The following is a 72,089-nucleotide window of genomic DNA, read 5'->3' on the forward strand; positions in this document are numbered from 1 at the left end:
CCTCATGGTGCAAGTCGAGGAAGATCATTACTTCAATAAGAAAGCTCTGTCCGTTGAATATTCAGAACTATTTCAGTTATTCAATCAAGATGCAGTCGACAAATCTAGCGTCAGTTGCTATTGTTTGTAAGTGATTTCTTTCTGTAATTTAAGTCTCAAGCTAGCTCTAGTGCTCATTGATTGATCATTAATTACCTGTAATTATATATCCTCACTATATATTCTTTTCTGTGATATTATGCAGGATGAAGATGTATGAAATGAAAAAAGCTGGACGCTATGGCATTGGATTCATTGACCCAAATACCGTTCATGAATACACATGGAAATTGGAATGGTGTAGACAAGATGTAGAGAAAAACATGCTAGAGTTCTTGAAGCGCCTCAATAGCAATGAAGATATACTACTTCCTTAAAACTTCGAGTGAGTCACACTGTCTTGTACTACAAATTCTGTTTTATCTTACTAGCTAGATGTTAATAAGTGTATAGGGTTTAGGGTTATAGTTGATTAGTGTTATGCACATGCCCGCTTAATTTATACATGCAAACGTATGCGCATGCAGGTTTCATTGGATCTTGTTAGACATTAAAGTTGACGAAGGAAAAGTTGAAGTACTGGACTCACTACTTAAAAAAGATAGTGACTACAGCATCGTGAAGGGAATAGTCGACAGGTAATTTCAATCATTATTAACTATATCTCGGCCTATTTAGTTCGTCATTTCCTGATATGAACTATTTTTAGTAACCCCTTTATTAATTTTCTTTGCCGGCGGGCAGGGCTTGGGCAAAGTACATCAAGGTGACTCCAGTAAAATGGTGACAAAAGCTATGTTGGTTTCGACCCAAGGTAAGTAATTAAGTAGTACTAGCTAGCTAGCTACCATCTCTTTAATTCTTGTTTCAATACCATTAATTAATTAACATGCTTAATTAATTATTATCTGATTAAATTCTATTCTCGTAAAGGCCCTGAAGCAGGCGCCGGGGACTGAAGTGTGTGCATACTACATTTGCGAGAACATTCGCATGATGGCGTCCGAAAGAAGCAGATCTGATAGACAGGACTGGGTACGTTTGCCAGCACACTATTCACAAATATTACATGATTGTCGATATCTAGTCACACAACTAATACACATGCATATTGATCTCTTTCTTAACAGTTCAAAAAGGTGCGGGACCAGCTCCTACCAACTGAGCGCATACGAGCACTTCAAGAGGAAATAGCGGGATTTTTGCTCGACCAGGTCATAGATCCCAAAGGAGAATACTATTACCCGCTACCGCCCCATGAACCGCTTGTCATCGTGCTCCGAAGGCACCAAGGCAACATGTAGGAGAAATTGTATATATATACATGTGTATGTGTGAATAATTAATGATGGTTGTGAGACATTCGATTATATATATGATCGGTTCTACGAGAAAATCTATTTATATATATGCATAACGTGTACAATATGTAGTATCGTAAAATACTAGCAAACTAAAAAGAATTAAATGGAAAACACAAAATTAATGGAAAAATAAAAATTAAAAACCAAACCCCCCAAACATTTAGTACCGGTTGGTGCTACCAACCGGTATTAATGGTCTACCAGCACCCGGGCCTGGCTCGTGCCACGTGGTGGCACTTTAGCGCCGGTTCGTGCCGAACCGGTAGTAAAGGGGGGGGTGGCTTTAGTCTCGACTCTTTAGTGCCGGTTGCGGAACCGACACTAAAGGCCCTTACGAACCGGCGCTAAAGCCCGGTTCTACACTAGTGCATGGAACGCACCTTTTTATTATGGGATCTTGTGATTTTATTTCTCCAACGAGATTAATGAAATACATGTTTCCCGTACAATATTTTCTTTGTGTACTACGATGCACTGGCACGTCCGCATACTCATTTCTCATTTCCCGGCGTATGAGAGAAACACACTCCCTTCTTTCCTTCTCCCTGGAGTCCCTAGATGTTTTTCTGGTGTCAAACAGTGAAATAACAAACCCGATATTTTAATCCTTATGAGCTGCTTATGTCATCTTTATTGTACTTGCTCTTAGCGGTATAGTGGCTTTCATGTACAATGACGCCTTAACTGCGGCCGGCCGGTGTGTGTAGCGATCAATGTGCGCGCGGACAACTTGGTCGCTCGGGAGTTCGTGCAAGGACCGGTGGTGACGCATTGCGCCACAGCTGTTTGTGTCTCCGGCCAAAAATTAAATGGTCGTAAGGCTGGTCACAATGGGCAAGAACATAAGCTAGTAACTTACACACTTTCCTAGACTATGTGGGTAGGAACATCTATGTAGTGTCATGCAGGGATGTATTTATTCGGTTATAAACTCATTGTTTCTTGGAGTGTGTGATGTTCCGGTAACTTAGCTAGTTACCACAAGCACCTCTCTCTTCATTAAATATGTGCCACATAAGCAAAGTTGTATTGGAGTGTGTGATGTTACTCCTATGTTCCTCCCCATTGTGACCAGTCCAAAGCACCTCTCTCTTCATTAAATATGTGCCACATAAGCAAAGTTGTATTGGAGTGTGTGATATTACTCCTAAGTTCCTCCCCATTATGACCAGCCCGGCCCGGGCCGACGTCTCTTGCTCGCGGTGCTATACTATGGCGCCTTAATTGTCTTGCCGCAGGTGCGTGGCCAAGAAAGAGATCTCTTGCTCGCGGTGCTATACTATGGCGCCTTAATTGTCTTGCCGCAGGTGCGTGGCCAAGAAAGAGATCTGGGACCACCGTACCTAGGCTTGGATCAAGCTATAACCCCTTTCTATCCAAGGGTGGAGTAGCTACTAATACCAGAGTACCAAACCGCCAGATTTGGTTGCTTGATTTGTTGTAAGCTAGGGAGGCACATACACAAGGCGACGATCGAGGGGGATCCATGGGGAGAGCACCGTGTTGCCAGAAGCTGGGGCTGAAGCAGGGAAAGTGGACAGAGGAGGAAGACGACATACTCGCAAGCTACATCGCCCAGCATGGCGAGGGGTCATGGAGGTCGCTGCCCAAGAATGCCGGTAAATATGGCATAAGCTCTGACTACTTTAGCTATTTTTCTTGTTCACATTAATTAGCGTGGAGAATACTGTTCACTCTGTCCTAAAATGAGTGTTCAGCTTCGGTATAGTTTTGTACTAAAATTAGTACAATGTTAAGGCAGTTATTTTGAAATCGAAGGAGTACTTGTATGTTAATTTGTTCCTACTTCCGTTGTGCATGTTGTTTACTATACAATATACATACAGGGCTACTGAGGTGTGGTAAGAGCTGCAGGCTGCGGTGGGTCAACTACCTGAGGGACGGGGTGAAGAGGGGCAGCTTCTCTAAGGAGGAGGACGATCTCATCGTCAAGCTCCATGCCACCATTGGCAAAAGGTACGGCTCTGTGGATACGAGTACCAGTATATATTACTCATGTCTTAGTTCACCTTACCTTTTTTATGGAACTTTCGAAGTATTTATCTTTAATCATTGCAGTACTACGAATATAGGAAATAATAAAAAATACATCTGGATTCGTAAACCACCTAGCAAGGACTAAAAGCACACTTTCACTAGTCATTTACAACTGCCTGAGGAGAAAAGAAGCGACAATTTTCTGTAGGTGTCTGTTGTTAATTTGCTATAGGTTTAATCATCCGATAATATTATACTCCCTTTGTCTTAAAATAAAAGTCACAACTTCAATACAAAAGTTGAGACATTTTTGGGACGGAGAGTGTGTGTATTAAACATACGTGTTGTTATTAATGGATCTGTCCACCTTTTTACGTGCTATTGTTTACGGACGTGTTCACCTCCCTAAGAAATTAAGCCTCTAAACTCGTTCCTTCGGAAAAAAAAATCCTTAGATCTAGCTACGAGTTGCTGTAAGTTGGCCCACCAGGTTTAGTGCAAGGCCCACGTGTTTTAAGTATCCTATAGTGTTTAGGTTAAGGTAAACGTTTGTGGCCGGCGGACCGGCCAAAACTTCGGCCGGTCGTACAGGGCGTGGGCCTCGTGCAACAGCTGGCCCACCTGCTCGCCCGACCCCTCTCGATCCCCTTCTCTCGCTCAACGCTTATCTTCTTCCCCTCGACCCCCTTCCCTCTCTCAGCCGCTCCCCGTCTTCCTCGTTCAGATCCCGCTGCCGGCTAGCCCTAGTCCCATGTAAGTCTCCATCTCCAACATCAGCGCCCACAAACACTTCTTCCACTGCCCTGGCTTGCAGATTCCTTCCGCCCCGGCGAGCCGGACTTGGGAAGCTGCCATGGACATGCCGTCTGCAAGCTGCTGCTCATAGTTTTCCTACATTGGAACCGTCCACTAGAGATGCTACAATCATGGCGGCGCGACCTCCTCCCCCCACCGCTGCACCATCACTAGTGCAGAACCGGGCTTTAGCGCCGGTTCGTAAGGGTCTTTAATGCCGGTTCTGCAACCGGCACTAAAGAGTGAAGACTAAAGCCCCCCCCCCCTTTACTACCGGTTCGACACGAACCGGCGCTAAAGTGCCACCACGTGGCACGAGCCAGGCACGGGTGCTGGTAGACCATTAGTACCGGTTGATAGCACCAACCGGTACTAAATGTTTGGGAGGGGGGGGTTGGTTTTAATTTTTATTTTTCCATTAATTTTGTGTTTTCCATTTAATTCTTTTTTATTTGCTGGTATTTTACGATACTACATATTGTACACGTTATGCATATATATAAATAGATTTTCTCGTAGAACCGATCATATATATATACAATCGAATGTCTCACAACCACCATTAATTATTCACACATACACATGTATATATATATACAATTTCTCCTACATGTTGCCTTGGTGCCTTCGGAGCACGATGACAAGTGGTTCATGGGGGCGGTAGCGGGTAATAGTATTCTCCTTTGGGATCTATGACCTGGTCGAGCAAAAATCCAGCTATTTCCTCTTGAAGTGCTCGTATGCGCTCTGTTGGTAGGAGCTGGTCCCACACCTTTTTGAACTGTTAAGAAGTTGATCAATATGCATGTGTATTAGTTGTGTGACTAGATATCGACAATCATGTAAGATTTGTGAATAGTGTTCTGGCAAACGTACCCAGTCATGTCTATCAGATCTGCTCCTTTCGGACGCCATCATGCGAATGTTCTCGCAAATGTAGTATGCACACACTTCAGTCCCCGGCGCCTGCTTCAGGGCCTTTATGAGAATAGAATTTAATCAGATAATAATTAATCAAGCATGTTAATTAATTAATGGTATTGAAATAAGAATTAAAGAGATGGTAGCTAGCTAGCTAGTACTACTTAATTACTTACCTTGGGTCAAAACCAACATAGCTTTTGTCGCCATTTTTCTGGAGTCACCTTGATGTACTTTACCCAAGGCCTGCCCGCCGGCAAAGAAAATTAATAAAGGGTTATTAAAAATAGTTCATATCAGGAAATGACGAACTAAATAGGTCGAGATATAGTTAATAAGATTGAAATTACCTGTCGACCATCCCCTTCACGATGCTGTAGTCACTATCTTTTTTAAGTAGTGAGTCCAGTACTTCAACTTTTCCTTCGTCAACTTTAATGTCTAACAAGATCCAATGGAACCTGCATGTGCATACGTTTGCATGTATAAATTAAGCAGGCATGTGCATAACACTAATCAACTATAACCCTAAACCCTATACACTTATTAATATCTAGCTAGTAAGCAAAAACAGAATTTGTAGTACAAGACAGTGTGACTCACTCGAAGTTGTAAGAAAGTAGTATATCCTCATTGCTATTGAGGCGCTTCAAGAACTCTAGCATGTTTTTCTCTACATCTTGTCTACACCATTCCAATTTCCATGTGTATTCATTAACGGTATTTGGGTCAATGAATTTGTGACGCCCCCGATTCAATCGTACACTAATCATGCACGCAAATGTGTACGATCAAGATCAGGGACTCACGGGAAGATATCACAACACAACTCTATAACATAATTAAGTCATACAAGCATCATAATACAAGCCAGGGGCCTCGAGGGCTCGAATACAAGTGCTCGATCATAGATGAGTCAGCGGAAGCAACAATATCTGAGTACAGACATAAAACAAGTTTGCCTTAAGAAGGCTAGCACAAAAGTAGCAACGATCGAAAAGGCAAGGCCTCCTGTCTGGGACCTCCTAACTACTCCTCGAAGCCGAACTCCACGTAGAATCATCCTCGGGATCTCTAGCTCCTGGACTCCAGCATCTGGTTGCGACAACCAGGTATAGGAAGGGGAAAAGAGGGAAAAAAGGAACCGTGAGTACTCATCCAAAGTACTCGCAAGCAAGGAGCTACACTACATATGCATGGGTATATGTGTAAAGGGCCATATAAGTGGACTGAACTGCAGAATGCCAGAATAAGAGGGGGATAGCTAATCCTGTCGAAGACTACGCTTCTGGCCACCTCCATCTTGCAGCATGTAGAAGAGAGTAGATGGTAAGTTCACCAAGTAGCATCGCATAGCATAATCCTACCCGGCGATCCCCTCCTCGTCGCCCTGTTAGAGAGCGATCACCGGGTTGTATCTGGCACTTGGAAGGGTGTGTTTTATTAAGTATCCGTTTCTAGTTGTCATAAGGTCAAGGTACAACTCCGGGTCGTCCTTTTACCGAGGGACACGGCTATTCGAATAGATAAACTTCCAAGTAGGGGTGCACCACATAACCCAACACGCTTGATTCCATTTGGCCGGACACACTTTCCTGGGTCATGCCCGGCCTCGGAAGATCAACACGTCGCAGCCCCACCTAGGCTCAACAGAGAGGTCAGCACGCCGGTCTAAACCCTATGCGCGCAGGGGTCTGGGCCCATCGCCCATTGCACACCTGCACGTTGCGTACGCGGCCGAAAGCAGACCTAGCCTAGCAGGCGTTCCAGTCCAATCCGGCGCGCGCCGCTCCGTCGCTGACGTCAAGAAGAGCTTCGGCTGATACCATGACGTCGAGTACCCATAACTATTCCCGCGTAGTTGGTTAGTGCGTATAGACCAAATGGCCAGACTCAGATCAAATACCAAGATCTGGTTAAGCGTGTTATTTTTAAGTATCCGTGGACGCCGACCAGGGCCAGGCCCACCTCTCCCCTAGGTGGTCTCAACCTGCCCTGTCGCTCCGCCACAAAGTAACAGTCGGGGCCGTCAGGAACCCAGGCCCACCTCTACCGGGATGGAGCAACCTGTCCTTTCATCCCCCTCATCAGAATCACTTGCGGGTACTCCTCGAGCCAACCCGACTTTAGTCACCACATGTATCATGTATAAAGTATAAAGTATATACCCGTGATCACCTCCCGAAGTGATCACGGCCCAGTAGTATAGCATGGCAGACGGACAAGAGTATAGGGCCATTGATGGAACACTAGCATCCTATACTAAGCAGTAGGATAGCAGGTAAGGGTAACAAATGTAGCAACAATGACAGGCTATGCATCAGAATAGGATTAACGGAAAGCAGTAACATGCTACACTACTCTAATGCAAGTAGTATAGAGAAGAATAGGCGATATCTGGTGATCAAGGGGGGGGGCTTGCCTGGTTGCTCTGGCAAGGAAGGGTCGTCAACTCCGTAGTCGAACTGGGGTCGCCGGCAGTCTCGGGGTCTACCGGAAAGAAGTAACGGAGGGGGAACACAATAAATAACAAAGCAATCAAAGCATCACAAAGCGTAACATGGCAATACGCGGTGCTAGGTGTGCCCTAACGCGGTAGTAGGTGATACCGACGAAGGGGGGAAACATTCGGGAAAGTATCCCCGGCGTTTCGCGTTTTCGAACAGATGAACCGGAGGGGGAAAGTTGCGTGTTTGCTACGCTAGGGATGTGTGGTGAACAAACGGGCTGCGTATCCGGATTCGTCTCGTCGTTCTGAGCAACTTTCATGTAGAAAGTATTTTCATCCGAGATACGGATTAAAAGACATGATTTTCAAAAGAATTTATTAATTTCTGGAATTTAATTAATTATTTAATTTAATTCGAAACTGGATTTATGACATCAGCATGATGTCATGCTGACGTCAGCAGTCAACAGGGGTTGACTGGTCAACCTGACCAGTGGGTCCCACTGGTCAGTGACACGTTTTAATTAAACAAATTAATTAACCTAATCAGGATTAATTAGGGGTGGGCCCCACTGTCATAGACCGTTTATCTAATCAAATAATTATGGTTAATTAATAGGGTTAATTAGATTAATTAACATGATTAATTAAGTTAATTAATTATCTTAATTAATTAATTATATTATTATTATTATTCTTTTTTTGTCCATTTTGTTCTGGGGCTGGGCCCACTTGTCATTGGCACAGTGGCCTTAGCGGGCGTGTGGGTTACGGGCGCTGGCGCCCAGCCCGATTGGGCTTACACCCAGATCGAAGGGGGAAGCCGCCGACCACGGGCACGGCGAGGCCGGCCGCCTGAGGCGGCAGTGGCGAGGCTAGGCGAGGCGAGGCAGCGCGCGGGCGCGGTGGGGTGACCATGGGAGGCGCAACGCGAGGGAGGCACGGCGAGCGGTGGGGCGGCTACGAGCGAGCCGCAACGACGAGGACAGGGGCGGGGCGACGATGCACGGGACGCAGGCGCGGGCGCGGTGACCGCTCGGAGCTCGCGACCCCGGTCAGGAGCACGGGCGACGGGGACGGGGAGAGAGGGAGGTGCTCACGGGCGGTGTAGGGAAGTGGCAGCGGGCTTGAGGAGGAGGACGAGGACGAGGCCGTCGACGGAGAGGACGACGAGGAGGAGGTTGACGGGGGGCGCAGATCCGGCGAGGGGGTTGCGGTAGAAGAGCTCCGGTGGGGGGGGGAGGGGTTGCCCCAGCGAACGACGATGGAGAGGCCGGGCGGGGCAGTCCAGCGCGGCGGGGGTGTCCAGGGCGACGGGGTCGGAGCCGGGCCAGCGTGGTGGCTCCGGCTTCGAGCGGCGGGGCGGCGTCGGGCGTCGATGGACCGGCCGCGGTCTGCGCGGCGAGGTGAGTCATCGAGGGAGAGGGGACGGGGCAGTGCGGACGGGCGTCGGGGCCGGCTCGGGGCTGCCGAGGTGCAGAGGGGGAGACGAGGCGGCGTCGCCGGCGTCGGGGCCAACCGCCCCGATCCAGATCGGATCGGGGGGGGCGGAGAGGAGAGGTGGGGGTCGAGGGGATCGTGGGGGGGGGGGGGGAGTGGGGTTCGTGGGGGAAGTGGGGTTCGTGCGGGAGCAGTGGGGGTGGACCGAGGGTAGGGTTACTGGTCGGGGTGGGGTTAAGGGAAGCGAGGAGGGGCCGGCTGGGCCAAGAGGCCTAGTGGGGAAGGGGGGCCTTTTGTTTTTTTCATTTAGTTTTGATTTTTCTTTATTTATTTTATTTCTTTTTCTGTTTTAGCTTAGTTTCCTTTTATTTTTGTTTTAGAAAAATACCAAAATGGCACCTAATTTGATGTTATCAAATATGCCACACCCACACTAACTTGCTACCCAAACTAAAATAGTTTCGTAATTATTCAAATTTAAAAGTATTTAGATAATAGTTTTCGCTACTGTTTTATTCATCTAATAGTATTTAAATATTTTATAAAGGTGTGGTTTCTCCACCATAATTACCTATGCATCATTTGGTTCGCTCCGAACATTTTTAGTTTTAATACTTGAAAACTTTTATTATTTGTTTGATTTTGAATTTGAATTTGAATCGGTTTCGAACTAATGCAAGAGTAGTAACAGTAATCGAAGTGACGTGGCATCATTAGCAGAGAATTACTGTAGCTTAATTATCCGGGCGTCACAGAACCCAATGCCATAGCGTCCAGCTTTTTTCATTTCATATATCTTCATCCTGCATAATACCACAGAAAAGAATATATAGTGAGGATATATAATTACAAGTAATTAATGATCAATCAATGAGCACTAGAGCTAGCTTGAGACTTAGATTACAGAAAGAAATCACTTACAGACAATAACAACTGACGATAGATTTGTTGAGTGCATCTTGATTGAATAACTGAAATAGTTCTGAATACTCAACGGACAGAGCTTTCTTATTGAAGTACTGATCTTCCTCGACTTGCACCATGAGGGACTCTCGATTGGAAATCTTGGTAATTTTCATGTATCAATCATGCAATTCATACATTCTCGTTGGGAGGTTCTTGACCTCCTCGGGCTCGACCAAAGGTTGGCCCCGGACATATTTCCGTTTTATTTCCTCCTCTCTAAGCGGAGACATGGGCTTGATATCGAGGAGTTGTCAAACAGTGATCTTGAGCATTTCAGCCTGCATTATATGCTCCTCGGTTATTACGACATCGCCCAGCTCGGGAACGTAAACGGTTTGCCCACAATAATATTGGGCGCGCGTACTCTCATGTGTTGTTGGCACAACAAGCGGGGGGGGGGGGGGGGTCGATTGCGCCGCCTGTTCTCCCAGCTAGGGAACGGTTTTCCCGCATTTTTTGACAGCGGCTTGTTAGCTCGAGCTCGAGCTCGCTTCTTTCTGTAGTCGTGCTCAATGTGCCTTCCTGATTTGGCGCTCATAGTCTGAGTCAACAGGCTTGGGAGCTGGTCGTCTAGCCATACGAATGAAATGGTCAATCTTTTCCTCAGGCACTTTCTCCCTCGGCGGCGGTGCCGGTTTCGGTCCAAAATGGGCGTCCACTTCGGCCCGCACTATTACATCGTTTTGCTCCTCGGTCATGTCGTAAGGCCTCTGAGGAAGAGGAGCGAGGCTGCTTGGACCATATTTATATCGCTTGTCTCCACCTGTACTTTCTGTACTACCTCGACTCGTACCGCTACGCACCATAGCTGCGGCGTGTCTCTTCTGCGATTGCTTAGGCGGCGGAGACGGCTGACGTGGCTTAGTTGGAGCAGGAGGAGTGGCCTGACGCTGTGCCGAACTTGAAGCAGGAGGTGTGGCCTGACACGGTGTCGGACTTGAAGCAGGAGGTGTGGCCTGACGCTGTGCCGGACTTGAAGCAGGAGGTGTGGCCTGACACGGTGTCGGACTTCAAACAGGAGGAGTGGCCTGACGCTGTGCCGGACTGGAAGCAGGAGTCTGCTCACGCGTTCGTGGACTTGGAGGAGCGGGAGTCTGCTGACACGGTGGCGGACTTCGAGGAGGAGTCGGCAGACGCGGTGTCGGTGGACTTCGAAAGATGATGCAATCCTTTCTCCATAGGATGATACGATGTATGGCCTCTCCCAGTGTGTACTCGTCGTCACCTTCAGGAATGTCAAGCTCTAGCCCCGAATATGGATCCACCACCTCATCAACCAAGACACGAGCATAGCCCGCTAGAATCGGGGCGCAATGGAAGGTTGCTTCGGGGGTAGCTGTAAAAGCAACGGCGTCCGCGACCTTCATGGATATGTTCTTCATTTTGAAGTGTAGCTCACAGTTAGTATTCTCTATGATGTCATCCACAGGGTATGTATCCAGCAGTGCGTCGCCCGGGGCGGACCCAACGCTGCTTCTCGGCATGGATGGGACGGTGCTATCCAATGCTGGATGATCATCCGCTTGCTGCTGCCGCTGCTGAGACCCCCTTTCCTGGCTAAGTGAGTCGATCTGCTGCTGCTGCTGCTGCTGGAATTTGAGTGCCAAGTCCGCGTGCCTTGCTTCTAGGCCTTGAAGGCGTTTTGCATCCTGCTTCCTCTGCTCCTCCTCCAGCTTCCTCTTCTTCTCCTCCTCCATCTTCTTTCTTGCACGGGTCCTGTAGTCGTCGTTCCATTCCGAAAAGCCCTCATACCAGGGAATAACGCCCTTGCCTCATGTTCTTCCCGGGTGTTCAGGATTTCCCAGGCCGCACGTAAGCTCGTCGTTCTCTCTGTTGGGCGTGAACACCCCCTTTCGAGCAGCTTCTATTGCGTCAAGTAACTTTTGTTCTGCTCCTTTTAGACTTGCCTTCTTCAAAAGCAGGCCTGTCTTTGGGTCCAACGCCCCCCATGCGCATAGAACCAAGTTCTGCACCTGGGGGGCATCTCCTAGTAACCGGAGTGACCCCTTCATCCTCCATATCTTGCTCAGACTTATCCCACTTAGGCATTGCCACCGCGTAGCCACCTGGACCCAGCCTATGGAACTGCGTATTTTTTGCGGCATTGGCCTTGTTTTTTCTCGACCGTTCCTTAGATAATTCTGATTCCTTGAATTTCACGAAAACGGGCCAGTGTTCTCTTTGCTTCTCCAGTGTTCCCTTGAATTCTGGAGTCTTCCTTTCTGCAGCTAGGTAGTTGGCCCATACAGTTTTTTGGTGGGTGTTGAATGCAATTGCCATCTTCTTAAGAGCAGCGTCCTTGACTTTCTGCACATCTGCATCAGTGAAATAATCTGGTAGGGTGAAATGTTCCATCAGAGATTCCCAAAGCTTTTGTTTTGCTCTGTCGTCGACCCAAGTAACATCTGGGCGTTTAGTTTTTGGCTCTTTCCATTCTTTAATGGAGATCGGGAGTTGGTCCTTCACAAGAACTCCGAACTGACGAACAAACTTGTTCGCAATGTTCTTAGGGGTGAGGGCTTTGCCACTAGCTTTGATGGAATCGATGTTATACTTTACACCCTCCTTCAACTTTTTGCCCGGGCCGCCCTTTGTCCTGCTGTCTGTAGAAGCAGATTTGCTCGATCCGGAGGGCTGAAAGAAGAAAGATCGATTCGTTAATATATCTTCAAATAAAAAAAACATGTGATGATCACTAGATGCCTGCTTATATAAATATACCACGTCGGTAGTCTTTGTTATTTCAAGATCAACATTGTATTCGTCATCATAATCATTGTCTGCGTCATCATAATCATAATCATAGTTCATGACTTCATCAGCTCGGTCGTCGAGATCGAATATCTTATCATCACCCTCCCCGGTATTGTTCAGATATTGGGAGCCGTCATTTGCTTCATTCAGATCATCTGGCCTGTTAGGGCTGCGTATGATCTCGAACAAGGCCTCTTCTCCCTCTCTGCCGGTATTTTCCGCCATAGCTTTTATTTAAATAATACAGAAGAAATATAAAACAATTTAGTATTCAAATTACAATGCATGGATGCAATCAATAAGGAAATCATATAGTACATAATATGTATCGTCTTGAATAATATATAATCTCGAATACATCGTCTCGAATAATATATAATCTCGAATACATCAGTTGCTAGTTAGCTAATAAAGATCGAATACTATAGAAGAATCTAGGCCACTCGTGGTTCCTGGGGCGCGGGCGGTGGACACCCAAAGATAAGGAACCATCATCGGATCATATCTCCGGTCATCTGCCCAAAGAACCTGCCAGGTATTGGAGAACCTGACGTCCATAGTAGCCATGTAGCGATGGACGTGCTCGTCCTCCTCCCTGACACGACGATGCACCACCTCCGGCGGGGCCGACTCCATCTGCACCGAGTGTGGCCCACGCGAACGCCACCAAAGGAGATCAGGGTCGACGACGGGACCCGAGGCCGGGTTCCTCACCAAGCGGCGCACCCCTCCAGGTAGCACCTCCCAGTTCCAGCCCGGCGGAGCCCAATCCCGGACATGGGTCAGCCGGACGTCGTCGCGAACGGGTCGACGGCGAGGATGCGGGCCGGGCATCGTCGAGAACAAACACTATATGCCCGCAAAAAGTAACATTTTTTAAATGATTGGATTGTGATAACTAAAATTCTATATGCAAATTCTAACAATTGGACATTAATCTAATTCATCTAACTAAAACTGATTCTAAAATTTCTAACATTTCTATATATATAACTAACATTTCTATAACATTTCTAATATTTCTATAACTAAAAAACAGAAAAATTGCTAACATTTCTATAACTTAAAAATAGAAAATTTATAATATTTCTATATAACTAACATTTCTATAACATTTCTAATATTTCTATAACTAAAAAACAGAAAAATTTCTATAACTAAAAAACTAAAAAACAATGTGTGTGTGTGTGGACATGGCGGCCGGGGCAGGAGCTCACCGGTGAGGCGAGGCGACGGGGACGGCGACGGGCGGCGACGACGGGGATGGCGACGACGGGGATGGGGACGGGGCGGTGACGACGGGGACGGGGACGGGCTGGGCGGGGACGACGGGACGACGGGGCGGGGCGCGGCGACGACGGGGACGGGGACCGGGCGGCGACGGGGACGGCCGGGGCGGCGACGACGGGGACGGGGCGGCGACGGGGGCGTCGACGAGGGGTGGCGACGGGGGGCGGCGGGCGACGGGGCAGAGGAGAAGAAGCAGATGAGAAACTGAATTTTTTGAAGTGTTTTCTTATATAGGATGGGCGTTTAGTACCGGTTGGAGAGACCAACCGGTACTAAAGGTCAATTTTGGCCAGGCCAAGCAGCGGGAAGCGCCCACCTTTAGTACCAGGTGGTGGCTCCAACCGTTACTAAAGACCCTCCCTTTAATACCGGTTTGAGCCACCACCCGGTACTAAAGGGGGTGCGCTGGCGCAGGTGCGGTGCGTCATGCTTAGTCCCATCTCGCTAGCCGAGGGGCATCCGCACTGGTTTATAAGCCCCAGTGTGGTAGCTCTCTCGAGCTCCTCTCCAATGCAGGCCTACTGGGCCTAAATGTTCTGTGCTGCCCTGTGGTCCTACTGGGCCTTTGCGGGCCTGCATCCTGGCCCAACAACAGGTTGGGTTTCTAGTCGTATGCAGGTCGCTGTGGCGCAGTAGGCGGGCTTTTTATTTTCTTAATTTTTTTGCTCTATTTATTTTTGTTTTATTTATTTTTGAGTTGTCTTTTCTTGTATTTAGAGTTTCTTTGTGAATATTTTTGTTTTAGGTACAAAAAATTACAAACTTTCTATTAGCGCCGGTAGTTTACAAATTTGAATAGTTTACATTTTGAATTATTTGAAATTTGTGTGAATCACTAGTTTGTGAATAACTTAACTTTGAAAATAGATTTTTCGGTGATTCTTTTTTCTTATGTTTAATATTAGTATGTTTTATCATTATATTCAATTTCGTAATGCTTAGGTTATTTAAAAAATGAAATGCCTTTGTAACGGATGAGATTTCATCCGAAACCCTGATACTTCGAAAGAGATTATCCATTTTGTACACGAAACGCATCCAGTTTTTGCGGTAACCCTCTCTACTTTTTTGCACATGCTATGTGGATGAAATTATGATACCATGCCAACTTTCAACCTTTTCTGAGTTCATTTGAAATGATTTTCAATTTCAGGGTCATTTAGCTGAAAAAATCAGTAAATGATGAAAGAATTTGTTTGCACATAAAATTTCTTCGCGTTTCAAATGCCAAAACACATAACTACCCTAACTATTAAAGAGATTCCCTCCTGGGTGTGGAACACAGAAGAAAGTGATGATAGTGAAGCCGATCACATCCCATATCTTTGGGTGTGAAACTTTTTCTTCGCGTGTGTCCTTTGCGCCGTAGCCATGGAAAATCTTCATCATTTAACTGGATGCTCGGGTCAATATTCACTGTGAATGGAGAAATTTCATCAAACTTTTCATAATCTTCTGACATGTCTGTCTTGTCATCCACTCCCACGATGTTTCTCTTCCCAAAAAAGAACTATGTGGCACTTTGGCTCATCGTATGATGCATTCGCTTCCTTATCTTATCTTTTTCTCAGCTTGGTAGACATATCCTTCACATAGAAAACCTGTGCCACATCATTAGCTAGGACGAATGGTTCGTCTGCATACGCAAGATTGTTGAGATCCACTGTTATCGTTCCATACTGCGGGTCTTCCGTTACCCCGCCTCGTGTCATATTGACCCATTTGCACCGAAACAAAAGGGACCTTCAAACCACGTCCATAGTCAAGTTCCCATATCTCCTCTATGTAACCATAATATGTTTCCTTTCCCATCTTGGTTGTTGCATCAAAGCGGACACCACTGTTTTGGTTGGTGCTCTTCTTATCTTGGGCGATCGTGTAAAATGTATTACCATTTATCTCGTACCCTTTGAAAGTCATTATATTCGAAGATGGTAACTGGGACAACGAGTACATGTCATCTTCAATAGAGGCGTCATGCATGGTACGTGTATGCAACCAGCCGGCGAAACTCCTGGTTTGTTCACGTGTAATCCAGTCATCAGACCGCTCCGGGTTTTTGGACCGTAGAAAATTCTTGTGTTCGTCCATATACGGAGCCACCAAGGTGGAATTCTGCAGAACTGTGTAGTGTGCTTCAGTGAGAGAATGTCCGTCCATACATATTATTTGATTCCCTCCTAGCATGCCTTTTCCATCCAGTCTGCCCTTATGCCGCGATTTAGGAACACCAATCGACTTAAGGTCAGGAATAAAGTCAATACAAAACTCAATGACCTCCTCATTTTCATGGCCCTTGGAGATGCTTCCTTCTGGCCTAGCACGGTTATGAACATATTTCTTTAAGACTCCCATGAACCTCTCAAAGGGGAACATATTGTGTAGAAATACAGGACCCAAAACGTTAATCTCTTCGCGTAGGTGAACTAGGACGTGCGTCATGATGCTGAAGAAGGATGGTGGGAACACCAACTCGAAACTGACAAGACATTGCACCAAATCATTCTCTAACCTTGGTATGATTTCTGGATCAATTACCTTCTGAGAAATTGCATTGAGGAATGCACATAGCTTCACAATGGCTAATCGAACGTTATCCGGTAGAAGCCCCCTCAATGCAACCGGAAGCAGTTGCGTCATAATCACGTGGCAGCCATGAGAATTTAGGTTCTGGAACTTTTTCTCTGCCATGTTTATTATTCCCTTTATATTCGACGAGAAGCCAGACGGTACCTTAATACTGAGCAGGCATTCAAAGAAGATGTCCTTCTCTTCTTTGGTAAGAGCGTAGCTGGCATGACCCTGATGTATGCCGTCTTTTCCATGCATACGTTGCTGGTCCTCCCGTGCCTCAGGTGTATCTTTTGTCTTCCCATACACGCCCAAGAATCCAAGCAGGGTCATGCAAAGATTCTTCGTCACGTGCATCACGTCGATTGCAGAGCGGACCTCTAGGTCTTTCCAATAGGGCAGGTCCCAAAATATTGATTTCTTCTTCCACATGGGTGCGCGTCCGTCAGCGTCATTCAGAACAGGTTGTCCGCCAGGACCCTTTCCAAAGACTACCTTCAAATCCTTGACCATATCATGTACATCAGCACCAGTACGGTGGCGAGGCTTCGTCAGGTGATCCGCCTCACCTTTGAAATGCTTGCCTTCCTTTCTTACAGGATGCCTGCTCGGAAGAAATCGACGATGTCCCAGATACACATTCTTCCTACAATTGTCCAAATATATACTGTCGGTATCATCCAAAAAGTGCGTGCATGCGCGGTATCCCTTGTTTGTCTGTCCTGAAAGGTTACTGAGAGCAGGCCATCATTGATGGTCACGAACAGCAAGGCCTTTAGGTCAAATTCTTCCTCATGTGCTCATCCCACGCACGTACACCTGTTCCATTCCACAGCTGTAAGAGTTCTTCAACTAATGGCCTTAGGTACACATCAATGTCGTTGCCGGGTTGCTTAGGGCCTTGGATGAGCACTGGCATCATAATGAACTTCCGTTTCATGCACAACCAAGGAGGAAGGTTATACAAACATAGAGTCAGAGGCCAGGTGCTATGGTTGCTACTCTGCTCCCCAAAAGGATTAATGCCATCTGCGCTTAGAACAAACCATACATTCCTTGCGTCATCTGCAAACTCCTTCCCGTACTTTCTCTCGATTTTTCTCCACTGCGACCCGTCAGCGGGTACTCTCAACTTTCCGTCTTTCTTACGGTCTTCTCTGTGCCATTGCATCGCCTTGGCATACTCTTTGTTTTGGAACAAACGTTTCAACCGTGGTATTATAGGAGCATACCACATCACCTTGGCAGGAATCTTCTTCCTGGGGCGCTCGCCCTCGACATCACCAGGGTCATCGCGCCTGATCTTATAGCGCAATGCACCGCATACCGGGCAAGCGTTCAAATCCTCGTACTCACCGCGGTAGAGGATGCAGTCATTAGGGCATGCATGTATCTTCTGCACCTCTAACCCTAGAGGGCAGACAACCTTCTTTGCTTCGTACGTACTCTCGGGCAATTCGTTGTCCTTTGGAAGCATATTCTTTATCATTACCAGCAACTTTCCAAATCCCTTGTCAGATACACCATTCTCTGCCTTCCATTGCAGCAATTCCAGTGTGGTGCCCAACTTTTTCTTGTTAGCTTCGCAATTCGGGTACAACAATCTCTTGTGATCCTCTAACATGCGCTGCAACTTCTTCTTCTCCAAATCACTTGCGCAGTTTCTCTTTGCATCGGCAATGGCCCGACCTAGATCATCAGCGGGCTCATCTGATGCCTCTTCTTCAGCTTCTTCCCGCATTGCCGGCTCAGCTTCTTCCCCCCATTGTTGTATCATCGTATTCAGGGAACCCATGGCTAGGATAGCTGTCGTCATCCTCTTCTTCTTCATTGTCTTCCATCATAACCCCTCTTTCTCCGTGCTTGGTCCAAACATTATAGTGGGGCATGAAACCGGACTTAAACAGGTGGACGTGAATGGTTCTTGACGTAGAGTAATTGTGATCATTCTTACAGACTAAACACGGACAAGGCATAAAACCATCCGCCCGCTTGTTTGCCTCAGCCGCAAGCAGAAAAGTTTGCACGCCATTAATGAACTCGGGAGAGCATCGGTCATAGTACATCCATTGTCGGCTCATCTTCATTACACAACACCGAAAAGACCAAATTAATACAAGTTCATACATAAAGTTCATACAAGACTTAAATGCAACAAACAAATAACTCTCTAACTAAAGAATTTAAATGCAACAACAAATGCGATCAAGATCGCAACTAAGGTAACAATTGATCCAACAGCATAATGATACCAAGACTCACTATCAATGGCATATTTTCTAATCTTTCTAATCTTCAAGCGCATTTTCTCCATCTTGATCTTGTGATCATCGATGACATCGGCAACATGCAACTCCAATTCCATCTTCTCCCCCTCAATTCTTTTCAATTTTTCTTTCAAATACTCATTTTCTCTTTCAACTAAATTTAACCTCTCGACAATAGGGTCGGTTGGAATTTCCGGTTCACAAACCTCCTAGACAAAAATATCTATATCAACTTGATGGGCATAATTTGTCATAAACATGAAATGCAACAACTTGTTTTAAAAGAGAATATACCACATCCGAATCATAACAAGGACAAGGGCCGACGGGGACGGATATCAAAACCATGGCACTATGTATAACAAACAACGTACAGGTAAGATAATTATACGAGTAATTATATATCCAAATCACACAAATATCAATTTGGTAATGTAAAACATTCATGAACAAGAGGCTCACCACAAGGTGGTGCCGGCGACGGAACAGTGCGGGCGATCGACTGTGGTTACGACGGAGATTTAGAAGGCACTAAGTAAACCACACCTACATATGCAAACTAAGTGTTATTTTTGACCTCAAATTGCATATAAATCAAATACTAGCACATATATTTCCTCCCAAATTACTAAACTCATAAATTAATCACTATACAAAGCATTGCAAGAGCTAATCTAGCAATGAGAGATGAAAGGACAAAGTTGCTAACCTTTGTGATCATTTGAATGGATGGGGGCCTTCAAATCTTGACAAATTTTGGGCAAAATGTGTGATGAGCTCGAGAGGAAGAGGGGAAGAACAGAGAGGAGAGGGGAAAGGGGAAGAACAGAGCGAGCTTGGGTGGACGAAGGGTTTATGTAGGACGACCTTTAGCACCGGTTCGTGCCACGAACCGGTACTAAAGGTGCTGGAGGGGCCTCGGACTGACAACATCCTGCCATCACTCACTTTAGTACCGGTCCGTGGCACGAACCGGTGCTAAAGGTCGGCCACGAACCGGTACTAATGAAAGCGGCCGGCTAGCCGTTGGAACCGGCACTAATGCACACATTAGTGCCGGCTCAAAAGCAAACCGGCACTAATGTGCTTGACATTTGACGCTTTTTCTACTAGTGCATGTCCCCCCAAAACAAACCTGGAAGCATTTATTCTTTGCTTCTCCATTGATGCTGCAACCGAGTACCCAAAAAGCTACAACCCTTTGATCAAAAGCTTCAACCTGCGGCATATAAAGTTTCAACCAGACACCATGCACTGAAAAAAGCTACATTCATTCATATGAAAGCTGCAACCGCAGTTTGAAAAAGCTTCAACCTGCTTCTGTAGACAGCTTCGACCGGTTGAAAGCTTCGACCCATCAGAAAAGCTGCAACCCCCCGTTGAAGGTGCTCGAACCGTTGTGCAGAAAAGTTGCAACCCCCAAGTCAATGGTGGGGATGGGAAGCAAAATAATGAGGCAACCGACGACAAGAACTTTGTTGGAAACATCCGAGGTTTTTGCTACAACCATCGCTATTTTTTGCTACTACCGGCGACGGTTTGCTACATCTATCACGGCTGAGCTGCGACGTACTACGGCGGTGGCTTTTTTTTTGTTGCAACCATCCTCGGATTTTGCTACTGCCGGTGTGGGATTTTGCTACATCCATCCATGGCGGAGTCGCGAGCAGCGACGGCGGTGACGACAACGAATTGCTGCAACCATCGTTCGTTTTTGCTACGACCGGCACCGGAGTTGCAATGGATGATAAGCGCGGGTGGCCAAGGATGCGACACCGAGCACGAGGCCGAGGACGAGCGCGGGCGGCGATGGATACGGACAGAGGCGGACCACTAAAAAAATTTAAGGTGTGGCGAAGTCTCACTAAGATTTATTTTTTATGCGAATCAAAGAGTCAATACACACTAACAAGTAACAACACTGACTAACAATACACACTACGAACGAATAACCAAATACAATGGAAATGTAGACATGTCTCAATAGGAAACAACCTAAAACATACCGATAATGAAGCTTTTAATGGCGTGTAGAAGACCCAGGCAATGGCAGTGCCCTACCTTCCTTCTGAAAATCTTCCTTAATTTTATCAAGATCAATACTTTTGAAGATCGCTCGCTCAATGTAACACACCATCAAGTCATTAAGCCAGCCATCAGACATCTTGCTACGCAACTCAGTCTTGATGATTTTCATTGATGAGAAGGCTCTTTCAACTGTTGCCGTCGCTACCGGTAGTAGCAATGCCAACTCAATGAGGCGATAAACAGTAGGAAACATGACATGCCTTTCAAGTTCAACCATCTTTTTAGCTAGGCTTGCAATATCATGACAAGCTCTAAATTCTTTAATTCTTCTCATATGGATAATGAATAGCTCGAGGTTATCAACTATATGTTCACGTTCATAATCTGAGAAATCCTCACAATAAATCTCTGTGAGTCTAGCAAGCTTATTCACATTGAACCTAGAAAAGAGTTTATTGGGTCAAGACAAGAGAAGTTCTGGAGCAGCTCTGAAGATACCTCATTGAAACGATGATCAAACTCTGTGGTGATGGAGTCTATGGCAGCATAGAAGGTGTCCACACGAAAAAAATGATCAGCTGTGACATTGTTTCGTCCACCTTTTCTTGATTTTCCCCACTTTGTAAACATGTCATCCATATTTGGTATTGGAATGTCGTTTTTGGTGCAAAAGGCTTTGGCATCTTCCAAGAGTGGCTCCCAACCATCATTTCTCCAATTGATCAAACGTGTTCTCACATCCGTAACCAATGACATTGCCTGAAATGAGACAATTACAATTTTAGATGCATGTATGTTTTCATGAACAAAATATATCGAGTAGATACATATAACATGATCGATCACATACCTGAACAACATTTTGATCCTTCTTTTGCAATAGAAGAGACAAATCATTTGTCATACGAAGGATCTTTAGCATCATCTTCAGGATGAACACAAAGCTAAAAGTCTCCATTTGATGAACCAAACCTCCTGCTCTACATGGAACACGCACATCATCCTCAACAATGCCCAAAACTTCTATGACTGCATCCCACATTGATTCAATGCGAGATAAGGTTGTGTAATGAGAGCCCCATCTTGTATCTCCAGGTCTGACCAAGGATGTTTCTTGATTTTTGCTTCTTCCTGTGGGCATCTCACCTCCCCTAATCTTATCCAAAAGAACCTGTTTTTGCTTGTCAAGCAATTTATCCTTCCACTTGCAAGATGATGTACTGAGATTAGATATCATGGTCACATATTCAAAAAAATCCTCAACACCCTTGCAGCATCTCGAAACAGCAACAACTACCAACTGCAGTTGGTGGGCAATCCAATGGATATAGAAAGCATATGGGTTCTCATCTCGAATTAACTTCTGAAGGCCATTGAATTCTCTTCTCATATTAGATGCCCCATCATACCCTTGCCCTCGTAGTCGTGCAACAACTAGACCGTGTTTAGCAAAAACCTCCAACAATGCCTTCTTTAAAGAAGCAGATGTTGTGTCCGGGACATGCTTAATACCTAAAAAACGTTCAATAGTCTCTCCTTGTTTGCTCAAGTACCTACAAAATGTCATGTAGTTAGTTGACCACTCCACATAGAACAAAATGATCAAAAAGCACATAGACACTTCAAAAGCTTAAACACGTACCTAATAACCACGGCCATTTGTTCTTTCACCGATATATCACGGCACTCATCAATAAGAACGGAGAAAAGACAATCACCCATCTCTTCTTTGATTGCTTTGGTGACCGCATTTGCACAATGAGAAACAAGGATTTTTTGAATTTTTCCGGAAGTCATTTGGGCATTCTTAGGGCATAGCTCATCAAATGCAACCTTCAGTTCTGGAATTCTTTCTTTCAGCCAATCAATTAGCTCCAAAAAATTCCCCTTGTTCAAAGAAGAAGTGGATTCATCGTGTCCACGAAATGGTTCACCTTGCAATGCTAGATAACTTACAATGGCCAAAGATGTATCCACACGAGTTTCATACTTGACTAGTGAACCTTTGCTGTAAGTTGTAACTTTACTTTTCACACTTGCCCTTTGATTTTTAAAATCATCACATGCTGTTTTTGAAATATTGTGGATGCTACATGGCCCACCAACATGTTTACGGAATGCTGCAACCGCATTTTTCCAACAGTCAAAACCCAATTTGGAGAAAACATCATGCCCAAATTTATCATCCATTCGGTCATGCTTAAAAAGATAACTATAGAAGCAATATGCCTTATGCTTATCCACACTATATTCCAACCACTCAAAATCCTTATACCATTGTGGCCGGAAGCATCTTCCATCTCTATTTGGGAGGAAAGTGCAACTAGTTGGTTGAGTTGCACCCATTCGGATATAAGCAAATCTAACATCATCTCTAATGTTGGGGGCAAAACTATCAAGTGGAATGCGAAGGCCTGGATCACCATTTATGTAATCTTCACTAAAAATAGTTATACCTTCAACCCCGTGAACTTCAACATTCTCTTCCACTATAGCTTCGACGGAATCGGTAGTTTGTTCTTCCACTTGTTCGGTTGGCATCAAATTTTCATGCTCTTCTTCCATGGAAGTCACTTGATCTTGATGATTGACATTTGCTGAAATATTGACACTTTCGCGGGTGCTTGGATTTGTTTGTGAGCTGCTGCCACTACCAAGCACTTCAAAATACTTTTTCAAATCTGCAATGAGAAGATTAATATATCACTAAAACATGGTTGAATTTAAGGCTTCAAGCTGCTGTTCAAAATTGCTACAAAATTTCAGAAAAATGAGATATTACCTCTTCCTCTTTTCTTTGGATTTACTAGTCCCTTTCCCTTTCCTTCCATCTTCTAGCAATCTAGACAAAAATGAGCCGGTTGGGCATCTTATTAGGTCTAAACAATTACCATCTTCTAGCAATCTAAACAATTGACACTTTGACAGAACAAAAAAGCCACTGCCATCAAAGTTCAGACTTCAGAGTTCGGTCATGGGCAGAGCCGCAGAGGAGTGGACATGGGGATTACCTGTTGGAGCCGCCGTTGAAGCCGCCGCGCCGCTGGAGTCGCCGCCGGAGCTGCTGCTGAAGCCGCCGCCGGAGCCGCCGCTTGCTGCTGCCGTCGCTTGCTGCGCCACTGGAGCCGCCGCCCCCAGCCTTCCGCGGTTCCGCCGCCCGCGCCCGCTTGGTCCTCGCGCCAGGTAAGCCGCCGCCGGCGGCCCGCCGCGCTAGCTAGGTTTGGGTCTCGGGCAGGGACAAAGTGGGCAGGGACGGAGCGTGGACTGCGTTGTCGCGGCTGGGTCGTTGGTTTTCTTTTTTTTAGGTGGGTGGGACCAGAGGGGACGTGGGGTCGTGGGCAGAGGGCGCTTGAGCCGGCTGCGTTCGAGGGCTCGAGGCCACCGCTGACTGCCTGGCTCCTGCGAGCGGAGACAGAGAGCGGCCGAGTGATAGATACATACGTATAATTTTTTTTTTGCCAATAATCAAGGTATGGCATGCGCCATACCTCGCCCACCGGAGCGCTCCGCCAGTGGATACGGAGGCGAGCGCGGGTTGCCGGCGAGCACGAGGCCGCGGACGAACGCGGGTGGCTCGAGTGGGGACCCGCGACGATGATCGCCGGTGAGGATGGGGACCGGCGACGAGGATGGCCACTGGAGGGGAGAGGAGGTGCGCACCGAGCGGGAGATGCGATTCCAGCGAGAGGAAGAAAAAGCTGTGGGGCAAACCGTTTTTTCCCGCCAGATCCAATAGCCCACGCGACTCAAATCCAACGGCTCCGACGCGACCGGCCGAACACTGAACTTTCATGGCTCCGCTCTACCCCTTGTCATCGCATTGCTCTCAACAGTAGTAAATTGTTGCTTTCACGTGTAGACATCCCCCGTTTGCATTTAGCCATGAAACTAAATATCTCCTGTTAAACTTACTGGCAGGTGGTCACTGATTGCCAGCCACCTGCCAGGGCGGACCGACAACGAGATCAAGAACTACTGGAAGTCGCATCTGAGCCGGCAGTTCCACGGCTTATGGCGGATGTACACCGACAGCAACAACATCACCAAAACCGTTGACATGAACAAGCTTTTCGCCACTCGGAAACGGCGAGGCGGCCGGGCGCCCGGCCAGTCGCCAAGGAGCAACATGAAGAAGCAGCCTGTGCCTGGGGCCACCAAGGCGCAGGACGGCTCTAGCCCAATTGGCGCCACATCATCAGCATCTAGCGTACCTCAGGGTGACCCAGACCAGGACAAGGCCACAAACAACATCATTGTCAGCAACACTTCTGGTGAGAACTGTATCAAGGATGGGATATGGCCAGGGCCGGTCCTGAGTTTTTAGGGGCCCGGGGCGAAAGTAAAGCTCAGGGGCAGCTCGGGGGCCCTTAGTATATATTTTGTGTGCGGATATAGGGGCCATAATATAAGCAACACAACAATTATAGTAGTATTGCTGTCTGTATTTTTTATACTAAATCTAAAAGGAAGATTGATACTATGATATATAGTTTATACACACAATGCTGAAAATAAACAAATTTACATGAAAAGTTTGACAGTAAAAGCCATGCATCATGTTGACCAAGATAAATTACTTAATTAGCAATAAACAAAGTGATAATGATCACCTATTAAAATGGCCGGAGAAAGGAAATTGCGTCAACCAAATTTGCATCAAAATTTTAGCCTAAATCAGCATGATCTCCTGCAATCGCCGGTGATCTCCCGCGATTTTGGCCTGCATGCAAATCATCGCAGGGCAACTTTTCAGTGGCGATTGTGCCGCAATGCGGCCGTTTCTGCTGCGGTTTAAAATCATGAATATGATAATACCTTGGATCGGTTGAATCGCTGCTGGTTATTGTCTGATCCGGCGCTTGGCGATGACGCGATCTGTATATGCGTCTGCGGCATGCGCTCGGCGATGTGCATGAGCGTGTGCGTCCTGGGTGATGGCGCAATCTGGCGCTGGCCTGGAGTAGAGATGGAAGAACAGAGTTCATCCATGAAACAGCGACTCGCGTTCGCGTCCAGAGATGATGATCGTGGCTGGGGGATACTCGAAGACGTGAACTCACAATCGGATCTCGGAATTAGATGGGAATTAGGAAACTGGACGGGCGTCACGCAATCAACTCGTACGAGCCTATGACCACAGGGGCCCTCACCGAAGGAGTGGATGTGCTCGTGTGTGGATTACCAAGCTGCGTACGGTGACTGCCTGCCCAGCGTAGCGTAGGGCTAGCGCGTAGCTTCGACGGCTCCGGGCGTGGGCTAGCTAGCTGACTGCGACATCCGCTCGTCGTAGGCCTACGTACGTACCTAGATGGGGGCCCCTGGACACTGGGGGCCCGGGGCGGCCGACCCTCCTGCCCCCCCTCAGGGCCGGCCCTGGATATGGCCCATGGCCAGGGACCCCGTAGATCAGAATGGTGGTCTGGTTGAGCCGAACTGCGCGGTTGATCGGATTGGGCTCTGCGAAGCAAGCAACACAATGAATCAGATTGGGATTTCGAAGCACCAAAGCGAGATGAAGGCGCTATTGTCAAGCATCGACATGCCAACTAGAGGACATATGGGCATCGAGCACGGAGGCCGGTCTCAGTTGGAAGATCTCCTAGATATGGACATGGACTGGGAGGCGTTTGCATCCCATCTATGTGGCCAGCCAGCCCAGAATGATATGCTCCAGACTACTATGGAGCAGGAAACGACGGGCTACGAGGCAGGTAATCTCGAGTCGTTCGTCAGTTGGCTCCTCTCCGATGCGTGCTAAGAAGATCCCAGGACGACCGAGTAGCCACTGCCCATAGTAAAGTAGGTGTCATGTGTGCTAGTCCTCAGGGCCTCTGTGCGATGGTGCAAGGAGGTCACGGCGTCGGCAGCCTAGAGAGGAAGAAGGCGTGGCATCTGCGTGAGGGCATGACGTCCGTCACGACGCCCCCTTCTGTTGCAGCCTCTAAGTCGTGCAGTGTGGATGGTGAGGGTGTGCAGAGTCCTTGGGCAAAGGATCTACCTACAATAAAGACCCAAATTTGTCACATATTAGTCAAAAACGTCACTGAACGAGTCTTGATGACTTTTTAGCCGTCAGTAGCATTGTCATGGAATCCCCATCACATATTCATTAGGTTGATGGAGCGAGCAAAAAACATCATTGAACGTTCGGTGATTTTTTCTGTATCATCACAGGTTGTGTGTCTTTATATGACCTCCTCTGACCGTCGCATTTCACGTGATCTTCATTTTATAAAATTCCATTGAGGGGTCTGCCATCACTGGCTTCATACCACGCCAACACCAAACAGACGGTCCCATGGCTAGAAAACTTCATAACTTTAGGTAAATACTAAGCAAGTCTACATGCTCTAGATTAACCGATGAAACCGATGGATTTATCAATAATTTTAGGATTTTGTTTGGTAAAAGGTATAATTGTATGTTTTTAACATGCTAATTTCTAATATCTGAGATCTTGCCCGTTTTATTGTTGAAAGACCATCTCTAAGTTCTGTAAATTAAGTTATTCAGTGTTTTTGAGTTTGGAAATAATAGTTGTATGTCAACTTTTAGGGATGCTAAGAAAATAGTTCAGATTTCACTGACCTGATTTTTAATAACATTATTAAAATAGTTTTTCAATTTTTTAAGTTCAACAAAATATTGTTGAAAGCTATCCTCCAATTTTTTAAAGTTCAGAAAATGTAGTTGAAAGTTTACTAAGATCGGTCAAGAATCTCCACTACCATCTACACTTGTTATAAAAGCACGAGTTTCATATATCAACAATGCAACCATCTAAATCCGATGTTCCAATTCCCTCAAATGGTGTATATTGTTTCGAACACATCTCACATATATAAGTCGCCCTGTTCGCCAACAGAAATCATGCTTACTCCACTAATTCACTCGACACACATTCTAGCTGGGCCACCATCCGCTCCCCACCATCACTCTACTCGCCTCGCTCAAACCGTCGAAGGCCCAACTTCCCACATTTCAAGGGTGTAAGGACCGCAGTCACGAAGTAGGATCGTCACTGCAGTAGACACCACCATTGGCGACCACATTGTTAGTAGTAGTCTTGAGGAGTCTACGTAGATAGCTATGGATGCATGTGCGTGTAAGTTTCGTGTTTGTGTCGCTACATTGCATCTGCGCAGTACAGCTAACTGGTATACGTACGTATTAGTTTCCTGTAGGCTTGCAAATTTCAAACTTTAGGGTACCCTTATGCCCTACTTAGATCAACCAAATGAACTAAAAGTTCAAAAATAGTGTGAATTCTGAAAAGTTACTTCATTTAATTGAATTAAGGATGGTCGGAGGGTACCCTAAACGTTCCAAAGTTGCATCCAGCCGCCGCCGCCAATGATTTTTGGTCCCCTCGCCTCCGGCTGCCATCTTGGTGTTGTGAGGTGGGGAGGCCTCGCATCTTCAAGATTTTTAGGTTCTTCATCAACGTGTAGTGATATACGTATTTTGTGAGAATAAAAGTACTCTCCTTTTCTTGGCGGTGCCATGTGGTTAGAGAGTTTTCTGTCCTCGCAGATCCGGTTATTCGGATCTGATGAGTGTATGTTGGTGTGTCAAGCTTTATTTGTTGGTTTGATTCTTCATCAAGGTGAAATCTTTCATTGACACCATGGTGGAAATACTGTGATTCGACGGCCTGCACTTCTAGGGATCATCCCCGGCCTAAGTACGCCTGTCGATCAAGGCTTCAATCTTTTTGGATGGGCGACTCAAGGAGCTTTCAAAAATAATTATTGATAATGTTCGTGAGAGTGATAAAGAGTCAACATAGTTGCTCCAGTCCAATTGCAACATATTTATGAAAGCATATGACGAAGATGTTTATAAGATATTTCATTATAATTCTTCATTATAAGAGTTACTTTGCATTTTTTCTGGATCTTAGATCCAAATCAATGCACATGTAATTGCTATGAATATACATAAAATTAAAAGTGTTTCTAAAAAAAGTGTTTGTGTCGCTTGTGTGCATGTCTTGTACGGAGGTGAGTACTAGTCCAGGCAGGTTTTAATCTAGTGTCCGAGCAGTACTAGTTAAACTTCGTGTTAGACAAGTAGTTCTAGACGTGTTAGAGTTAAGTTCTACTCCCTCCGTCCGAAAATACTTGTCAGCGAAATGTATGTATCTAGACGTATTTTAGTTCTAGATACATCCATGTTTATCCATTTATGCGACAAGTATTTCCGGACGGAGGGAGTAATATGTGAGGTCTGAGTCTGCCCAGCTTGGACGTGTTAGATCAGGGTTCCGTTTATCTCACTCATCTTCGTTTATTGACGACTTCCCGGAACCACCACTAGGCACCACCGCTCCATCAACGATCTTCTTCTATCGGCTTGCCGATGATAGCCTGTCGTCTCCCGCCTTGTCGCTCCGTCGAAAGAAGATCGCCTCGCTTACGTCAGCCCATTGAACGACTATTTCCCGCTTCTCCTCGTCGATGCATCACCGAACGACTACATCGCCCGTCCCGAGGCGCTAGTCGGGTGCCAACCACGGGGCAAGCATGTCTTAAAGATGTATAAATAGAAGTTGGGGCAACCACGGGGCAAGCACGTCCCGAGGCGCTAGTCGGACACAACCACCAGCGCGACATCCCGCCTACTGCACACATGCAGAACCTACGATATTTAGCTCACACCATAACACGTAGAATCTTTTTTCTTCGAGAGGCTTGGTGACGATGTCGGTGTGATTTTTCTCTGTCTTGACATGACTGATAACAATATCCTCCCGAAGAACATGGTCACGAAGAAAATGAAGTGATATCAATATGTTTTCTGCAAGAGTGTTGAACGTTATTGTGTTCAATTTTTATGGCACTCTCATTATCACACAACATAGGAATTTTCTTGGCCTTAGACCATAATCCTTCAGAGCCTGCTTCATCCACAAAAATTGAGAGCAACAGCCACCAGCAGCAATATATCCGGACTTAGACGTGAGAGCGATACACAATGCTGCTTCCTTGAAGAGCAACATAGCATAAATCTACAGAGGAAATGAAATTTCCCTGAGGTTGATTTCCAATCAACACAGTCACCTACATAATCTGAGCCTAAATATCCCATGAGATCAAACTGTGCTCCCTTAGGTGCAATAAACCTAATGTTTGGGTGTGTACCAAATATATCAGAATAAGCCGCTGACCTCACCTCGTCTCTGTCAGACAAACCTCCCCAATGGGCTCCACCCCTCTCTCCCACAGCCAACCTCTCCCCCTCCACCCACCTTCTCTTCCCAACCTCGGACCCAGATCAAACAAACCAGCCGAGATCCGCCAGGATCACAACCGGTGACCTCACGTCAGCTTATATCCCTATCCACCATGCCACTGCTTCGTCAACGGAGGTGCTTGAGGTCGAGAAAGGATGCTTATTAGTTCCTCACGGTCCTTCTGTTGTGCTTCGCCGCCATGGAGATGGGGCTTCCTCCCTGTAGAATTGAAGCACCAGCCAGTTCACCATCTACACTCCCACTCACGTGTTGCTCCCTCAGGCCTAAGCGTGCATTGAAAGACGGCTGAAATTTAATTGCGCCAGCTAGGTCTTGAACTCAAGACCTCTTGGCTCTGATACCATGTAGAACTACAAGCACCAACCAGTTAACCCAAAAGCTCAAACTGATGGGGAAAGGTTGCTACGTCAACACTCCTTGCTCGACAACATCCAAGCACCCACACGGACGGCCCCAGGGACCAAACCTTGTTGGCAGTGATGGAGGATCGGCTCTACCAACCAGGAATCCATCAGGCGCTCAAGGTGAGATTTGAGAATTTCCTGTTAAAATTTCAATTTTGGGAATCCTCCATTGTATCGTCTTCCTCTGCATGGACCGGTTGCTTAATTTTCTGCATGCCCCTCGACAAGAACATCATGACCGTGTTGTTTGACCGCACATATGCATCACTAAGCACAAGCAACTAGGCACTAAATCGCCGATGACACTGCCATTATGTTCGCTCATTGCATTGATGCGCAAGGTCAACAACTTTGTGCTGACCAACTTGCTGCATGCGTGCCTGCAGCGTGTCAGCGGAATGCTACGTTTTTCTATTTCCTGCAAATTAAGGCTAGCTACTCAGATCGTTGTTTTTTGCTGTATTGCACCCACATATTCTGAGGCACCGTGAAGCTATTGTCAATAACTAATTTCATTGAGAAGCTTCAAATCACATAAAGACAGAGGAAGGTGTTGAAAATTCGCGTGCAGTTACAACTGGCAAAACAACCACAAATGAGGGTTAATTCTCCTATGTGTTGTACAACAAAAGGTAAAAAAAATCCTAGCTTATGAGGCAGATCTATCGTAGTAGTGACCATCAGGGTTCATTCTCAGTTTGTTGCAGGTTAGAAGTTCAAAACAAATGGTTTGTTGACATTTTGTACCAAAAAATCAGGTGTTCTTATAGCCAATTCATGATTTTTGGCTAAGCTAGATGCTGAAAACTTCCTATGCTACCCAACATCACAGCAGGAGGAAAATGAACCATCCCCTACCTCTCCGTGTTTAGAATCTGAACAAGTAATGGCAGAATTATACAGGTAAAGTCTCAACCAAGCTGAGGTTGCCACTCATCACAAATAGGAAATGAAGGAGAATAGATGGTTGTATGCAACATTATTTGTTGCTTAATAAAGTTTTTTGTATCTTATTGACGAAACTCATGTGAGTTGATATATTGTAGCAAGCACTTTACGCCTATCTAGTGTCACTTCTTTTTTAGAAATCTTGAAAGTTCTTGCAATTTACTACCTCCGTCCTGGTTTATTGGCCCCCTTCGTATTTCATGTCAACTTTTCGTCATAAATTTAACTAACAAAATGTTAATGCATGTCACAAAAAATTATATTGCTGGATTCATACTCGAACATAGTTTCCCATGGTATGATTTTTGATGACATGCATTGACATTTTTATTAGCTAATTCTATGGTCAAAATTTGACACTAAATACGAAGAGGACCAATTAACAAGGACGGAGGTAGTAGTTAAGATGAGCATTGACTACATTTACTGCTAAATTCGGTCAAAGTTCTGCACGCGCCATTCTTTTTCACCTACATGGTTGAAACACGTATTATTCCTAACTTCAAAGAAACACCTGCCAACAATTATATCTTTAGAACGAAACACCATAATAATTAACAAATTAAACAAGTTTGATTATAAGCATCTTGTTGCCCATTCCATATGCCAGGAATATAATAGAACTATGTTCAACTGTCGAGAATTAACAACATACATCTTGCACAAGATGATGCATCATACATCTCATGAACCTTATTTAAAATAGTAACATTGCAACACAAGGAACATTTGGCATGCTATAAATACTGGATGTGACATCCACTTATTGAAGATAACACAAACATTCTATAGCTGGCTTTCAACTCTAATTCCTCGGCTGAACTAGTTAAGCATCATGGACTTCTGCAATTTCAGAACTTCCCTGTTGCACACATCGTGGCATGCATTTTTACAACATTCTGTAGCAGATGTCCCATCCACGTTACCGCCAACAACTGGTGAGGAAACAAATTAATTAGGTGATATCTATATATATATATATATATATATATATATATATATATATATATATATATAGACACACACACACACACACACACACACACATACACACACGTACGAGTTAGAAAGCAACAGTAATGATCAATCCATGTGTCTGCTCTGCACATGAGCGCTAGCAATATGAAATGACTTCGGTGAATACACATTGTCATTTATGCTGTGTTGAAATCATAGGAATTGCAATATTTAAGAAACTTTCGAATCAATAGAGTTCAAATAATTCTTATAACTTAAAAAGTAATTATGTTTGTGGACTGCCTTTCTAATAAATGTGATAACATCGTGTACGGAAATGATCTGCTTTTATTGAAAGAGAATAGGTGGCTAACTATGTATCGAGTTTATACTACATAAAATAGATTACCAAGTGCACCACATGTAATTTTGTTGCACACGGACGATGTGCGCCCTAGCTTCCTGTAGTTGATGGTTGTTTCATGGTAGTCAGCTGCAGCTGCATACGTATATCAAAGTAAACATCATTCCATCCATGCCTTGTATTGGATAATGTAAATGGATTTTTATAGTATGTACCTTGTATGTGTGGAATTTCTGGATTGACATAAGGGGAGGTGCACCCATTGTCCCATATATGGCCAAATACTAAGGGCAACTCGCTACAGGTTTCGATGCTTGATCGGGCGACCTCACGACATGTCCAATAATAGTATGACTGAGACATAAAAACACAGCAAACATTAGTTTGTGCTTGCTGGGTTTGCTCAAGGGCCACAAGACGCACAACTACAAGGATCAACTCTATGGTCTTGACATTGCTTTTGTTGCCTCTCATCACCATGTTCTTACTTGGGGTATGATCGATATCAATTATCACTGCTATGAGATGATGAACCAGCGCTTGGGCAGCCACTATATATACGAGGTGGATGGAGCGAGTTAGCCATCCATTCCATGCATTTTTACACAAGTTTTTTTTGGGTTCAAACTATAGCCTATCTGCCATCAGTCAATACACCACGTGGGTCCAGTGTGCATTTTAAAACTGAGGACCCAATTGACACACCTCGAAAACTTTAAGAACCTACACTGCATTTTACTCTACAATAATTGAGTGAGGTTGCGTGGATTGAAGTACTTACCACTGCATTATGTTAGCATGTGACCCTGCTGAGTGCAGCCTTCAATCCTCCTTCACCACCGAAAAAAATTATGGGAGAAGACAGTTATAGTACAAACACTCAGGGTTCATCTGTTTGGAGCAGGTTAGATAGATGTTAAAGCCAAGTACTCCCCCGTCCCATAATATAGGACGTTTTTTGACACTAGTCTAGGTCAAAAAACGTGTTACATTATGGGACGGAAGGAGTATAACATTTACATTCATGGTTTTGGACTTGTATATGCTCCCAAAAGTGCAGGACGTGACTGTTAATCATGCCCTAACTTGGGAAAATTTTGGTTTACGTCCTTGTTAGTTCTTATTCCTACAGACATCAAGTCATTTGTGTGAGGGAACACTCACTGGTTACCATCACTGCCCTCTCTGTGCATAACAATTACTACTACACCTCATCAACCACTCACTGGAGGGGCATCAATGCCAAACAGTCCGATTCAGCATCTTAAAATTACATAGAGACACAAGCAGGGACCAGGTAATTAAGCTGGTTGGTGCTCAAATTCATGTACAGTTACTACCTGCCAGACAACCACATACAATGCCTCTGCAATATAATGAGATGTACTATTATTTACTAGGCGATACAGATTGCTGAACAAAATGAAAATTCAACCCTTGTTATTTTCTAAGCTTTATACTTATAGTAGAAAACAACCAGGTCTTCCACTTATGTGCATGTATTGCACAACAAAATCCAGTTTTGCTTTGATGACCAAATCAGAGTCTGGGGGTAATGTAGATGCTCAAAACTCGGATAACTTTTGCTCCTACGTGCATATGCACCCATTGTGGAAATACACATTTTGAAAAGTTGAAAAATTTGGAACAAAAATCCCGCGTGTATATCCGGACATTTTATGTCCGTTCACAAGGTTTCGGTGAAAGACGACGTTTTCTGTGGCTTGTGTAAAAAAGACAATTTCTAATGCTTCATTCTAACTATTCACGAGGCATTTCTTTATCTTTTTTATACAAGCCACAAAAAACGTCGTTTTTCACCAAAACCCTGTGAACGGACATAAAATGTCCGGATATACACGCGGGATTTTTGTTCCGAATTTTTCAACTTTTCAAAATGTGTGTTTTTGACAATGGGTGCATATGCACCTAGGAGAAAAAAGCCGCGTCCAAACTCGGATATTCCCTCAAAACTTGGGTATTCTGCCTACTAAACAGTATACGAGGAAGAACATAACAGTGAAGAGTGTAGCTATTGTTGTTGCCGTTGCCCAGCCCTATCTCTCTGTGGACACCTCTACCTCGCCCTGGCACGAACCGAGAAGGAGGAGGAGGAAGAACTGAGAGCGCATGATGGACAAGGTGAGTTTTTCCGGCGCACGAACGCCTGCCGGAATGACGGCCTTTTCCTCAAGCAACAACTCGAGCCACACTCTGATTACAATGATCAGCATGGGGATTTATACTGGGCCTGCGCTGGGCACCATCCGCACACTCCCTACACAGCCGGGCGCCCGATTGGCCCGCTCTGCCCGCGGCCACCACGCGCACTGATGCACATAGTTCGCGGCGAGCCCACCACGATCGAGCCCACCCTGCGACCAACTAACCACCTGTATCTAATCCTACACCCGCGCTGTGGATGCGCACACACACATGCCCACCCCCGAGCTGCTACACGGACGCACTCACGGACACTTGCCATGGACCCGACGTGGCCCAGACCGCACCCAACCCGTCCGGCGCGCGCATGCACACACAACCCACGCAGTTGCCATGGCTGATTGGCCAACACTCACCCCCCATTCCACGGCCTAGAGGAGACCCGGCCCCTCGACGCCGACGTCGGCGAGAAGCGCCTGCTCCGCGCCACTGCTTTCGTGGTTTCGTGCACTCCCACCGGAAGTGTCCGCGCGCCGCAATTATAGCAGCGACCGCGCCGCTTCCATCTGCCGCCCGATGCCGTGCTGCCTGCATCGTCGTCGTCGTGGTCGAAGCCGCCACCTCCCTAACGTTGTCGCGCCGCCCACTGTGCTACAGTGAGCATGAGTTGGTCGCCGCCACCTCCGCCGCTGTCCTGGCCGCGGAGCGTAGTCAACCGAGCCGCCCTAGTCCGGTCCGCGCTAATGAACCGTGCCTTGATGCTGCTCCACACCTCCGTCGCCATCTTCTTCGATGACACCTGCAACACAATATCCTTTGCGAGCACTCCGAGTAGGTATGCCCACACCGTCTTGTTTTTCTTCGGGTCGACCATCGCCGCTGCATCCACCGGAGACACCACCTCCCACAGCACCTGCGCGTCGAGGTTGGCCTCGACCATGATCGCCCACACGCTGTAGTTATCACCGGTGATCGTCGGGCACTGCAGTGTCATCGAACTCCCCGCTCCGCCGCCGTACGGCACGAGTGACATCGCCGATGATCACCCCCCCTAACCTCGCTCTAACGCCAATTGTTGTTCCCGTGGCCCAGCCCTCTCTCTCCATGGACACCTCTACCTCGCCCTGGCAGGGATCGAGAAGGAGGAGGAAGAACTAGAGTGCACAGTGGACACGGCGAGTTTTATCGGCCCACAAATGCTTGCGGCAACGATGGACTTTTCCTCAAGCAACAACTCGAGCCACACTCCGGTTACAATGATCAGCACGGGGTTTTATATCTGGGCCTGCGCTGGGCACGACCCTCACGCTCCCTACCCAGCCAAGCGCCCGATCGGCCCGCTCTGCCCGCGGCCACCACACGCACAGCTCGCGGTGAGCCCACCACAATCATGCCCACCCCGCGACCAACTAACCACCTAGACCTAGTCCTACACCCTCCTGGTGGATGCGCACACACACACACGCACCCCCGAGCTGCTACACGCACGCACTCACGCACACTTGCCACGGACCCGACGCGGCCCAGACTGCAGACAAGGTTTACGATTTCGTAGTGGCAAAAATTTCGCTCACCCTCGAAATGGCCGAAATTTCTGAAATTTAGAAAATTGTTTCGTACAAATCAACGAAATTTTTATTTGAATTAAAATAATTTTAGATTTTAACAGATAGATAATAGAGTTGCACAGAATGAATGCAATTACATATCTAGTGGGATGGTCAATCCATAGCCTGACAAGGTGCTGGTTGCGGTTTGAATCTCAGCTAGGACATTTTTTTGCCACAAATGTATATTTGGTGCAAAAATAATCTAAATGATGGTAATCATTATTTGAACTCACAACCTACTAATCGGTAGACAACTTTCTGACCGCTGCGCTACCATCATCTATGTTAATTCTAGCTGATCCATGTTCATTTTTACATTGAAATTCAAACCCATCGAAATTTCTTGAACGGAAGGCAAAAATTTCGCCCGTCCTCGAAATTGTTGATATTTCGGAAATGTCGACAAAATTTTAAACCATGGACCGTACCAGACGCGTCCGGCGCGCGCATGCACACACACCTGACGTGGTCGCCGTGGCTTATTGACCAACAGCTATCAACCATCCCCTACTTGAAGCCTCTCCTTAGTTAGAGTTTGGACATGAAAGGTACAAGCATAACAACACAACATAGCACTGGAAACTCCTATACTTGAAGCCTCTCCTTAGTTAGAGTTTGGACATGAAAGGTACAAGCATAACAATACAAAGTCGCCACTCAACAACACAACATAGCACTGGAAACTCTTCAACTGTAAATTTATACCAGCAATTGCAATGCAAGAAACTCTTCAACTCTGCACTCTGCTATCACTACTGGAATTGGCTAGTTTTCCGAGTTCTAATCAAACTCGGCGAAGGCTCAAACCAACTCGGCAAAGACATTGCTGAGTTTAAAACTCAGAAAAGGCACTCAGCTGATGTTCGCTCGGCAATGTTTACATTGCTGAGTTCTTTTCTACAGAAACTCAGCAAACACTCAAAAAATCATTGTCGACATTCAAAAAAATGTGAACTCGGTGAACAAATTATGTACACGAAACGGAGCTAGCGGCAGTGACATGGCGAGTCGCAGAGGCTTTACTGAGTACAAAAACTCAGCGAAGGTAATGGTCTTTACCGAGTACGAAACTCGGCAAACCGTGTGAATAGCAACAAAAAAAACTCGCGGGAGGCAACGCTTCCGGGAGCGGCTGCGGCCCGGCCTGTGCCATAGATGAGCTGCAGCTGGGGGGGGGGGGGGGGGCTGGACGGTGTTAGAAGTGAGAGAGAGCGATTTGATGGAATGGATGACTGTATTGCTAGAGCCTCGTGGGCATGTATATAGGAGTACACGGTCATCTTGAAGTACAAGGTAAGGTAAAATAAATCTTACGCTATCCTACGTTTCCTAAATAACAATGATACTCAACATCCCCCGCAGTCACAATGTTAGCGACGCAGATGGTGAGACTGGAGAATAATCCAAAGGTAAGCGGACGGACACCCCCCCCCCACACACACAGTCGTAACGGTCGATGCGTCGCGGAAGTCGTGGCTGGAGTGTAAACCGATGAGTTTGCTCAAGCAAGGGGGCAGCCCTTTGTGCCGTTTGTCGAGGTAGCCGAGAGCATAGGGTGGTGTAGCCGTGGTCAAGGTAGCCGTGCGAAAAACGCCGTGGTCGATCTCGAGTCGAGGTGGCCGGTGTCGAGAAAGTCGTTGTGGAGCCGCGGGCGCAAGGAGGCGCCGAATTAGTTATGGGCGCAGTGCTCTCAAAATAATGATCCGCTGGGAAGAAGACGGTGTCGACGAAGCGTCGCGCCGGGTTTGCCAAACCCGGGGACATGTCGTAGACGAAGGCATGCGTCGGTGTTGCCAACATCGGGCATGCGTAGACGGACGAAGAAGAAGTTGACAAAGCGCCAACCAGACATGCCAGGCCTGGGGCCAGACACGTCATGGATGAAGGCACACATCGGTGTTGCCGGCACCGGGCATGCGTAGATGTGGGACCTGCACGAGCTGTACGCCATGTCGAGTAGTCGGAGGGCCAGCAAAGAAGAAGACTCGACGGCGGTTTGTGGCGCCAATCGGCGAGGGGCCGATGTTACCAACGGTGGTCGGAGTAGACAAAGTGGTCGAGGAAGATGGCGACGACGCTGGCGATGGGCTGGTGCTGGACGAACACGAAGGGGGTGGACGCGCAGCGGCGGCTACGGGGGTAGCAGCGGCGGCGGCGGATGAAGAGTGGTGGCGGTGGCTAAGTTAGGAGCGCGGCAGCGGTGCTCGAAGTTGGCGAAGAACCGACAACATGACGAAGACCGGCGCGGATGATGGCGTTCCCGCGCCAAGGGAGGCGACGCGGCGCATACCACGGGATGTCAACGCACGGGGACGACGGAGTGGACCGTGGGCCGTGGCGCTACGGCCTGAAGGGGCCGTGCAGTGGCAGCAGGCAGGTCGGGCGACGGCGGGAAGACCTCAAAGCAGCGGCGGTGACCGCGGGTCGCGGCGCTACGGCCCGAAGGGGCGGCGCAGTGTGGCAGAGCATGGGTCGGCACAGCCACGGGGACTACCTCAGACGGCGGCGGAGACCGCATCCCACACTCGCTATGGCCCGATAGGGCGACGCAGCGGCAGCGCGAGGTTCGCTGTAGTCACGAAGACGGCCTGGAACGGACGTCCTTGGGCGACGGTAGACCCTGGGCCGCGTCACTACGGCCTAAAAGGCGACGCAGCAGCAGCAGGGTCGATGCAGCTTTTTAGAGAAAACCACGGGACGGCGACGCGGTCCAACCGGACGACACAACGGCAGCCCGATGCTTAATCGATGGAGGTGTGTGCTGTACTCGGAGTCGATTTTCACAGACCTGCGGAAACGCGCGCAATCAATGGGTCAGATCGGTCGCACGGTCTAGATTAGGCGGACTGAGTGCGCTCGGGTGATCAATCCATGTGCTCGCTAGGTCGAAGAAGAGTCAGGTCGGCCTGCCGTGGATGATGCGTGGCTATCGCTGAGGCAGCGGAGACGTGACGTGAAGCACTAGCGTGGCTTGATTGCTCCTAAACATGTACGTACATGGTGCAGGCAAGTGGAGGCTTGGCGTCACTTGAGGCCTTCAGTCTAGGGCAGAACAGGACACACATGCCACCAGGCAAACGCATCACCGTGCATGAGTTGTCCATGTTGAACATATGTACATGTACGTAGGTCTGTGTTTCGTATGCAGTACCTGTAGTGTCTGGCTCCCTTTGTATGTACGTGTATCTTAGGAGACAAGATATCGGTCGCACCCCTTGTTTCTATAAATATGTGCCTAGTGCATGATCAATCAATTATCGATGCACCCGCACCCTCATATGGCTCCGCCACCGCGCCGGCCTACGGAGGGTTTTACCCTCCTCAGGTGCCGCCGCCGTGGGACCCGGCCCTTCTCGCTGCTCTGCACTCCGCCACGTCACCGAGTTCCTATGGTGGCGGCGGTGACTGGTACATAGACTCGGGCGGCACTGCTCACATGACTGCTCATCCCGGTAACATCACGTCCGCCACCCCTGTTCATACTCCCCCTCGGATCACCGTTGGTAACGGTTCCTGCCTACCCATTACACATGTCGGTCATATGTCATTTCCTTCTACTTCTACTCCTGTCAACATGTCTAATGTTCTCGTGTCTCCTTACTTAGTCACTAATCTAGTTTCTGTTCGTCGCCTTGCTCGTGAGAATCCTATCACTGTTGAATTTGACGATATTGGCTTTTCTGTGAAGGACGCCCATACACGGATGGTACTCCACTGATGTGACAGCCCGGACGAGCTTTACCCGGTGCATCCCTCCGGCGCCACCACCACCCGTCATCCCGCCGCCTTCGCCGCTAGTATCGATCTTTGGCACGCCCGCCTCGGTCATCCCAACTCCACCGTTATGCGTCAGATTCTTCAGAGTTTTTCCTTCTCGTGTAATAAGGTCGACGACCACACTTGTGAGCTTGCCGTCTTGGCAAGCACGTTCGTCTTCCCTTTAGCGAGTCTACAAACATGTCCACTTTTTCGTTTCAGTTATTGCATAGTGATGTTTGGACGTCCCCGGTTGCGAGCAACACGGGCTACTTATACTATTTGGTGATATTGGATGATTTTTCGCATTATGTGTGGACATTCCCTCTTCGTCGCAAGTCCGACCCTCTTGCAACACTCACAGCCTTTTATTCATATGTCACCACACAGTTCGGTCGTCCTATTCTCGCCTTGCAAACTGACAACGGCAAGGAGTTTTACAATGTCGCCGTCTGCAATCTTCTTGCATCCCACAACACCATCTTTCGCCTCACTTGTCCCTACATGTCACAGCAGAATGGTCGCGCCGAGCACGTCATTCGCACTCTTAATGACTGTGTCCGCACGTTACTCTTCCATTCCTACGTGCCTCCTCGGTTCTGGCCGGACGCGCTCGTGACCGCCAGTCTCCTTATTAACATTCGCCCGTGTCGTTCGCGCTGGAACTACACTTCTCACCAGCTCCTCTTCGGTGCGGTTCCATCTTATGATGGTCTTCGCATTTTCGGGTGTCTCTGTTATCCTAGCACCGCGTCCACTGCTCCTCACAAACTCCCTCCCCGGTCACTTCCATGCATCTTCCTTGGTTATCCTCCCAACACCAAAGGTTGCCGGTGCTATGATCCAGTGTCCCACCGTGTTTCACTTTGCGGCATGTGTACTTTGATGAGCTGGTGTTCCCGTTTCAGCAGGTACCTCTAGCGAACCGCCCAGCCACGCACTGGGCTCGGCCCTGCCCGCGCTCCCCGCGCCGGCGGCCCCCGTCGTCGTGGCCCCCTTCGCGGCCCCCGTAGCCGCGGTCGCCGCGGCCCCCGTCGCGGTCCCCGTCGCCGCGGCCGCACCCCTCACCGGTGTGGTCACTCGGGCTTGGACTAGGACACTTCGTCCTAGCACGCGCTACACGTCTGATGAGTACGCGTGTGCGGCGTCTACCTCGGCGCCGTCTCCGCTCCCAACTCCGCTCGCGCAGCCGTTCGGGATCCGAATTGGTTAGCTGCGATGCGTGAGGAGTTTGACGCCCTGCAGCACAACCGTACGTGGCAGCTTGTCCCGCGACCTGAAGGAAATATGCCATAGAGGCAATAATAAAGTTGTTATTTATATTTCCTTATATCATGATAAATATTTATTATTCATGCTAGAATTGTATTAACCGGAAATTTAGTACATGTGTGAATACATAGACAATCAGTGTGTCACTAGTATGCCTCTACTTCACTAGCTCGTTGAATCAAAGATGGTTATGTTTCCTAACCATAGACATGATTTGTCATTTGATTAACGGGATCACATCATTAGAGAATGATGTGATTGACTTGACCCATTCCGTTAGCTTAGCACTTGATCGTTTTAGTATATTGCTATTGCTTTCTTCATGACTTATACATGTTCCTATGACTATGAGATTATGCAACTCCCGAATACCGGAGGAACACTTTGTGTGCTACCAAACGTCACAACGTAACTGGGTGATTATAAAGGTGCTCTATAGGTGTCTCCGATGGTACTTGTTGAGTTGGCACAGATCAAGATTAGGATTTGTCACTCCGATTGTCGGAGAGGTATCTCTGGGCCATCTCGGTAATGCACATCACTATAAGCTTTGCAAGCAATGTGACTAATGAGTAATTGCGGGATGATGCATTATGGAACGAGTAAAGAGACTTGCCGGTAACGAGATTGAACTAGGTATTGAGATACCGGCGATCGAATCTCGGGCAAGTAACATACCGATGACAAAGGGAAAAACGTATGTTGTTATGCGGGTTGATCAATAAAGATCTTCGTAGAATATGTAGGAGCCAGTATGAGCATCCAGGTTCCGCTATTGGTTATTGACCGGAGATGTGTCTCGGTCATGTCTACATAGTTCTCAAACCCGTAGGGTCCGCACGCTTAACGTTCGGTGACGATTGGTATTATGATTTTATGTGTTTTGATGTACCGAAGGTAGTTCGAAGTCCTGGATATGATAACGGACATGACGAGGAGTCTCGAAATGGTCGAGACATAAAGATCAATATATTGGACGACTATATTTGGACATCGGAATGGTTCCGAGTGAGTCCAGGCATATACCGGAGCACCGGGAGGTTACCGGAACCCCCCCGGGAGGTATATGGGCCTTATTGGGCCATAGTGGGAGAGAGGAGAAGGGAGCAAAGGAGGGGGCGTGCCCCCCCCCCCCCGAGCCCAATCCGAATTGGGAGGGGGGCCGGCCCCCCCTTTCCTTCCTCCTTCCTCCCCCTTCCTTCCACTCCTAGTCACACTAGGGAAGGGAGGGAATCCTACTCCCGCTGGGAGTAGGACTCCCCATGGGCGCGCCATAGGAGGGCCGGCCCTCCCCCTCCTCCACTCCTTCATATACGAGGGAGGGGGGCACCCCGTAGACACACAAGTTGATCATTGATCTCTTAGCCGTGTGTGGTGCCCCCCTCCCCCATAATCCACCTCGGTCATATCGTCGTAGTGCTTAGGCGAAGCCCTGCGCCGGTAGCTTCATCATCACCGTCATCACACCATCATGCTGACGAAGCTCTCCCTCGACACTCTGCTGGATTGTGAGTTTGTGGGACATCACCGAGGCAAACGTGTGCAGATCGTGGAGGTGCCGTACCTTCAGTGCTGGGATCGATCGATCGTGAAGACATACGACTACATCAACCGCGTTGTCATAATGCTTCCGCTTATGGCCTACGAGGCTACGTAGACACCACTCTCCCCTCTCGTTGCTATGCATCACCATGATCTTGCGTGTGCGTAGGATTTTTTTTTAAATTACTACGTTCCCCAACAGTGGTATCAGAGCCAGGTTTATGCATAGATGTTATATGCACGAGTAGAACACAAGTGAGTTGTGGGCGATAATAGTTATACTCCTTAGCAGCATGTCATACTTTGATTTGGCGGTATTGTTGGATGAAGCGGCCCGGACTGACGTTGCGCGTACGCTTACGCGAGACTGGTTCTACCGACGTGCTTCGCACACAGGTGGCTGGCGGGTGTCAATTTCTCCAACTTTAGTTGAATCGAGTGTGGCTACAGCCGGTCCTTGTGAAGGTTAAAACAACACATACTTGACGAAACATCGTTGTGGTTTTGATGCGTCGGTAAGAACGGTTCTTGCTCAGCCCGTAGTAGCCACGTAAAACTTGCAACAACAAAGTAGAGGACGTCTAACTTGTTTTTGCAGGGCATGTTGTGATGTGATATGGTCAAGACATGATGCTAAATTTTATTGTATGAGATGATCATGTTTTGTAACAAAGTTATCGGCAACTGGCAGGAGCCATATGGTTGTCTCTTTATTGTATGAAATGCAATCGCCATGTAATTGCTTTACTTTATCACTAAGCGGTAGTGATAGTCGTAGAAGCAATAGTTTGCAAGACGACAACGATGCTACGATGGAGATCAAGGTGTCACGCCGGTGACGATGGTGATCATGATGGTGCTTTGGAGATGGAGATCAAAGGCACAAGCTGATAATGGCCATATCATATCACTTATATTGATTGCATGTGATGTTTATCTTTTATGCATCTTATTTTGCTTTGATTGACAGTAGCATTATAAGATGATCTCTCACTAAATTTCAAGGTACAAGTGTTCTCCCTGAGTATGCACCGTTGCGAAAGTTCGTCGTGCCAAGACACCACGTGATGATCGGGTGTGATAAGCTCTACGTTCACATACAACGGGTGGAAGCTAGTTTTGCACACGGAGAATACTCGGGTTAAACTTGACGAGCCTAGCATATGCAGATATATATGGCCTCGGAACACTGAGACCGAAAGGACGAGCGTGAATCATATAGTAGATATGATCAACATAGTGATGTTCACCATTGAAAACTACTCCATCTCACGTGATGATCGGACATGGTTTAGTTGATTTGGATCACATGATCACTTAGATGATTAGAGGGATGTCTATCTAAGTGGGAGTTCTTAAGTAATTTGATTAATTGAACTTTCATTTATCATGAACGTAGTACCTGATAGTATTTTGCATGTCTATGTTGTTGTAGATAGATGGCCCGTGCTGTTGTTCCGTTGAATTTTAATGCGTTCCTTGAGAAAGCTAATATGAAAGATGATGGTAGCAATTACATGGAAGAATTACGTCCTGGAAGCACCGCTAGGTGCAAGACCCGCTGTAGGAGCAACGCCGGACATTGTGAACGTCTGGCAGAGCAAAGCCGATGACTACTCGATAGTTCAGTGTGTCATGCTTTATGCCTTAGAACCGGGACTTCAACGACATTTTGAACGTCATGGAGCATATGAGACGTTCCTGGAGTTGAAGTTAATATTTCAAGAAAATGCTCGGATTGAGAGATATGAAGTCTCCAATAAGTTCTACAGCTGCAAGATGGAGGAGAATAGTTCTGTCAGTGAACATATACTCAAAATGTCTGGGTATAACAATCACTTGATTCAACTGGGAGTTAATCTTCCTGATGATAGTGTTATTGACAGAATTCTTCAATCACTGCCACCGAGCTACAAGAGCTTCGTGATGAACTATAACATGCAAGGGATGGATAAGACAATTCCCGAGCTCTTCGCAATGCTAAAGGCTGCGGAGGTAGAAATCAAGAAGGAGCATCAAGTGTTGATGGTCAACAAGACCATCGGTTTCAAGAAAAAGGGTAAAGGGAAGAAGGGGAACTTCAAGAAAAACGGCAAGCAAGTTGCTGCTCAAGTGAAGAAGCCCATGTCTGGACCTAAGCCTGAGACTGACTGCTTCTACTGCTAAGGGACTGGTCACTGAAAGCGGAACTGCCCCAAGTATTTGGCGGATAAGAAGGATGGCAAGGTGAACAAAGGTATATGTGAGAGACATGTTATTGATGTGTACCTTACTAATGCTCGCAGGAGTGCCTGGGTATTTGATAATGTTTCTGTTGCTAATATTTGCAACTCGAAACAGGGACTACAGATTAAGCGAAGATTGGCTAAGGACGAGGTGACGATGCGCGTGGGAAATGGTTCCAAAGTCGATGTGATCGCGGTCGGCACGCTACCTCTACATCTAGCTTCGGGATTAGTTTTAGACCTGAATAATCATTATTTGGTGCTAGATCTTGTTTGATGCGAGACGGTTATTTATTTAAATCAGAGAATAATGGTTGTTCTATTTATATGAGTAATATCTTTTATGGTCATGCACTATTGAAGAGTGGTCTATTTATGTTGAATCTCGATAGTAGTGATACACATATTCATAATATTGAAGCCATAGATGCAAAGTTGATAATGATAGTGCAACTTATTTGTGGCACTGCCGTTTAGGTCACATTGGTGTAAAGCGCATGAAGAAACTCCATTCTAATGGACTTTTGGAATCACTTGATTATGAATCACTTGGTACTTGCGAACCATGCCTCATGGGCAAGATGACTAAAACGTCGTTCTTCGGAACAATGGAGCGAGCAACAGATTTTTTGGAAATCATACATACTGATGTGTGTGGTCCGATGAATGTTGAGGCTCGCGGCGGGTATCGTTATTTTCTCACCTTCACAGATGATTTGAGCAGATATGGGAATATCTACTTAATGAAACATAAGTCTGAAACATTTGAAAAGTTCAAAGAATTTCAGAGTGAAGTAGAAAATCATCGTAACAAGAAAATAAAGTTTCTACGATCTAATCGTGGAGGAGAATGTTTGAGTTACGAGTTTGGTCTTCATTTGAAACAATGCGGAATAGTTTCGCAACTCACGCCACCCGGAACACCACATCGTAATGGTGTGTCCGAACGTCGTAATCGTACTTTACTAGATATGGTGCGATCTACGATGTCTCTTACTGATTTACCACTATCGTTTTGGGGTTATGCTTTAGAGACGCACAACTAGGGAAAACCTAGTAGTAGCGCTTGAAATATGCATAGCAGTAGTGCTGGGTCCAGCACTACCACTAAGGCGCTACAGCTAACTAGTAGCAGTAGCGCTTGTTCTGAAAAGTGCTGCTGCTAAATTTTCCTTTATTTTAAAAGATACAACTTATTTTCATTGTGTGGTTTTATATACAGTGCTTTCATCATATGATTTTATGACCATGATTACTTATTATATATGACAGTGGGTGAAATGAACGTGGAGTAGATTCAACTGGAGGCAACATGTGGTGGATGTCGAAAGTACTACTCTAGTCCAAACTTGATCTAGTTTGGATTAGTAGTATTTTCGATGTGCACCGCATGTTGGCTTCCCTTGAATCTAATCCAGGTTCATTTCCCCCCACTGTTATATATAATAAGTAATCATGCTCATATAACAACTTAGCATCATGCATCATCGATCATAATAATGAACTCATCATTGGTATCATAATAACAAGTCATACTCATCATCATTGATCATACGACTTCTACTCGATGCCACATCATCATCATAGTCATCTAACCAATCCTACTTGATCATGAGTATTATTAACTAGGACCTACTACCTTCTCCTAGGTAAAATAGCGTAAAATAAGATAGGCCCCGACTCTCCATTATGGAGAATGGAGATTATCATGTCTTCAATCCTTGCCTTTCACACAACGTTGCTTCCAAGTACCTCCTTACGACTGTCCATACATTTTTTCCATTCTTTGATTTTCATGTCTCCACTTCTTTTAGAAATCTGATATGGACAGGTGAGATTTGTAGGATGACCTGGCAATATGTCCAAAACATCAAGGTGACCATTATGATACATCAGATGAGGCACAAAATCATTCGGGATTTTCTGTTGAAAAACATAATAATAACTTCATAGTTAGCAATGTAGTTAAGTTTTAAAAGAATTTATGCAAATGATGCACGGATGTAGTAATACTAAAAAATCTTACCATGGCATCTCCATGGATGTTACCATAGTTCAACACGTGCACTAGTGGCACGTATTGACCATATTGTGGAGGAGTTTTATAATAGATATTGTAATTCTCAAGATCAGTAGAAAATGCGACCAGATGATTTTTCTCCTGATAAGTTAACTCAGAGCCATCGGTGTAGTACGTTCTGTCTACCATGTTCCGCACATTGTTTGAGCAATGAAAATAAGCTGTCAACTATTTTTAAATGAACAATATAAATTAGTTAATAACTATATTTGAGAAACTCACATAGCTGTAGAACTGGAAGCGTATCAACAAGGACCCAAATGTCCATTCGATATCAGGATCACCAAGATCCATGGTGACAAGCATACCCTCATAAAACCATACATCTTGCAAAGTGCTTCCCAATTTTTGCAACCAAAATGGGTTACGCTCTCAGAATTATACAGATTTACTTCAAAATCCATACCATTATGAGTCCTTAGGTGAATTTTCTTTGTTTCAAAATTTTCATGGTCATCAAAATCCATCCTCTCCAAGACATAGCGTCTTGCATGGCATGGGATAAGCTACTCGAATTGTAAAAGATGAAAATTACACGTTGAAATAGTTGAAGTCATGCTTAATTACGAAAAAACACTTGTCGTCGTTGCGTAACGTTTCAACATCGAAGGTCTCCTCGAGGTTAATGCTGAAGCGCCGATCTTCGTCCAGGTGAGGCCTGTCGCACAGACCTCGATCATCGTGGCACCAGCTACACTCCCCCGCACTACAGGAAACAGCTACTTTGCCGTCTGCCATGGCGGACGGCAAAGGCTCGAAAGGCGGACGGCAAAGACCTTTGCCGTCAGCCGCGGACGGCAAAAGGCTCCGGCAAAGAAGGCTACGGTAAACAGCTTCTTTGCCGTCTGCTTCCTGGCGGCGGACGGCAAAGGCTCTTTGCCGTCTGTGGCGGACGGCAAAGAGGGCGGACGGCAATATTTGCGCTGTCAGTCCGTTAAGTGGCTAACGGCAGACCTTTGCCGTCCGCCGCAGACGGCAAAGAGCCTTTGGTCTTTGCCGTCCGCCTTATGATGTCATCTACACGTCACTAGATGCCAGGTTCTTTGCCGTCTGCCACTGTAGGCAAACTGCAGGTTCTTTGCCGTCCGCCACGGACGGCAAAGTCTTTGCCGTCTGCCACTGTAGGCAAACTGACCAAATGGGTCAGCTCCCAGGAAGCACAGTTGGCTGCCACGTGGCTTCTTTGCCGTCCGCGGCGGACGGCAAAGAGCTCTTTGCCGTCGGTGGCAGACGGCAAAGAGCCTGCATATTGTCTGTTTTTTCTGTTTTTTATTAAATCCCACAATTTGCAGCACATATCACATATATAAGTTTCATATCCAGCACATATCCAACACATATCTAGCACATAAGTTTCATATCACATATCACATCAGTTTCATCCATACACATTGTTCATACATAAGGAAGTTCCATCCATATATATATTACAATGCAAAGTGTCATGAAGATAGCAAGCTAGATACAATGCAAAGTTTCATCAAAGGAAAAGCAAGCACTCCATCATAGCAAGCTAGCTTCCATCAAGTGAATGAAATCTGCAAAATGGTAAATAAGAAAGTTAGAAATAGGTGACTAGAACAAGAAGAAGACTAGAACAAGAAGAAGACTAGAACAAGAAGTATATGTCATTTATGAGCTAACTTAGGTGAAATGGATCATATATGAGCTAACTAAGTTGAAATGGGTTGTTTATGAGCTAACTTAGTTGAAATGGATCATTTATGAGCTAACTTAGTTGAAATGGGTCGTTTATGAGCTAACTAAGATGAAGGGCATCGTTTTTGAGCTAAGTAAGGTGAAATGGGTCATTTTGGAGCTAACCTAGTTGAAATGGATCGTTTTTGAGCTAACTTAGTTGAAATGGATCGTTTTTGAGGTAACTAAGGTGAAATGGGTCGTTTTTTAGCTCACTTAGGTCAAAAGGATCGTTTTTGAGCTAACTTAGTTGAAATGGATCGTTTATGAGCTAACTTTGTTGAAATGGATCATTTTTAGCTAATTTAGTTGAAATGGATCGTTTTTTAGCTAACTTAGGTGAAATGGATCATTTAAGAGCTAATTTAGGTGAAATGGATCATTTTTTTTGCTCACTTAGGTCAAATGGATCGTTTATGAGCTAAATTAGTTGAAATGGATCGTTTATGAGATAACCTACGTAAGATGGGTCATTTTGGAGTTAACGTAGGTGAAATGGGCCATTTTAAAGCTAACGTAGGTAAAATGGATCATTTAGGAGCTAATCTAGGTGAAATGGGTCATTTTTGAGCTAACTTGGATGAACTGCATCATTTATAAGCTAACCTAGGTAAAATGGGTCATTTTGGAGGAAAATAAGCTAACTCTAGGTCATTATGGTAAGCATATTGGAGGAAATAAAGCTAAGTCTAGGTCTTTATGCATTTGTTAAGCAAAACACTAGAGAAACTTACCGTGATCAGGGAGGTGTAGGACCGGGGTGGCTAGTGCCGCTACCTGGAGAAGGATCATGCGATGCGTTTCTGGAGTTAAGCTGCAACAAAGATCATTTTCAATGTCTCGTTAGCATTACGACACTCAAATGTTGAGACTACCAACAAATGTCCATTCAAACTAAACTCACCGTGCTCCCAGGAGCAATCACTGGCATCGGCGGAGCGGGCTGACCGGACTTCTCGCACACAGACTGCACATTTGGTTTTCAGAACAGAGTCATACTAGTTAGTAATGAGACTCAAATGTTAAGACTAGCAAGTAATCTGCAGAAGAAACTTACCACAAGGAGCTCGTACATGGCCCTTGCCTGCATGTCATTCCGTGCCCTCTCCTCCTCCATCATCTTTCTCGTCCTCTCCTCCATCTCCCGCTGCCTCTCCGCCGCCTCCGCCAGAAGTTTCTCCGTTCTATCTCTCTCAGTCTGTATAGCAGCCTGCAACACCACTCACATGACCATTTGTAATCATTGATGGAAGCGCACACAATGTAATGGAGACAGATAACTGAGTACGTATCACTAACCTTGATGGCGAGTTGCACTGGCCGTTCACGAGGCCTTATCTCAGGAGCGGAGCTCGACTGGCGCGCCTTGATCTCCGGGAGAGTGCTAGGACAACGGATAAGTCCATCTCCAATGGCTATGGAGCCATGGGACCTCCCGCCACCAGATATCATCACCAGCTCTGGATCAATGGGACCCTGGCTCGGGTTAAAGTCCTCCCCTTTCCTCGCCTTCCCCTCATCTCTATATCTCACGAGCTTGTTGTGGGAGGAGATGTTGGTGAAGTTGTTTGCATCATCGAGGTCAGACTGAGAGAAAGCCTTGACTTTCTTGTAAGAGCCAGTGTGGGCCATGGCATACAGGTCGTACACCTCTGGCACCTTATCCGCCTTATTGTGGCGTGCCTGAAAGAGAGAAGCAAAGAAACTTAGTAATTAAAGGGCTCAAGCTAGCATGATGAATGAATTGCATGAATCATGAAGCAAACCACATACCCAGTTGCGCCCGAACTGATATAAGTTGGAGCTGCCTTGATGGTGTGGCACACCTTCCATTTGGGCACGTTTGTCCTTGGCCTGGTTGTGGAGGGCTAGCCATTCTTGTGAGCACCACTCATCGACCAACACCTCCCAACAATCCATCCGATCCGCACACCATCTCGGAGGCGCCTAAGTTAGCAAATAGAAACTTGAGCGCTACGGCTAAGAATTACTAAATGAAGGAACTTAAGTAGAAGGCCTTAAGAATTACCTTCATGTACTGCTCCTTACTCAGGAACTTATCGCGGCACGCCGGCTTGGTCTTCTTGATACCACGCAAGGCGTAGTAGTCTCGAACAGCCTGCACCCGAGCCTCGTGCCGTAAGTTCTGGAGTAGGCGCTTGCAGACGTTCTCGATAACATTTGCGCAGTCCTCCTCGTATCCCTCCTCACACCTGTAGAATGTCTGCAATCAAATGAGACAATATTGATTAGTACAATTAATAACTAGCTAGTTGAAGATTTTGAAATGTGTAAAGGAGAAATTACCCAGAACGTCCTGATCACCATGTCTGCCCTCGTGTCGCACACGACACCGTCGATAATGACATCCGGCGGGGCCGGGGCAGCCACGTAGTGCTCCCAGCTCAACCCAAGCTCTGGAAGCCGACCCTCACCAGGCAACGTGACAAACCCCGGGAAGTTTTGCCGGCAAAGAACTCCAAGGACGGAGTTGGGCCGGCGGACACTATGATGGTGGTCCCAACCCCTGCAGCATGACAAGGCCAACGCATTAGTTATTTGAAGAAACGTGAATGCAGAAGGTACAAAATTTTTAAATGCACTTACGTACCTCTCCCCATCAGGGAAGATCAACCACCTCTGCTCGCGGGTCGCCGGCACGGACGGGAGCCGTGTAGCACCACGCTGGTAGACGGTGCCACCCTCCTCCTCAAGATCAGTCGGCTCCCCGCCATCATCAGCATGGCCACTCGGCTCCTCGGGCTGATCCGGCCAGGTACCCCATCCGGACGTGTGCTCCTCCGGGGTCTCGTGGGCCGAACTCTCGTGGGCCGAAGGCCAGTCGACCCGAGGCTCGTGGGCCCAAGACCCGTGGACCGGAGGCTCGTGGACCGGAGTCCGTGTAGCCTCCTCCTCGGACGAGTCCACCCTAGCAGTCACGTGCTCGGGTGAAACAGCTGGGGGTGGCGGCGAGGAAGGCGCCCTAGCAGTCACCCTACCTCCTCTCCCGCGACCACGTGCCCCACCTCCTCTCTTCCTACCTCGTCCCCTGCTGGGCACCGCGGTGGACGAAGAAGGGCCCGGCGGTGTGGACATACTGTCCAGCAACGCTCGGCGAAGAGGTACGTCTGGAATCGAAGACCTCAGACCACGCGCCGAGGAAGAAGGAGCCTTGGCGCGCTCCCGACCAGCGCCCACCATCTTTCAACACCTGCCATGACAAACAGTAAACGAAATTAGTACAACATAAAAAAAGACCGACATGAATAATAATATGTGTATCACTTAAGTGTATCATCATCAAGTACAACATTAAAAAATTTAATACCTGACACTACTAATAATCTCGATCAGTATCATCAATAAATGCATAATCATCATCATCACTATAATCAATGACGGGCTCATAGGGTTCAGTGGCATCAACATGTGCAAGGCCACCTTGACGTAATCGGTCAAGCAATGACAGGTCATCCGCAGCAGTAACCTCTTCTTGTTCTGGCTCTTCTTGTTCCTCCTCTGGGGTGATGTCGGATTCACTGTCAATGTCTACTTCAATGTTTTGGGGTGAAGTATAGCGGTTCTTGAAACGCTTTTTGGAAAGACGTGTCTCTTGGAAGAATTCTCCTTCATACGTGTCTGGGTTAATGTGAGGTTCATAATCCTCTTCCTTTGGGGGAGATAGTCTAGCACGTGGCGGCACTTCATAAACGACATCCCAACCTTTCTGATTTGGATTAGTTTGGCAGGCCCACGGTAGATAGAATACTTGGGTTGCCTGTTGAGCCGTAATATAGACATCAGGAACATCTAAATGGGTGCTTTGGTTGATTTCAACTAGCCCTATATGTTCATGAGTTCTTCTAGTCTCCTTCGGCTGAAACCAATAACATTTGAAGACTACGACATTCGGTGGGTTTTCACCATAGAATAGAAGTTCATAAATTGCTTCAACTCTCCCATAATACTCGGTACCTCCTTCGCCGATAGCAGATACACAACAATTTGTAGACTTTCGGTCGGCCATAGATAGCTCTTTGCCATAGGTACGAAAGCGATACCCGTTGATGTCGTATTTGTCAAATGAACGGACCTTATAGTCAAAACCATTAGCGACTTGTCTCAATTCGGCATCCATAGACTCTGAATTAGCCTACAAGTTTAATATGAAAGGATTGTTGCATTACGCACAAATTAGCGAATGAAACCGGGATAGCCGCCTACAAATTAGCCTACAAGTCTAATAGAAATTACCGTTTGTTTGAACCAAGAGATGAAACCGGGATAGCCGCCACCTTGCTTTGCGAGAAGCTCATACTCTTCGACAGAATCCTTTTGGATCACCGCTCCATACGAGAATAAGGCGACGTATCGACTGTATGAAATATCCAGGAATAAGAGCAGTTCAAAGGAAATAGAAGTTGCGAAACTATGTATCGAGAACTTACTCGATGTACGGCCGCACTTCTATCAGGTTGTTGAAGATATACAACGAAATGGTCCGCCATTGTTCGTTATCCAAAGATACTGGATTTGAAACACTGGCTGGTGCGAGATTCCCTTTGAATAGGCTGAGGTTGGATCCACCCTTTTTAGGGTCGTCAGCATTGTACCGAGGCTTCGGATTATGCAAATGACGATTTTTGGCTTCGTAGTGTGCTGTCACGAAGTTTGCCGCCTCCTCAGTGATGAATGCCTCAGCCATCGATGCTTCAATTCTACGTTTATTTTTACATTTTTGTCGAAGCGTCTTCTGCATCCTCTCAGTTGGGTAGCACCAACGATTTTGCACGGGCCCCCCCAATCTTGCCTCGGTCGGGAGATGCAAAATCAAATGTTGCATTGGATTAAAGAAGCCCGGTGGAAAGATCTTCTCTAACTTGCAGATCAACTCCGGCGCCAACTCTTCCATTTCTTCTAGCACGCTAGGCGATAGTTCTTTCGCACAAAGAACACGGAAGAAATAGCTGAGTTCTGCCAGTACTAGCCATTCATCCTCAGGGATGAAGCCACGCAACATCACCGGCATTACCCGCTCAATCCATATGTGCCAATCATGACTCTTGAGACCAAATATCTTCAATTTATCAAGACTGGCTCCCCTCTGTAGATTCGCTGCATACCCATCGGGGAACATCAACTGCATTTTCACCCACAAGATAATTTCCCTCATAGCCGGCCTTCCAAGATTGAACCATGCCTTTGGCTTCGTCCAGTTCTGCTTTCCTTTCGGTTCTTTCATGTTTTGTAACGGCCTATCACATAGCGCCTCCAGATCGACTCTAGCCTTAGTATTATCCTTTGACTTCCCATCTATGCCGAACAATGTACCAAAAAGTGCCTCGGCGATATTCTTCTCAGTGTGCATCACGTCGATGTTGTGTGGGCAAAGGAGGTCTTTGAAGTAAGGCAGATCCCATAAGCATGTTTTGTGAGTCCAGGCGTGCTTAGAATTATACCCCTTGAAGTACCCTGGACGCTCGGGATCTGGCTCGAGAGCGTTTAACTGATCCAGGGTCTGTTGGCCTGTCAATGCATGTGGTGCAGAGTTTTTGACAACTCTACCTCTGATGAAGTTCTTCTTGTCTTTCCTGAACTTATGGCGAGGATTCAGGAACTCTCTATGCATGTCGAAGCAAGAAAACTTGCGACCGGCCTGAAGCCAACGAAACTCAAGAGCTCCCTTGCATGTGGGGCACGGGAACCTTCCATGCACACACCAGCCAACGAATAGCGCATACGCCGGCAAGTCATGCGTCGAGTACATGTACCAGACACGCATTATGAAGTTCCGTTTGCTATAGGCATCGTATGTCTTGAACCCATTATCCCAGGCTTCTTGCAATTCGTCCTTAAGCGGTTGCATGTACACATTCATATTTTTCCCCGGATAGTTGGGCCCTGGAATTATCAACGTCAGGAAAATGTTCTTTCTTTTCATAATCTGTCCGGGGGGGAGATTGAGTGGAAAGACAAATACGGGCCAACAACTGTATTGGGCTGCCGTCATACCAAACACACTGAACCCATCCGTGCTGATGCCGACTCGAGGATGCCTCGGATCTGCCGCTTTGTCACCATGTAATTCATCAAACTTTTTCCACGCAACACCATCCGATGTGTGTACAATCATCAGATTCCCATCTGCATCTAGTTCGGTTCTTTTGCCCGTTTTGTGCCATGTCATCTGTCTGGCCGTCTCTTCGACCATGAAAAGACGTTGAAGTCTTGGTACGATTGGCATATACCGAAGAACACTAACGGGGATTTTGGTCTGTGTCTTCTCACCCATACCGTTGTCTACCACAACATACCTGGAAGACTTGCAAATGGGACAACAGTTCAAGTCCGCATAGTCAAGCCTAAACAAGACACATCCTTTCTCACAGGCATGTATCTTATCATAGGGCATCTTCAGTGCACGGAGGATTTTGTCCGACTGGTACAGGTTTGCAGGCATTACATGGCCTTTGGGTAGAAAGCGTCCAAATACTGTCATCATTGCATCATAGCATTCTCTGCCCAAGTTGAACTGAGCCTTCAGAGCCATTACTTGTGAGATGGCATCCAACTGACAAAGCTCAGTGTGCTCATGGAGCGGACGTTTTGCAGACTCCAACATTTCATTGAAGGCCTTTGCAGATTCCTCCATCTCCTCGTCCGAATCCCGAGCATCATCAAAGTCTTGCACCATGTTTTCCATACCGGTACCATGCTCGTCGGTGCGACGACGATCCACCTCGGCTCGGTCACGTTGGGCAGACTCACCATGAAATGTCCACACCGTATAATCGGGCGTAAAACCACTCTTCTGCAGGTGTTTGCCCATTTCAGCCTCTGTCCTCTTTTCCCAATTGCCGCACCGTAAACAGGGGCACCAGGTTTTCCTCTGGCCATTTGCAAATGCGGCTCGCACAAACCCCTTGGTTTTTGTGAACCATTCAGTGCTCCATTTGTTCTGACCAGTGTGACCGGTGTACATCCACGCACGATCACTCATCTTGACTTTCAGAGCTACTAGACACACAAAAAATATATATATATATATAATTCACCATGTATGTATTCATCAGTTGATCTACTTTGTCAATTTTATTACGTCCATGCAACCTACAATCTAATAGGTAATGATAGGTCCTAATCCCACCCGAGTATGTTTAGATTGGGTTCATTTTCCCATGCTATGCCCCGGATCCTACGCAAAATTTCGGCAGCACCTCCCCGCTGTTCTCCTGATACACGTCTCTGCAATAAACAGAGAGGATGTGTACCCGGAGAACAACAGGGGAGGCACTGACGAAATTTATGCGTCGGATCCGGAGCAAAGCATATGGGAAAACGAACCCAATCTAAACATACTCGGGCTGTCCATGGATAGCGTTGGACAATTCGAAAGAATCAAGGTTATAAATATGCAAATGCATGCATATTTATAACTATGACGCTTTCGAACGGGAGACACATATTGGTTACGCATACTGATAATTCAAGACACATATATATCTAGCTATCAAGTTTCATCGGAATAGATCAAATAATTAATGGGGGAGGAGGACATGTCATTTGTGCTCACCCACGAACGAAGGGGCAGAGCTCGTCAAACGCACGGCCAGGTCGTCGAACACCAAACCTCGCAGCGATGAAACAACTGCACATTTAAAACTACCCGATCAACACAATTATATATGATGTTTTTCATAACAAAATCGAAAGATATATGACCTAACTAATAATTCACAAATATATGACCCCGTCGGCTTCTGGAAGGCCAAAGAACACCTTTTCGGGACGTGTCGGGGGTCGGGGTGTCGTGTCGGTCTCGGGGTGCCGTGTCGGGGTCGGGGTTGGGGTCTCGGGGTCGGGGTGTCGGGTCGGGGTGCCGGGTCGGAGTCGGTGTGCCGTGTCGGTGTCGGGGTCGGGGTGTCGGGTCAGGCTCGGGGTCGGGGTGTCGGGGTCGGGGTCCGGGTCGGGGTATCGTGCTCGGGGTCTCGGGGTCGGGGTGCCGGGTCGGGGTCGGGGTGCCGTGTCGGTGTCGGGGTCGGGGTGTCGGGTCAGGCTCGGGGTCGGGGTGTCTTGTCGGGGTGCCGGGTCGGGGTCGGGGTGCCGTGTCGGTGTCGGGGTCGGGGTGTCGGGTCAGGCTCGGGGTCGGGGTCTCGGGGTCGGGGTGTCGGGTCGGGGTGCCGGGTCAGGGTGTCGGGTGGGGTCGGGGTGCCGTCTCGGGGTCGGGGTGCCGGGTCGGGGTGTCGGGGTGTCGGGTCAGGCTCGGGGTCGGGGTGTCGGGGTCGGGGTCGGGATGTCGGGGTCGGGGTCGGGGTCGGGGTGCCGTGTCGGTGTCGGGGTCGGGGTGTCGGGTCAGGCTCGGGGTCGGGGTGTCGGGGTCGGGGTCTAGGGGTCGGGGTGTCGTGTCGGGGTGCCGCGTCGGGGTCGGGGTGCCGTGTCGGGTCGGGGTTTTTTCCTCTTTTTTCCTTTTCTTCTTCTTCCTATTCTTCCTTTTCTTCCTCTTCTTCTTTTTTCTTCTCCTCCTCCTCTTCTTCTTCTTCCTTTCCTTTTTCCTCTTCTTCTTCTCCTCCTCTCCTCTTTTTTCTTCTTCTTCTTCTTCCTCTTCTTCTTTTTTCTTCTCCTCCTCCTCTTCTTCTTCTTCCTCTTCTTCTTTTTTCTTCTCCTCCTCCTCTTCTTCTTCTTCCTTTCCTTTTTCCTCTTCTTCTTCTCCTCCTCTCCTCTTTTTTATTCTTCTTCTTCCTCTTCTTCTTTTTTCTTCTACAACCTAAACCTAAAACTAAACCTAAACCTAAAACTAAACTACAACTAAAACTAAATCTAAACTAAAACTAAAACTAAAAAGGAAAAAAACAGAAAAAAAACTGAAAAAAAACTGAAAAATGGGGGCTCACCTGGGGGGTGGAGGAGGCCGGTGGAGGAGGGGGCGGAGCGGTGGAGGAGGCGGCCTGGGGGCGGCGGCGAGCCGGGGCGGCGGGGGCGACGGGGCGGCGGGGGAAGGGGGGCGCGGGGGGCGCGGGGCGGCGGGGGGCCGGGGGCGGTGGGGGGCCGGGGCGGTGAGGGCGACGGGGGGCCGGGGCGGTGAGGGCGACGGGGCCCCGGGGCGGCGGCGAGCCGGGGCGGCGGGGGCGACGGGGCGGCGGGGGGCGCGGGGGCGGGGGGCGCGGGGGGCGCGGGGCGGCGGCGTGGGAGTAACGGGCGGGGGCACGGGCCGTTAGGTAGTAGGCTCTTTGCCGTCCGCCCCCCTTTGCCGTCCGCTTTTTTGCCTCTTTGCCGTCTGCTAGCGGACGGCAAAGAGGTGGCCCGTTAAGTTTTTCAAAAACGGGCGGGGGGTGGGGGCCACCTCACTCTTTGCCGTCCGCCAGCGGACGGCAAAGATTCTTTGCCGTCAGCTGGCCGACGGCAAAGAGCTGGCAGACGGCAAAGAGCTTCTTTGCCGTCTGCTTTTGGGTAGCTGATGGCAAAGAGCTGGCAGACGGCAAAGAGCTTCTTTGCCGTCAGCTAGCAGACGGCAAAGAGCTGGCAGATGGCAAATTAGCTGATTCCAGTAGTGCCGGTAGACTTTCGTCCTCCGATGACGACATTTCCTATGTTCGTAATTCAAAGATTAAACTTGTACAATTCAATATATGTACTACAAAAATTAAATTAGATCATTATTATTCATCACGGGTTGACTATCGGTCTGTCGAGTCTTTTTCTTTAAAACTCTCAGCTCGCGTGGTGTATTCATTCGACCGTTCGTGATGGTAGCTCCTCCTTTCATTCCCGAGTACAATACACCAAAATGTCTAGCACACGGGAATGAAGGAGAAGCGACCCCCACGACAATAGTCGGGATTTTTCATCCTCTCATATGTGGTGGAGACTCTCATACACTGATTCCTCTCTGACATTTTCGACCGTCCGTGATGGTCGTTACTCCTTCTTCCCCTAGTGCATAACAATGGTCTAGCACCCGGAGAAGAAGGAGAAACAAACCCCACGACAACAGTCGGGCTTCTTCGTCCTCTCTCATATATAGTGGATACACTCCCTCACTTCGACCTTTGGTGATGGAGCCTCGACAGACTTAAAGTCAACCCGAAATGTCGTTTAATTATTTTTCGAGAAAATCCAGGCCACTCGATATTTCCTACATATTCTAGCACAAGACATGCCAGAATTCATGGAAAAATCTAGCATGACCTTTGCTAAAAAAGGACTTATCGAGCGCCTGAAATTTTCCGAAACGGAAATTAATCAACACTCCGGCAAAACATAGGCCACTATAGGAGGTGTAACCTGCAAACATGGCCAGCCACTTGGGCAAGCACATATCCTATTTGGGCAACACAAGATATACATGTTTATATCTACATCATATGAGCATTCAATAAGCAAAACCAAATCGTAAAATAAATTATTATTCAAATTAGCATGCAGTCAATAAGCAAAACTACAGCATCTCTTGTGTCCGTACATCGTCGAATATTATCACTAATACACCTCGAATAATATCATATATATATATATATATATATATATATATAGCATCGCTAATACAGCTAGAACCGTAGGGCCGCACGGGTATCGGCGCCGGCGGTGGACACCCAAAGAGAAGGAACCATCACAGGATCATAGCTCCAGTGAGATCCCTGAAGAACCTGCCAGGTATTGTCGAACCTGCCCTCCAACGCAACCATGTAGCGATGGACGTGCTCGTCCTCCTCGCTGACACGGTAACGTACCACCTCCGCGGTGTCCGAAAGCCGCGGCACCGTCACTGGCCCACGTGACCGCCACCAAAGATGGTTCGGGTCAACGATGGGCTGGCTCCTCACCAAGCTGCGCCCCCCGGAAGGTAGCACCTCCCAGTACCAGCCCGGCGGAGCCCAGCCACGGACATGGCCCCTCTGATCAAGCTGGCCTCCTCCGCCGAGTCGACGACGAGGATGCGGGATAGGCATCGTCGACGTCGATGTGGGAATAATTGTTTTAACTAAAAAAAATAAAAGCAAATGTGACACCTAAAACACCTAAATTCTATTAACTACACCTAATTAAAAACGTACATTTTAAACATGCTTCGATCATAACTAGGGTTCATACTATGTTATTCTAAGGTTAAACACCTAAAATACCTAAATTAAATTAACAACATGGGGTGGCTGGTCTCACCTCGATCGAGGTCGGAGGGAGTCGGTGACGGGGACGGCGACGGGGATGATACAGGGGCTCCTTGATCTCTGCAAAAACAAAATATAAACAAAATATAAGCTACACTGAATTAGTCTATTCAAATTTACTTATAATTTCCTATTATTTTCAAATTTTCTTACTCAAATTTACTTATACTTTCCTATTCTTTTCAAATGTACTTATTCAAATTTTCTAAAAATTTCCTAGTCTATTCAAAAGACCTACATTTACCTATTTTTTCAATTTCATATTTTATTCTATTCGAAATTACTTATTCCGAATTTCTAAAAATTTCCTATTCTATTCAAATGACCTACATTTACTAATTTTTTTCAATTGCATATTTTATTCTATTCAAATTACTTATTCAGATTTTCGAAAAACAGAATATACTAAAAACCTACATTTACTTAAAAAAATCTAAAAATTCTAAAAACTTCCGATTCTATTTACAGAAAGGGGCCGTGTCGGGGATATACCCCTCGGTATGACCCGGCCGGAAGTATGACCCGGCCGGACTTGGCGCTTCACCGATGACCCGCCGGAGGACTGACGACTCACGAGCCCGACGACTCACGGATGGCACCGACGGCGGGTCAGATAGAAGACTAGGCCCAAGGCCCAGAAGGCCGGCTCACGTTATGGTGGGCCGGCTTAAGCGGAAAGGCATAAGGAATATTCTCCACCAAAGGGAGCAAGACTAGGACTCCACTTGTAATAAAGTAATCCTAATCCTACTAGGACTAGTCATGTAGCCCGCCCCTTCAACTTATATAAGGAGGGGCAGGGCTACCCAAAGGGGGGGAAGGAACAAGAAATAATCTCTAGGGCTAGACACAAAGAGCCGGCCAAGCCGGCGACTCACTCATGATCATAATGAGACCTAGCCACAAACAGGATGTAGGGTTATTACCGGATGATATTTCCCGGGGCCCGAAGCTGTCTAAATCCTTGTCTTGTGTTGCGTCTCTCGATTCCGCCCAACCCCTCTCAAGCTACTGGATAGATGCGTTGGCCTCGCGACTAAGTCCTCACACTAGGATATCTGTCGTGACAATTCCACGACAGGCCGGGAGGTGGAGGTGGGAGGTGGAGGGGGAGGAAGGAGGAGGAGGTGGAGGAGGAGAGAGGAGGAGGAGAGAGCAGGAGGGGGAGGAGGAGGAGGGGGCCGCCGGGGAAGAGGGAGGAGGAGGAGGGGCCGCCGGGGGAGAGGGAGGAGGAGGAGGGAGGAGGAGGGGGAGGAGGAGGGAGTCACCTTGGGGGTGGAGGAGGATGACGACGACGGAGGAGGAGGGACGGCGGTGACGGCGACGGAGCGACGTACGATGTGAGTGTGAGGGGGGAAGTGAGGGGACGCATGCGCGGGGTGGTTTTGGATAAGGGCTTTAGTGGCAGCGCTTGTTTCTAACAAGCGCTACTACTATGATAATTAGCAGTATCGTTTTTCCTTAACCAGCACTACTACTAAGGCTATGATCATTAGCATGCAAAAAAGGCGTCAAACTAAAAAATGCATTGGTCATCATCTATCTTTTTGTGTAGAATCTAAACTGTCAGTATGAATCTTCGCCTGTATAGGTACAAGCGAAGATTCATATTGCCACAAATCCTACACATAGAGTTCAATGAAGACCAACTGGTTGTGATAGTTTGGGAAGCACCATATTTAATGTGGTAAAAATTCTGTTCACAGAGCGAGGTGGGACTAAACTTTGGTCATAGGAGGGGGCTAAATTTAGTAGTAGCGCTGGTTGGAGGAAAGCGCTATTGCTACATACAATAGTAGTAGCGCTTTTTGCACACCAGAGCTACTAGTATGCCTGGCCTGCTGGCAACGGTTTGGCAATTATAGTAGTAGCGTGTTTTGTAGCTACATCGCTACTGGTAAGTGCATAGTAGTAGCACTTTCTGCGGCCAAGCGCTACTAATAATTAGTAGCAGCGTTGCCTTTTAAAAAGCGCTACTAGTAAGCTCCTGTCTATAAGGTTTTCCCTAGTAGTGACGGCTGCATTTTCACGTTAAATAGGGCACCATCAAAATCCGTTGAGACGACACCTTATGAACTGTGGTTTGGCAGGAAACCAAAGTTGTCGTTTCTTAAAGTTTGGGGCTGCGATGCTTATGTGAAAAAGCTTCAACGTGATAAGCTCGAACCCAAATCGGAGAAATGTGTCTTCATAGGATACCTTAAGGAGACTGTTGGGTACACCTTCTATCACATATCCGAAGGCAAGACATTCATTGCTAAGAATGGATCCTTTCTAGATAAGGAGTTTCTCTCGAAAGAAGTGACTGGGAGGAAAGTAGAACTTGATGAGGTAACTATACCTGCTCCCTTATTGGAGAGTAGTTCATCACAGAAATCTGTTCCTGTGACTCCTACACCAATTATTGAGGAAGCTAATGATGATGATCATGTAACTTCAGATCGAGTTACTACCGAACCTCGTAGGTCAACCAGAGTAAGATCCGCACCAGAGTGGTACGGTAATCTTGTTCTAGAAGTCATGTGACTTGACCATGATGAACCTACGAACTATGAGGAAGTGATGATGAGCCCAGATTCCGCGAAATGGCTTGAGGCCATGAAATCTGAGATGGGATCCATGTATGAGAACAAAGTGTGGACTTTGGTTGACTTGCCCGATGATCGGCAAGCCATCGAGAATAAATGGATCTTTAAGAAGAAGACTGACGCTGACGGTAATGTTACTGTCTACAAAGCTTGATTTGTTGCGAAAGGTTTTCGACAAGTTCAAGGATTTGACTACGATAAGACCTTCTCACCCGTAGTGATGCTTAAGTCCGTCTAAATCATGTTAGCACTTGCCGCATTTTATGCTTATGAAATTTGGCAAATGGATGTAAAGACTGCATTCCTGAATGGATTTCTGGAAGAAGAGTTGTATATGATGCAACCTGAAGGTTTTATCGATCCAAAGGATGCTAACAAGGTGTGGAAGCTCCAGCGATCCATTTATGGACTGGTGCAAGCATCTCGAAGTTGGAATAAACGTTTTGATAGTGTGATCAAAGCATATGGTTTTATACAGACTTTTGGAGAAGCCTGTATTTACAAGAAAGTGAGTGGGATCTCTGTAGCATTTTTAATATTATATGTGGATGACATATTGTTGATCGGAAATGATATATAATTTCTGGATAGCATAAAAGGATACTTTAATAAGAGTTTTTAAATGAAAGACCTCGGTGAAGCTGCTTATATATTGGGCATCAAGGCCTATAGAGATAACAAGACGCTTAATTGGACTTTCACAAAGCACATACCTTGATAAAGTTTTGAAGAAGTTCAAAATGGATCAAGCAAAGAAAGGGTTCTTGCCTATGTTACAAGGTGTGAAGTTGAGTCAGACTCAATGCCCGACCACTGCAGAAGATAGAGAGAAAATGAAAGGTGTTCCCTATGCTTCAGCCATAGGCTCTATCGTGTATGCAATGCTGTGTACCAGGCATGATGTGTGCCTTGCTATTAGTTTAGCAGGGAGGTACCAAAGTAATCCAGGAGTGGATCACTGGACAGCGGTCAAGAACATCCTGAAATACCTGAAAAGGACTAAGGATATGTTTCTCGTTTATGGAGGTGACAAAGAGCTCGTCGTAAATGGTTACGTCGATGCAAGCTTTGACACTGATACGGATGACTCTAAGTCACAAACTGGATACGTGTTTATATTGAACGGTGGAGCTGTCTGTTGGTGTAGTTCTAAGCAAAGCGTCGTGGCGGGATCTACGTGTGAAGCGGAGTACATAGCTGCTTCGGAAGTAGCAAATGAAGGAGTCTGGATGAAGGAGTTCATATCCGATCTAGGTGTCATACATAGTGCATTGGGTCCAATGAAAATCTTTTGTGACAATACTGGTGCAATTGCCTTGGCAAAGGAATCCAGATTTCACAAGAGAACCAAGCACATCAAGAGGCGCTTCAATTCCATCCGCGATCAAGTCAAGGAGGGAGACATAGAGATTTGCAAGATACATATATATCTGGATGTTGCAGACCCGTTCACTAAGCCTCTCTCATGAGCAAAACATGATCAGCACCAAGACTCCATGGGTGTTAGAATCATTATAGTGTAATCTAGATTATTGACTCTAGTGCAAGTGGGAGACTGAAGGAAATATGCCATAGAGTCAATAATAAAGATGTTATTTATATATCCTTGTATCATGATAAATGTTTATTATTCATGCTATAATTGTATTAACCAGAAACTTAGTACATGTGTGAGTACATAAACAAACAGAGTGTCACTAGTATGCCTCTACTTGCCTAGCTCGTTGAATCAAAGATGGTTATGTTTCCTAACCATAGACATGAGTTGTCATTTGATTAACAGGATCACATCATTAGAGAATGATGTGATTGACTTGACCCATTCCGTTAGCTTAGCACTTGATCGTTTTAGTATATTTCTGTTACTTTCTTCATGACTTATACATGTTCCTATGACTATGAGATTATGCAACTCCCGAATACCGGAGGAACACTTTGTGTGCTACCAAACGTCACAACGTAACTGGATGATTATAAAGGTGCTCTACAGGTGTCTCCGATGGTACTTGTTGAGTTGGCATAGATCAAGATTAGGATTTTTCACTCCGATTGTCGGAGAGGTATGTCTAGGCCCTCTCGGTAATGCACATCACTATAAGCCTTGCAAACAATGTGACCAATGAATTAGTTGTGGGATGATGCATTACCGAACGAGTAAAGAGATTGAACTAGGTATTGAGATACCGACGTCGAATCTCGGGCAAGTAACATACCGATGACAAAGGGAACAACGTATGTTGTTATGCGGTTTGACCGATAAAGATCTTCATAGAATATGTAGGAGCCAATATGAGCATCCAGGTTCCGCTATAGGTTATTGACTGGAGACGTGTCTCGGTCATGTCTACATAGTTCTCGAACCCGTAGGGTCCGCACGCTTAACGTTCGGTGACAATCGGTATTATGAGTTTATGTGTTTTGATGTACCGAAGGTAGTTCGGAGTCCCCGATATGATCACGGACATGACGAGGAGTCTCGAAATGGTCGAGACATAAAGATCGATATATTGGACGACTATATTTGGACATCGGAATGGTTCCGAGTGAGTTCGGGCATATACCGGAGCACCGGGAGGTTACCGGAACCCCCCGGGAGGTATATGGGCCTTATTGGGCCATAGTGGGAGAGAGGAGAAGGGAGCAAAGGAGGGGGCGCGGCCCCCAAGCTGAATCCGAATTGGGAGGGGGCCCGGCCCCCCTTTCCTTCCTCCTTCCTCCCCCTTCCTTCCACTCCTAGTCCAACTAGGAAAGGGAGGCAATCCTACTCCTGGTGGGAGTAGGACTCCCCATGGGGCGCGCCATAGGAGGGACGGCCCTCCCCCTCCTCCACTCCTTTATATACGGGGGAGGGGGCACCCTATAGACACACATGTTGATCATTGATCTCTTAGCCGTGTGCGGTGCCCCCCTCCACCATAATCCACCTCGGTCATATCGTCATAGTGCTTTGGCGAAGCCCTGCGTCGGTAGCTTCATCATCACCGTCATCACGCCGTCGTGCTGACGAAAATCTCCCTCGACACTCTGCTGGATCGTGAGTTTGTGGGACGTCACCGAGCCGAATATGTGCAGATCGCGGAGGTGCCATACCTTCGGTGGAGGGATCGGTCAATCGTGAAGACGTACGACTACATCAACCGCGTTGTCATAACGCTTCCGCTTACGTCTACGAGGGTACGTAGATCACACTCTCCCCTCTCGTTGCTATGCATCACCATGATCATGCGTGTGCGTAGGAATTTTTTTGAAATTACTATGTTCCGCAACACGGCCTCCCCGTGCTAATGTCATCACTCGCAAGTGGGTTTTCAGCCACAAGACTCGCCCCGACGGCTCCCTCGAGCGCTACAAGGCGCGTTGGGTGGTGCGCGGCCTCCGCCAGCGTGCCGGCGTGGACTTCAACGACACCTTCGCGCCGGTTGTCAAAATGGGAACGATTCGCGTTGTCCTCCAGCTTGTTGTTTCTCGCGCCTGGCCTGCCACTAACTCGATCTGTCTAATGCTTTCTTGCATTGCCATCTTGACGAGCAGGTGTTCTGTCAGCAGCCTACTGGTTTCGTCGACACCGACTATCCGGACCACGTGTGCTTGCTCTCCCGTTCTCTCTATGGGTTGAAGCAGGCGCCTCGGGCCTTCTACTAGCGGATCGTGGCTTTTCTTCAGTAGCAGGGGTTCGGGTCCACACGGTCCGATGCCTCCCTGTTTGTCTATCACCAGGGCCCCGCCACCGCGTACCTCCTCCTGTATGCCGACAACATCATCCTGACTGGATCCTCGCCAGCGCTCCTTCAGCGGATTACAGCTCGCCTCGGCACCGAGTTCGCCCTCAAGGACTTGGGGGCTCTCCACTACTTCCTCGGCATCGAGGTTGTGCACCGGATCGCGACACTCACTGGGCTCTGGTGAAACGTATTCTTCGGTACATACGTGGCACCATCTGACACCAGCCTTGTCGCCTACTCCGACGCCAACTGGGCTGGGTGTCCCAACACTCGCTGCTCCACTTCCGGCTATTGCGTCTACCTCAGGCCCTCTCTGATTTCGTGGTCGTCTAAACGACAACCCACGGTCTCACGATCGAGCGCCGAGGCTGAGTACTGGGCTGTGGCCAACGCCGTCGTGGAGTGCTCTTGGCTACGTCAGCTACTTCAGGAGTTGCTATGTGAGGTTCCCAAGGCGACGCTTGTCTACTGTGACAACATCTCCGCGGTGTACCTCGCTGCCAACCTGTCCATCACCGACGGACGAAGCATATTGAGATCGACATTCACTTCGTCAAGGAGCACGTTGCCCTTGGTCGTGTTCGAGTTCTCCATGTGCGCACCAATCAGCAGTTCGCCGATGTCATGACGAAGGGACTACCCACCTCGACATTCGAGGGTTTTCGTCCAGTCTCTGCGTCACCGGCGATGCTTCGACTGCAGGGGGGTGTTGAACATGTGTACATGTACGTAGGTCTGGGTTTCGTATGAAGTACCTGCAGTGTCTGCCTCCCTCTGTATATATGTGTATCTTTCGAGACAAGATATCGGCCGCACCCCTTGTACCTATATATATGTGCCTAGTGCACGATCAATCAATTATCGATGGACCAAATCATTCTCTACAGTCCACAAGGTGGCATGGGGCACCGGCCCGCCGCACGGGACGCGCCCTCCTGCTTCAAACAACGTGATGATGGCCGAGCTGGGGATGGAGGCATGCTTCATGGAGAGTACCCGATCCGATCAAGGTACCGACTGCCTGCACACAGATGACGGATGGACGAATGCGCGGACGGCGGCTATTCCGGCCGCCGCGTGGCATGGAAGGCCGTCGAGTCAGAGAATACGCTGTAGTAGTCGGTGGCAAAGTCGGAGTAGAGGCGCGCGGGAGGTCGACGGCGGCGGTGGGTGACGCAACCTGATTGTAGATCGGAAAACCCAAAGGAAACGCCGATCAAAGCGACTAGTGAGAGAGAGAAAAACCCAGGCGGTGCGGCCCCCGGCGGTGATCATGGAGGCTGACCGCCCCGGGGGAAGTGCACGGGCGGAAGCATCGGGCGGCGGCTAGGGTTTGGATCGGTTAGGCAGATACCATGTTAAAAGGACGAGAGAGGGATTTGGTGGAATCGATGATTGTATTGCTTGAGCCATGTGGGCATATATATATGAGTACATTGTTATCTTGGATTATAAGGCAAGGTAGAATAAATCCTACGCTATCCTACTTTCCCTAAATAACAATTATACTCAACAGACGGCATCGATGGGCCTCCTCATCGGTCGCCGCCAGCGGTAGCTCCGCCCCGTACGCTGCTGCTATGTATTTGCCGTTGCGTGCGCCGCTGCCGGAGGCATCTATGCTAGTTGGTCATTCGCACGTACATGCGTGCGTGCGGCTTGGGGCGTAGTTCGTCCATGAGCTTGGGGTAGAGCTCGAGGGAGAGGGGCTCGTCCATGAGCTCGGAGTGGAGCTCGTCCATGAAATTCACCGTGGAGATGCCCGTCCATGAGCTCGGGATGGAGCTTGTCCATGGCGCTGCTCATCTATAAGCTTTGGTGGACCGCATCCAGGAGGAAGGGGAGGCGCTGATGAGGTTGAGGGAGATGGAAAGGGAGCTTGCCTGATGGGAAGTGGTGGAGGAGGTGAGAGACGACAACGGCGCCGAGGTGAGAGACGCGGAGGTGGAGTAGATCGTGGGGAGATGCATAAGTTGGAGAAGAGATCACTAGTAGAAAAATGACTTTACGTGAGCCCCATTAGTCCCGGTTTGATAACGGCCCTACTAATGTGACAAATAGTCCTGGTTCCAACCGCTAGAGGGCGTGCATCATTAGTCCCGGTTCATGGCTTGCCTCTAGTCCTGGTTCGTGTCACAAACCGGGACAAAAGGGGTGGTGGCAGGCTTGTGTCAGACTTGGACCCCCACGAACACATTTAGTCCCGGTTCGTGACACAAACCGGGACTAGAGGTGAACCTTTAGTCCCGGTTTGTACAACCAACTGGGAATAAAGATATCACTATATGCAGTGCTTCGTCTAGGCCATGCCGAAACTCACTGCTTTTCCCCTCCTCTCGGTTTTCTTCCCCTCTTGCTCGAGCTCATCCTTCAATTTTGCCAAAATTTGTCAAGATTTAAAGGCACCCCATCCATCCAAGTGTCCACAAAGGTTAGCAACTTTGTCCTTTCATCTCTCATTGCTACATTAGCACTTGCAATGCTCTATAAGTATATTGATTTGTGGGTTTTAGTTTGGGAGTATTTATATGTGGGAGTTTGTTTGATTTATATGCAATTTGAGCTCAAATTTACTTCTTACTTTGCATGTGTAGGTGTGGTTTGCTTAGGGCCTTCCCGTCCCCGTCCTAACCACCGTCGATGGCCCGCACCGTCCCGTCGCCGGCACCACCTTGGCAAGCCTCTTGTTCTTATCTTTTTCATAAAAAGAAAATCATGTTTGTGTGATATAGATAGTTACTTGTATAATTCCCTTACCCGTACGTTGTTTGTAATACATAGTGGCATGGTTTTCATATCCGTCCCCATCGGCCCTCTTCCGGTTTATGATTCGGATGTGGTATATTCTCTTTTATAACTATTTGTTGCATTTCATGTTTATGACAATTATGCCCATCAAGTTGACATAGATATTTTTATCTAGAAGGTATGTGAACCGAAAATTGCAACCGACCCGCTTGTCGAGAAGTTAAATTTAGTTGAAAAAGAAAACAATTATTTGAAAGAAAAATTGAAAAGAATTGAAGAAGAGAAGATGAAACTGGAGTTGTATGTTGCCGATGTCGTCGATGATCACAAGATCAAGATGGATGCAATGTGCTTGAAGATTAGAAAGGTTAAAAAATATTCCATTGATAATGAGGCTTGGTATCATTATGCTGTTGGATCAATTGTTACCTTAGTTGCGATCTTGATCGCATTTTTTGTTGCATTTAAATGCTTTAGCTAGAGAGTTTGTATGTTATTTTATGGGAATAAGTGTGTATGAACTTTATGTATGAACTTGTATGAATTTGGTTTTTCAGTGTTGTGTAATGAAGATGAGCCAGCAGTGGATGTACGATGACTGATGCTCTCCCCAGTTCATTAATGGTGTGCATACTTTTCTGCTTGTGGCTGAGGCAAACAAGTGGACGAATGGTTTTATGATTGTCCATATACTGTCTGTAAAAATGATCGAAATTACTCTAACTCAACCATTCACATCCACCTGTTTACATCCGGTTTCATGTCCGGCTATAACTTTTGGACCAAGCACCGAGAAGGAGGGGTTCTAATGGAAGAGAATGAAGAAGAAGAGGATGATGACAGCTTTCCGGGCCATGGGTTCCCTGAATACGCTGGTACTACAATGGGGGAAGAAGCTGAGCTGGCAATGGGGGAAGAAGTTGAAGAAGAGGCATCAGATGAGCCCGCTAATGATCTTGGTCGGCCCATTGCCGAAGCAAAAAAAACTGCGCAAGTGAAAAGGACAAGAAGAAGTTGATGTGCATGTTAGAGGATCAAAAGAAATTGTTGTACCCAAATTGCAAAGATGACAAGAAAAAGCTGGGTACCCCACTGGAATTGCGGCAATGGAAGACAGAGAATGGTGTATCTGACAAGGGATTTGAAAAGTTGCTGATAATGTTAAAGAAGATGCTTTCAAAGAACAACGAATTTCCCGACAGTACGTATGAAGCAAAGAAGGTTGTATGCCCTCTAGGATTAGAGGTGCAGAAGACATATGCATGCCCTAATGACTGCATCCTCTACCGCGGTGAGTACGAGGATTTGAATGCATGGCCGGAATGCGGTGCATTGTGCTATAAGATTAGCCATGATGACCCTGGTGATGTTGAGGGCGAGCGCCCCAGGAAGAAGATTCCTGCCAAGGTGATGTGGTATGCTCCTATAATACCATGGTTGAAACATTTGTTCCAAAACAAAGAGCATGCCAAGTTTATTCGATGGCACAAAGAAGACCGTAAGAAAGACGAGAAGTTGAGAGTACCCGCTGACGGGTCGCAGTGAAGAAAAATCAAAAGACAGTGGGAGGACTTTGCAGATGACGCAAGGAATGTATGGTTTGGTTTAAGTGCAGATGGCATTAATCCTTTTGGGGAGCAGAGCAGCAATCATTGCACCTAGCCTGTGACTCTATGTATCTATAACCTTCCTCCTTGGTTGTGCATGAAGCGGAAGTTCATTATGATGCCAGTGGTCATCCAAGGCCCTAAGCAACCTGGCAATGACATTGATGGATACCTAAGGCCATTAGTTGAAGAACTTTAACAGATGTGGAATGAAAAAGGTGTACATGTGTGGGATGAGCACAAACAGGAGGAATTTGACCTACATGTGTTGCTTTTTGTAACCATCAATGATTTGCCTGCTCTCAGTAACCTTTCAGGACAGACAAACAAGGGATACCCCGCATGCACGCACTATTTAGATGATACCGACAGTATATATTTGGATAAATGCAAGAAGAATGTGTACCTGGGACATCGTCGATTTCTTCGGAGCAGGCATCCCTTAAGAAAGAAAGGCAAGCATTTCCAAGGTGAGGCAGATCACTGGAACAAGCCTCGCCACCGTACTGGTGATGATATAGTTGATATGGTCAAGGATTTAATAGTAATCTTTGGAAAGGGTCCTGGCGGACAATCTGTTCCGAATGACGCTGACGGACGTGCACCCATGTGGAAGAAGAAATCTATATTTTGTGACCTACCCTATTGGAAAGACCTAGAGGTTCGCTCTGCAATCGACGTGATGCACGCGACGAATAATCTTTGCATGAACCTGCTAGGCTTCTTGGGCATGTATGGGGAGACAAAAGATACACCAGAGGCACGGGAGGACGAGCAACATATGCACAGAAAAGATGGCATGCATCAAAAGCAGTATCAGGGTCATGCCAGCTACGCTCTTACCAAAAAAGAGAAGGAAATCATATTTGAATGCCTGCTTAGTATGAAGGTCCCGTCTGGCTTCTCATCGAACATAAAGGGAATAATAAATATGGCAGAGAAAAATAATTTAGAACCTAAAGTCTCATGACTGCCACGTGATTATGACGCAACTGCTTCCGGTTGCATTGAGAGGGCTTCTACCAGAAAACGTTCGGTTAGAAGTTAATCGATATAGAAATCATACCGAGGTTACAGAATGATTTGGTGCAATGTCTTGTCA

At 47.1% G+C, this 72,089-nt stretch overlaps 2 protein-coding genes and 1 long non-coding RNA gene across 3 annotated transcripts; 2 read left to right on the forward strand and 1 right to left on the reverse strand.

Moving 5' to 3' along the window:
* Window positions 1-2,641: 2,641 nt before the first annotated feature.
* LOC109769634 (transcription factor Y1) lies at window positions 2,642-25,378 on the forward strand. Its single transcript, XM_020328368.4, has 3 exons — window positions 2,642-3,022; window positions 3,251-3,380; window positions 24,801-25,378. The coding sequence occupies exons 1-3, from the start codon at window positions 2,890-2,892 to the stop codon at window positions 25,204-25,206; spliced, it is 669 nt and encodes a 222-aa protein (XP_020183957.1). The 5' UTR covers window positions 2,642-2,889; the 3' UTR covers window positions 25,207-25,378.
* Window positions 25,379-26,268: 890 nt separating this feature from the next.
* Window positions 26,269-27,085, forward strand: LOC109769632 (uncharacterized). The gene is made up of 2 exons (XM_020328366.1): window positions 26,269-26,593; window positions 27,057-27,085. Exons 1-2 carry the CDS (start codon window positions 26,269-26,271, stop codon window positions 27,083-27,085), a joined length of 354 nt encoding a protein of 117 aa, XP_020183955.1.
* A 5,029-nt stretch (window positions 27,086-32,114) lies between these two features.
* LOC109769635 (uncharacterized) lies at window positions 32,115-33,320 on the reverse strand. The gene is made up of 3 exons (XR_012200165.1): window positions 33,027-33,320; window positions 32,857-32,946; window positions 32,115-32,425 (listed from the first exon to the last, which is right to left on the reverse strand). It is a non-coding gene; the product is annotated as an uncharacterized lncRNA (long non-coding RNA).
* Between the last annotated feature and the right edge of the window lie 38,769 nt (window positions 33,321-72,089).

Source organism: Aegilops tauschii, chromosome 1, assembly GCF_002575655.3.
Source record: "Aegilops tauschii subsp. strangulata cultivar AL8/78 chromosome 1, Aet v6.0, whole genome shotgun sequence".
NCBI lineage: Eukaryota > Viridiplantae > Streptophyta > Magnoliopsida > Poales > Poaceae > Aegilops > Aegilops tauschii.

What these genes read in the sequence shown, in the direction of transcription:
- LOC109769632 (XM_020328366.1), top strand. Translation starts at nt 26,269, where the DNA reads ATGGCCAGGGACCCCGTAGATCAGAATGGTGGTCTGGTTGAGCCGAAC. An exon ending in AACGACGGGCTACGAGGCAG is followed by an intron (nt 26,594 to 27,056) that starts GTAATCTCGAGT and finishes GTATCATCACAG; the next exon opens with GTTGTGTGTCTTTATATGAC.
- LOC109769634 (XM_020328368.4), top strand. Translation starts at nt 2,890, where the DNA reads ATGGGGAGAGCACCGTGTTGCCAGAAGCTGGGGCTGAAGCAGGGAAAG. An exon ending in GTCGCTGCCCAAGAATGCCG is followed by an intron (nt 3,023 to 3,250) that starts GTAAATATGGCA and finishes ATATACATACAG; the next exon opens with GGCTACTGAGGTGTGGTAAG. An exon ending in CATGCCACCATTGGCAAAAG is followed by an intron (nt 3,381 to 24,800) that starts GTACGGCTCTGT and finishes ACTTACTGGCAG; the next exon opens with GTGGTCACTGATTGCCAGCC.